General features: G+C 45.5%; 14 non-coding genes across 14 annotated transcripts; all 14 read right to left on the reverse strand.

Annotated features, from left to right (window-relative positions):
• Positions 1 to 3,051: 3,051 nt before the first annotated feature.
• Positions 3,052 to 3,123, reverse strand: TRNAW-CCA (transfer RNA tryptophan (anticodon CCA)). Its single transcript has one exon. It is a non-coding gene; the product is annotated as a tRNA-Trp (tRNA).
• A 2,701-nt stretch (positions 3,124 to 5,824) lies between these two features.
• TRNAW-CCA (transfer RNA tryptophan (anticodon CCA)) lies at positions 5,825 to 5,896 on the reverse strand. Its single transcript has one exon. It is a non-coding gene; the product is annotated as a tRNA-Trp (tRNA).
• A 349-nt stretch (positions 5,897 to 6,245) lies between these two features.
• On the reverse strand, positions 6,246 to 6,317 carry TRNAW-CCA (transfer RNA tryptophan (anticodon CCA)). The gene has a single exon. It is a non-coding gene; the product is annotated as a tRNA-Trp (tRNA).
• A 2,701-nt stretch (positions 6,318 to 9,018) lies between these two features.
• TRNAW-CCA (transfer RNA tryptophan (anticodon CCA)) lies at positions 9,019 to 9,090 on the reverse strand. Its single transcript has one exon. It is a non-coding gene; the product is annotated as a tRNA-Trp (tRNA).
• A 3,968-nt stretch (positions 9,091 to 13,058) lies between these two features.
• TRNAW-CCA (transfer RNA tryptophan (anticodon CCA)) lies at positions 13,059 to 13,130 on the reverse strand. Its single transcript has one exon. It is a non-coding gene; the product is annotated as a tRNA-Trp (tRNA).
• A 4,183-nt stretch (positions 13,131 to 17,313) lies between these two features.
• On the reverse strand, positions 17,314 to 17,385 carry TRNAW-CCA (transfer RNA tryptophan (anticodon CCA)). The gene has a single exon. It is a non-coding gene; the product is annotated as a tRNA-Trp (tRNA).
• Positions 17,386 to 19,868: 2,483 nt separating this feature from the next.
• TRNAW-CCA (transfer RNA tryptophan (anticodon CCA)) lies at positions 19,869 to 19,940 on the reverse strand. The gene has a single exon. It is a non-coding gene; the product is annotated as a tRNA-Trp (tRNA).
• A 4,181-nt stretch (positions 19,941 to 24,121) lies between these two features.
• On the reverse strand, positions 24,122 to 24,193 carry TRNAW-CCA (transfer RNA tryptophan (anticodon CCA)). The gene has a single exon. It is a non-coding gene; the product is annotated as a tRNA-Trp (tRNA).
• Positions 24,194 to 26,455: 2,262 nt separating this feature from the next.
• On the reverse strand, positions 26,456 to 26,527 carry TRNAW-CCA (transfer RNA tryptophan (anticodon CCA)). The gene has a single exon. It is a non-coding gene; the product is annotated as a tRNA-Trp (tRNA).
• A 998-nt stretch (positions 26,528 to 27,525) lies between these two features.
• Positions 27,526 to 27,597, reverse strand: TRNAW-CCA (transfer RNA tryptophan (anticodon CCA)). The gene has a single exon. It is a non-coding gene; the product is annotated as a tRNA-Trp (tRNA).
• Positions 27,598 to 30,081: 2,484 nt separating this feature from the next.
• TRNAW-CCA (transfer RNA tryptophan (anticodon CCA)) lies at positions 30,082 to 30,153 on the reverse strand. Its single transcript has one exon. It is a non-coding gene; the product is annotated as a tRNA-Trp (tRNA).
• A 3,549-nt stretch (positions 30,154 to 33,702) lies between these two features.
• Positions 33,703 to 33,774, reverse strand: TRNAW-CCA (transfer RNA tryptophan (anticodon CCA)). Its single transcript has one exon. It is a non-coding gene; the product is annotated as a tRNA-Trp (tRNA).
• Positions 33,775 to 37,098: 3,324 nt separating this feature from the next.
• Positions 37,099 to 37,170, reverse strand: TRNAW-CCA (transfer RNA tryptophan (anticodon CCA)). The gene has a single exon. It is a non-coding gene; the product is annotated as a tRNA-Trp (tRNA).
• Positions 37,171 to 40,503: 3,333 nt separating this feature from the next.
• On the reverse strand, positions 40,504 to 40,575 carry TRNAW-CCA (transfer RNA tryptophan (anticodon CCA)). The gene has a single exon. It is a non-coding gene; the product is annotated as a tRNA-Trp (tRNA).
• Between the last annotated feature and the right edge of the window lie 31,514 nt (positions 40,576 to 72,089).

Raw genomic sequence — 72,089 nt, forward strand, 5'->3', positions numbered from 1 at the left:
TAAAGAGACAAGTCATTGTAGACAGACAAATAAGTAGATAGACAGATAGATAAAAATATTAAAAATAAATATTGCCCCGGACGTGATTAGAACACGCAACCTTCTGATCTGGAGCCAGACGTGCTAAAGTTGCGCCACCGAGTCCGCTCAGGGTAGCCGTTCACACACACGCGGTAGCATGTTTTGCTCGGCCTTCTGTCAATGAAGCACAGGTAAAGAGACAAGTCATTGTAGACAGACAAATAAGTAGATAGACAGATAGTTGAAAATAATAAAAGAAAGAATTTCACCCAGACGTGATTCGAACACGCTACCTTCTGATCTGGAGTCTGACGCGCTACCGTTGCGCCTCAGAGCCATCTTAGGGTAGCCGTTCGCAGACACGTGGTAGCATGTTTTGCTTGGCCTTCTGTCGGTGAAGCACAGGTAAAGAGACAAGTCATTGTAGACAGACAAAAGAGTAGATAGACAGATAGATGAAAATAATAAGAAAGAGAATTTGACCCACACGCGGTTCGAACACGCAACCTTCTGATCTGGAGTCGGACGCGCTACCAGTTCGCCACCGAGTCCGCTTAGGGTAGCCGTTGCACACACGTGGTAGCACGTTTTGACCGGCCTTCTGTCGATGAAGCACAGCTAAAGAGAAGAGTCACTGTGGACAGACAAATAAGTAGATAGAAAGGGAGATGAAAATAGTAAAAAGAGAACTTGACCCGGAAAGGATACGAACACGAGACCTTCTGATTTGGAGTCAGACGTGCTACCGTGTCGCCACCGAGTCCACTTAGGGTGGCCGTTCGCACACACGTGGTAGCATGTTTTGCTCGGCCTTCTATCGATGAAGCACAGGTGAAGAGACAAGTCATTGTAGACAGACAAATAAGTAGATAGACAGATAGATGAAAATAATAAAAAAAGAGAATTTGACCCGGACGTGATTCAAACTCGCAACCTTCCGATCTGGAGTCAGACGTGCTACCGTGTCGCCACCACGTCCGTTTAGGGTGGCCGTTCGCACACACGCGGTAGCATGTTTTGTTCGGCCTTCTGTCGATGAAGCACAGGTAAAGAGACAAGTCATTGTAGACAGACAAATAAGTAGATAGACAGATAGTTGAAAATAATAAAAGAAAGAATTTCACCCAGACGTGATTCGAACACGCTACCTTCTGATCTGGAGTCTGACGCGCTACCGTTGTGCCTCAGAGCCATCTTAGGGTAGCCGTTCGCAGACACGTGGTAGCATGTTTTGCTTGGCCTTCTGTCGGTGAAGCACAGGTAAAGAGACAAGTCATTGTAGACAGTCAAAAGAGTAGATAGACAGATAGATGAAAATAATAAAAAAGAGAATTTGACCCGCACGCGGTTCGAACACGCAACCTTCTGATCTGGAGTCGGACGCGCTACCAGTTCGCCACCGAGTCCGCGTAGGGTAGCCGTTGCACACACGTGGTAGCATGTTTTGACCGGCCTTCTGTCGATGAAGCACAGCTAAAGAGAAGAGTCACTGTAGACAGACAAATAAGTAGATAAAAAGGGAGATGAAAATAGTAAAAAGAGAACTTGACCCGGACGTGATTCGAACACGAGACCTTCCGATTTGGAGTCAGACGTGCTACCGTGTCGCCACCGATTCCACTTAGTGTAGCCGTTCGCACACACGTGGTAGCATGTTTTGCTCGGCTTTCTGTCGATGCAGCACAGATAAAGAGACAAGTCATTGTAGAATGACAAATAAGTAGATAGACAGATAAAAATAACAAAAAAGAGAATTTGACCCAGACGTGATTCGAACACGCAACCAGGTGATCTGGAGTCAGACGTGCTACCGTATCGCCACCGAGTCCACTTAATGTAGGCGTTCGCACACACGTGGTAGCATGTTTTGCTCGGCCTTCTGTCGATGAAGCACAGGTAAAGAGACAAGTCATTGTAGACAGACAAATAAGTAGACAGATAGATGAAAATAATAAAAAAAGAGAATTTGACCCGGACGTGATTCAAACTCGCAACCTTCTGATCTGGAGTCAGACGTGCTATCGTGTCGCCACCACGTCCGTTTAGGGTGGCCGTTCGCACACACGTGGTAGCATGTTTTGCTCGGCCTTCTATCGATGAAGCACAGGTGAAGAGACAAGTCATTGTAGACAGACAAGTAGGTAGATAGACAGATAGATGAAAATGCTCTAAAAAGAGCATTTGACCCGGACGTGATTCGAACACGCAACCTTCTGATCTGGAGTCAGACGTGCTGCCGTGTGGCCATCAAGTCCACTTAGGGTAGCCGTTCGCAGACACGTGGTAGCGTGTTTTGCTCGGCCTTCTGTCGATGAAGCACAGGTAAAGAGACAAGTCATTGTAGACAGACAAATAAGTAGATAGACAGATAGATAAAAGTATTAAAAATAAATATTGCCCCGGACGTGATTAGAACACGCAACCTTCTGATCTGGAGCCAGACGTGCTAAAGTTGCGCCACCGAGTCCGCTCAGGGTAGCCGTTCACACACACGCGGTAGCATGTTTTGCTTGGCCTTCTGTCGGTGAAGCACAGGTAAAGAGACAAGTCATTGTAGACAGACAAAAGAGTAGATAGACAGATAGATGAAAATAATAAGAAAGAGAATTTGACCCACACGCGGTTCGAACACGCAACCTTCTGATCTGGAGTCGGACGCGCTACCAGTTCGCCACCGAGTCCGCTTAGGGTAGCCGTTGCACACACGTGGTAGCACGTTTTGACCGGCCTTCTGTCGATGAAGCACAGCTAAAGAGAAGAGTCACTGTGGACAGACAAATAAGTAGATAGAAAGGGAGATGAAAATAGTAAAAAGAGAACTTGACCCGGAAAGGATACGAACACGAGACCTTCTGATTTGGAGTCAGACGTGCTACCGTGTCGCCACCGAGTCCACTTAGTGTAGCCGTTCGCACACACGCGGTAGCATGTTTTGCTCGGCCTTCTGTCGATGAAGCACAGGTAAAGAGAGAAGTTATTGTAGACAGACAAATAAGTAGATAGACAGATGAAAATAATAAAAAGAGAATTTGACCCGGACGTGATTCGAACACACAACCTTCTGATCTGGAGTCAGACGTGGTACCGTTGCGCCACCAAGTCCGCTCATAGGGTTGCTCTTCGAACACATGCGGTAGCATGCTTTGCTCGGCCTTCTGTCGATGAAGCACAAGTAAAGAGACAAGTCATTGTAGACAGACAAATAAGTAGATAGACAGATAGATGAAAATAATAAAACAGAGAACTTCACCCGGACGTGATTCGAACACGCAACTTTCTGATCTGGTGTCAGACGCGCTACCGGTTCGCCACAGAGTCCGCTTAGGGTTGCCGTTCGCACACACGTTGTAGAATGTTTTGGTCGGCCTTTTATTGATGAAGCAAAGGTAAAGAGACAAGTCATTGTAGACAGACAAATAAGTAGATAGACAGATAGATAAAAAAAACTAAAAAGAAAATTTGACCCATACGTGATTAGAACACGCAACCTTCTGATCTGGAGTCAGACGTGCTAAAGTTGCGCCACCGAGTCCGCTTAGGGTAGCCGTTAACACACACGCGGTAGCATGTTTTGCTCGGCCTTCTGTCGATGAAGCACAGGTAAAGAGACAAGTCATTGTAGACAGACAAATAAGTAGATAGACAGATAGTTGAAAATAATAAAAGAAAGAATTTCATTCAGACGTGATTCGAACACGCTACCTTCTGATCTGGAGTCTGACGCACTACCGTTGCGCCTCAGAGCCCGCTTAGGATAGCCGTTGCACACACGTGGTAGCATGTTTTCACTGGCCTTCTGTCGATGAAGCACAGCTAAAGAGAAGAGTCACTGTAGACAGACAAATACATAGATAGAAAGAGAGATGAAAATAGTAAAAAGAGAACTTGACCCCGACGTGATTCGAACACGACACCTTCTGATCTGGAGTCTGACGCGCTACCGTTGCGCCTCAGAGCCCGCTTAGGGTAGCCGTTCGCACACACGTGGTAGCATGTTTTGCTTGGCCTTCTGTCGGTGAAGCACAGGTAAAGAGACAAGTCATTGTAGACAGACAAAATAGTAGACAGACAGATAGATGAAAAAAGTAAAAAAGAGAATTTGACCCGCACGCGGTTCGAACACGCAATTTTCTGATCTGGAGTCGGACGCGCTACCAGTTCGCCACCGAGTCCGCTTAGGGTAGCCGTTGCACACACGTGGTAGCGTGTTTTGACTGGCCTTCTGTCGATGAAGCACAGCTAAAGAGAAGAGTCACTGTAGATAGACAAACACGTAGATACTCAGATAGATGAAAACAATAAAAAAAGAGAATTTGACCCGGACGTGATTCGAACACGCAACCTTCTGATCTGGAGTCAGACGTGCTACCGTGTCGCCATCAAGTCCACTTAGGGTAGCCGTTCGCACACACGTGGTAGCATGTTTTTCTCGGCCTTCTGTCGATGAAACACAGGTAAAAAGACAAGTCATTGTAGAATGACAAATAAGTAGATAGACAGATAAAAATAAGAAAAAAGAGAATTTGATTCAGACGTGATTTGAACACGCATCCTTCTCATCTGCAGTCAGACGTGGTACCGTTGCACAACCGAGTCCGCCTATAGAGTAGCCCTTCGCACACACGCGGTAGCATGTTTTGCTCGGCCTTCTGTCGATGAAGCACATGCAAAGAGACAAGTCATTGTAGAATGACAAATAAGTAGATAGACAGATAGATGAAAATAATAAAAAAGAACTTAACATGGACGTGATTCGAACACGCGAACTTCTGATCTGGAGTCTGACGTGCTACCATGTCGCCACCACGCCCGTTTAGGGTGGCCTATTCGCACACACGTGGTAGCATGTTTTGCTCGGCCTTCTATCGATGAAGCACAGGTGAAGAGACAAGTCATTGTAGACAGACAAATAAGTAGATAGACAGATAGATGAAAATAATATAAAAAGAGAATTTGACCCGGACGTGATTCGAACACGCAACCTTCTGATCTGGAGTCAGACGTGCTGCCGTGTGGCCATCAAGTCCACTTAGGGTAGCCGTTTGCACACGCGCGGTAGCATGTTTTGCTCGGCCTTCTGTCGATGAAGCACAGGTAAAAAGACAAGTCATTGTAGACAGACAAATAAGTAGATAGACAGATATATAAAAATATTAAAAAGAAAATTTGACCCGGACGTGATTAGAACACGCAACCTTCTGATCTGGAGTCAGACGTGCTACCGTGTCGCCATCAAGTCCACTTAGGGTAGCCGTTCGCACACACGCGGTAGCATGTTTTGCTCGGCCTTCTCTCGATGAAGCACAGGTAGAGAGACAAGTCATTGTAGAATGACAAATAAGTAGATAGACAGATAAAAATAAGAAAAAAAGAGAATTTGACCCAGACGTGATTCGAACACGCATCCTTCTCATCTGGAGTCAGACGTCCTACCGTTGCACAACCGAGTCCGCCTATAGGGTAGCCCTTCGCACACACGCGGTAGCATGTTTTGCTCGGCCTTCTGTCGATGAAGCACAGGTAAAGAGACCATTCAATGTAGAATGACAAATGGGTATATAGACAGATAAAAATAACAAAAAAGAGAATTTGACCCGCACATGGCTCGAACACACAACCTTCTGATCTGGAGTATGACGCGCTAAAGTTGTGCCACCGACTCCGCTTAGGGTAGCCATTCGCACACACGTGTAGCATGTTTTGCTCGGCCTTCTGTCGATGCAGCACAGGTAAAGAGACAAGTTATAGTAGACTGACAAATAAGTAGATAGACAGATAGTTCAAAATAATAAAGAAGAGAATTTGACCCAGACGTGATTCGAACACGCAACCTTCTGATCTGGAGTCAGACGCGCTACCGTTCCGCCACCGAGTCCGCTTAGGGTAGCCGTTGCACACACGTGGTAGCACGTTTTGACCGGCCTTCTGTCGATGAAGCACAGCTAAAGAGAAGAGTCACTGTGGACAGACAAATAAGTAGATAGAAAGGGAGATGAAAATAGTAAAAAGAGAACTTGACCCGGAAAGGATACGAACACGAGACCTTCTGATTTGGAGTCAGGCGTGCTACCGTGTCGCCACCGAGTCCACTTAGTGTAGCCGTTCGCACACACGCGGTAGCATGTTTTGCTCGGCCTTCTGTCGATGAAGCACAGGTAAAGAGAGAAGTTATTGTAGACAGACAAATAAGTAGATAGACAGATGAAAATAATAAAAAGAGAATTTGACCCGGACGTGATTCGAACACACAACCTTCTGATCTGGAGTCAGACGTGGTACCGTTGCGCCACCAAGTCCGCTCATAGGGTTGCTCTTCGAACACATGCGGTAGCATGCTTTGCTCGGCCTTCTGTCGATGAAGCACAAGTAAAGAGACAAGTCATTGTAGACAGACAAATAAGTAGATAGACAGATAGATGAAAATAATAAAACAGAGAACTTCACCCGGACGTGATTCGAACACGCAACTTTCTGATCTGGTGTCAGACGCGCTACCGGTTCGCCACAGAGTCCGCTTAGGGTTGCCGTTCGCACACACGTTGTAGAATGTTTTGGTCGGCCTTTTATTGATGAAGCAAAGGTAAAGAGACAAGTCATTGTAGACAGACAAATAAGTAGATAGACAGATAGATAAAAAATACTAAAAAGAAAATTTGACCCATACGTGATTAGAACACGCAACCTTCTGATCTGGAGTCAGACGTGCTAAAGTTGCGCCACCGAGTCCGCTTAGGGTAGCCGTTAACACACACGCGGTAGCATGTTTTGCTCGGCCTTCTGTCGATGAAGCACAGGTAAAGAGACAAGTCATTGTAGACAGACAAATAAGTAGATAGACAGATAGTTGAAAATAATAAAAGAAAGAATTTCATTCAGACGTGATTCGAACACGCTACCTTCTGATCTGGAGTCTGACGCACTACCGTTGCGCCTCAGAGCCCGCTTAGGATAGCCGTTGCACACACGTGGTAGCATGTTTTCACTGGCCTTCTGTCGATGAAGCACAGCTAAAGAGAAGAGTCACTGTAGACAGACAAATACATAGATAGAAAGAGAGATGAAAATAGTAAAAAGAGAACTTGACCCCGACGTGATTCGAACACGACACCTTCTGATCTGGAGTCTGACGCGCTACCGTTGCGCCTCAGAGCCCGCTTAGGGTAGCCGTTCGCACACACGTGGTAGCATGTTTTGCTTGGCCTTCTGTCGGTGAAGCACAGGTAAAGAGACAAGTCATTGTAGACAGACAAAATAGTAGACAGACAGATAGATGAAAAAAGTAAAAAAGAGAATTTGACCCGCACGCGGTTCGAACACGCAATTTTCTGATCTGGAGTCGGACGCGCTACCAGTTCGCCACCGAGTCCGCTTAGGGTAGCCGTTGCACACACGTGGTAGCGTGTTTTGACTGGCCTTCTGTCGATGAAGCACAGCTAAAGAGAAGAGTCACTGTAGATAGACAAACACGTAGATACTCAGATAGATGAAAACAATAAAAAAAGAGAATTTGACCCGGACGTGATTCGAACACGCAACCTTCTGATCTGGAGTCAGACGTGCTACCGTGTCGCCATCAAGTCCACTTAGGGTAGCCGTTCGCACACACGTGGTAGCATGTTTTTCTCGGCCTTCTGTCGATGAAACACAGGTAAAAAGACAAGTCATTGTAGAATGACAAATAAGTAGATAGACAGATAAAAATAAGAAAAAAGAGAATTTGATTCAGACGTGATTTGAACACGCATCCTTCTCATCTGCAGTCAGACGTGGTACCGTTGCACAACCGAGTCCGCCTATAGAGTAGCCCTTCGCACACACGCGGTAGCATGTTTTGCTCGGCCTTCTGTCGATGAAGCACATGCAAAGAGACAAGTCATTGTAGAATGACAAATAAGTAGATAGACAGATAGATGAAAATAATAAAAAAGAACTTAACATGGACGTGATTCGAACACGCGAACTTCTGATCTGGAGTCTGACGTGCTACCATGTCGCCACCACGCCCGTTTAGGGTGGCCTATTCGCACACACGTGGTAGCATGTTTTGCTCGGCCTTCTATCGATGAAGCACAGGTGAAGAGACAAGTCATTGTAGACAGACAAATAAGTAGATAGACAGATAGATGAAAATAATATAAAAAGAGAATTTGACCCGGACGTGATTCGAACACGCAACCTTCTGATCTGGAGTCAGACGTGCTGCCGTGTGGCCATCAAGTCCACTTAGGGTAGCCGTTTGCACACGCGCGGTAGCATGTTTTGCTCGGCCTTCTGTCGATGAAGCACAGGTAAAAAGACAAGTCATTGTAGACAGACAAATAAGTAGATAGACAGATATATAAAAATATTAAAAAGAAAATTTGACCCGGACGTGATTAGAACACGCAACCTTCTGATCTGGAGTCAGACGTGCTACCGTGTCGCCATCAAGTCCACTTAGGGTAGCCGTTCGCACACACGCGGTAGCATGTTTTGCTCGGCCTTCTCTCGATGAAGCACAGGTAGAGAGACAAGTCATTGTAGAATGACAAATAAGTAGATAGACAGATAAAAATAAGAAAAAAAGAGAATTTGACCCAGACGTGATTCGAACACGCATCCTTCTCATCTGGAGTCAGACGTCCTACCGTTGCACAACCGAGTCCGCCTATAGGGTAGCCCTTCGCACACACGCGGTAGCATGTTTTGCTCGGCCTTCTGTCGATGAAGCACAGGTAAAGAGACCATTCAATGTAGAATGACAAATGGGTATATAGACAGATAAAAATAACAAAAAAGAGAATTTGACCCGCACATGGCTCGAACACACAACCTTCTGATCTGGAGTATGACGCGCTAAAGTTGTGCCACCGACTCCGCTTAGGGTAGCCATTCGCACACACGTGTAGCATGTTTTGCTCGGCCTTCTGTCGATGCAGCACAGGTAAAGAGACAAGTTATAGTAGACTGACAAATAAGTAGATAGACAGATAGTTCAAAATAATAAAGAAGAGAATTTGACCCAGACGTGATTCGAACACGCAACCTTCTGATCTGGAGTCAGACGCGCTACCGTTCCGCCACCGAGTCCGCTTAGGGTAGCCGTTCGCACAAACGTGGTAGCAAGTTTTGCTCGGCTTTCTGTCGATGAAACCCAAATAAAAAGACAAGTCATTGTAGACAGACAAATAAGTAGATATTCAGATTGATGAAAATATTAAAAAGAAAATTTGACCCAAACGTGATTTGAACACAGAACCTTCTGATCTGGAGTCAGACGTGGTACCGTTGCGCCACCAAGTCCGCTTATAAAGTTTCCCTTCGCACACACGCCGTAGCATGTTTTGCTCGGCCTTCAGTCGATGAAGCACAGGTAAAGAGACAAGTGATTGTAGAATGACAAATAAGTAGATAGACAGATAAATATAACAAAAAAGAGAATTTGACCCGCACATTGTTCGAACACGCAACCTTCTGATCTGGATTATGACGCGCTAAAGTTGCGCAACCGAGTCCGCTTAGGGTAGCCGTTCGCACACACGCGGTAGCATGTTTTGCTCGGCCTTCTGTCGATGAAACACAGGTAAAGAGGCAAGCCATTGTAGACAGACAAATAAGTAGATAGACAGATAGTTGCAAATAGTAAAAAAGAGAATTTGGTCCAGACGTGATTCGAACACGCAACCATGTGATCTGGGTCAGACGTGCTACCGTATCGCCACCGAGTCCACTTAGTGTAGGCGTTCGCACACACGCGGTAGCATGTTTTGTTCGGACTTCTGTCAATGAAGCACAGGTAAAGAGACAAGTCATTGTAGACAGACAAATAAGTAGATAGACAGATGAAAATAATAAAAAAGAGAGTTTGACCCGGACGTCATTCGAACACGCAACTTCCTGATCTGGAATCAGACGCGCTACCGGTTCGCCACAGAGTCTGCTTAGGGTAGCCGTTCGCACACACGCGGTAGCATGTTTTGCTCGGCCTTCTGTCAATGAAGCACAGGTAAAGAGACAAGTCATTGTAGGCAGACAAATAAGTAGATAGACAGATGAAAATAATAAAAAAGAGAATTTGACCCCGACGTCATTCGAACACGCAACTTTTTGATCTGGAATCAGACGCGCTACCGGTTCGCCACAGAGTCTGCTTAGGGTAGCCGTTCGAACACACGTGGTAGAATGTTTTGGTCGGCCTTCTATCGATGAAGCAAAGGTAAAGAGACAAGTCAATGTAGACAGACAGATAAGTATATAGACAGATAGATAAAAATAATAAAAAAACTTTTACCCGGACGTGATTAGAACACGCAACCTTCTGATCTGGAGTCGGACGTGCTAAAGTTGCGCCACCGAGTCCGTTTAGGGTAGCCGTTCGCACACACACGGTAGCATGTTTTGCTCTGCCTTCTGTCGATGAAGCAAAGGTAAAGAGACAAGTCATTGTAGACAGACAAATAAGTATATAGACAGGTAGTTAAAAATATTAAAAGAAAGAATTTCACCCAGACGTGATTCGAACACGCTACCTTCTGATCTGAAGTCTGACGCGCTACCGTTGCGCCTCAGAGTCTGCTTACGGTAGCCGTTCGCACACTCGTGGTAGCATGTTTTGCTTGGCCTTCTGTCGGTGAAGCACAAGTAAAGAGACAAGTCATTGTAGACAGACAAAAGAGTAGATAGACAGATAGATGAAAATAATAAAAAAGAGAATTTGACCCGCACCCGGTTCGAACACGCAACCTTCCCACATGGAGACGGAGGCGCTACCAGTTCGCCACCGAGTCTGCTTAGGGTAGCCGTTGCACACACGTGGTAGCATGTTCTGCCTGACCTTCTGTCGATGAAGCACAGCTAAAGAGAAGAGTCACTGTAGACAGACAAATAAGTAGATAGACAGATGGATGAAAATAGTAAAAAAAAGAACTTGACGTGGACGTGATTCGACCACGAGACCTTCTGATCTGGAGTCAGGCGTGCTACCCTGTCGCCACCGAGTCCACTTAGTGTAGCCGTTCGCACACACGTGGTAGCATGTTTTGCTCGGCCTTCTGTCGATGCAGCACAGATATAGAGACAAGTCATTGTAGACAGACAAATAGGTAGATAGACAGATGAAAATATTAAAAAAGAGAATTTGACCCGGACGTGACTAGAACACGCAACCTTCTGATCTGGAGTCGGACGCGCTACCAGTTCGCCACCGATTCCACTTAAGGTAGCCGTTCGCACACACGCGGTAGCATGTTTTGCTCGGCCTTGTGTCGATGAAGCACAGGTAAAGAGACAAGTTATTGTAGACCGACAAATAAGTAGATAGACAGATAGTTGAAAATAATAAAGAAGAGAATTTGACCCAGACGTGATTCGAACACGCAACCTTCTGTTCTGGAGTCAGACGCGCTACCGTTCCGCCACCGAGTCCGCTTAGGGTAGCCGTTTGCACAAACGTGGTAGCAAGTTTTGCTCGGCTTTCTGTCGATTAAACCCAAATAAAAAGACAAGTCATTGTAGACAGACAAATAAGTAGATATTCAGATTGATGACAATAATAAAAAGAAAATTTGACCCAAACGTGATTCGAACACACAACCTTCTGATCTGGAGTCAGACGTGGTGCCAATGCGCCACCAAGTCCGCTTAGAGGGTTTCCCTTCGCATACACGCGGTAGCATGTTTTGCTCGGCCTTTTGTCGATGAAGCACAGGTAAAGAGACAAATCATTGTAAACAGACAAGTAAGTAGATAGACAGATAGATCAAAATAATAAAAAAGAGAACTTGACCCGGACGTGATTCGAACACGCAACCTTCTGATATGGAGTCAGACGCGCTACCGGTTCGCCACAGAGTCCGCTTAGGGTTGCCGTTCGCACACACGTGGTAGAATGTTTTGATCGGCCTTCTATCGATGAAGCAAAGGTAAAGAGACAAGTCATTGTAGACAAACAGATAAGTATATAGACAGATAGATAAAAGCATTAAAAAGAAAATTTTACCCGAACGTGATTAGAACACGCAACTTTCTGATCTGGAGTCAGACGTTCTACCTTTTCGCCATCAAGTCCACTTAGTGTAGCCGTTCGCACACACGCCGTAGCATGTTTTGCTCGGCCTTCTATCGATGAGGCACAGGTAAAGAGACAAGTCATTGTAGACAGACAAATAAGTAGATATTCAGATAGATGAAAATAATAAAAAAGAGAATTTGACCCGCACCCGGTTCGAACACGCAACCTTCTGATCTGGAGACGGAGGCGCTAGCAGTTCGCCACCGAGTCTGCTTAGGGTAGCCGTTGCACACACGTGGTAGCATGTTCTGCCTGACCTTCTGTCGATGAAGCACAGCTAAAGAGAAGAGTCACTGTAGACAGACAAATAAGTAGATAGACAGATAGATGAAAATAGTAAAAAAGAGAACTTGACGCGGACGTGATTCGACCACGAGACTTTCTGATCTGGAGTCAGGCGTGCTACCGTGTCGCCACCGAGTCCACTTAGTGTAGCCGTTCGCACACACGTGGTAGCATGTTTTGCTCGGCCTTCTGTCGATGCAGCACAGATATAGAGACAAGTCATTGTAGACAGACAAATAAGTAGATAGACAGATGAAAATATTAAAAAAGAGAATTTGACCCGGACGTGACTAGAACACGCAACCTTCTGATCTGGAGTCAGACGTGCTACCGTGTCGCCATCAAGTCCACTTAGTGTAGCCGTTCGCACACACGCGGTAGCAGGTTTTGCTCGGTCTTCTGTCGATGAAGCACAGCTAAAGAGAAGAGTCACTGTAGACAGACAAATAAGTAGATAGACAGATAGATGAAAATAGTAAAAAAGAGAACTTGACGCGGACGTGATTCGACCAGAAGACCTTCTAATCTGGAGTCAGACGTGCTACCATGTCGCCACCGAGTCCACTTAGTGTAGCCATTCGCACACACGTGTAGCATGTTTTGCTCGGCCTTCTGTCGATGCAGCACAGGTAAAGAGACAAGTTATTGTAGACTGACAAATAAGTAGATAGACAGATAGTTCAAAATAATATAGAAGAGAATTTGACCCAGACGTGATTCGAAAACGCAACCTTCTGATCTGGAGTCAGACGCGCTACCGTTCCGCCACCGAGTCCGCTTAGGGTAGCCGTTCGCACAAACGTGGTAGCAAGTTTTGCTCGGCTTCCTGTCGATGAAACCCAAATAAAAAGACAAGTCATTGTAGACAGACAAATAAGTAGATATTCAGATTGATGAAAATAATAAAAAGAACATTTGACCCAAACGTGATTTGAACACAGAACCTTCTGATCTGGAGTCAGACGTGGTACCGTTGCGCCACCAAGTCCGCTTATAGGGTTTCCCTTCGCACACACGCCGTAGCATGTTTTGCTCGGCCTTCAGTCGATGAAGCCCAGGTAAAGAGACAAGTGATTGTAGAATGACAAATAAGTAGATAGACAGATAAATATAACAAAAAAGAGAATTTGACCCGCACATTGTTCGAACACGCAACCTTCTGATCTGGATTATGACGCGCTAAAGTTGCGCAACCGAGTCCGCTTAGGGTAGCCGTTCGCACACACGCGGTAGCATGTTTTGCTCGGCCTTCTGTCGATGAAACACAGGTAAAGAGGCAAGCCATTGTAGACAGACAAATAAGTAGATAGACAGATAGTTGCAAATAGTAAAAAAGAGAATTTGGTCCAGACGTGATTCGAACACGCAACCATGTGATCTGGGTCAGACGTGCTACCGTATCGCCACCGAGTCCACTTAGTGTAGGCGTTCGCACACACGCGGTAGCATGTTTTGTTCGGACTTCTGTCAATGAAGCACAGGTAAAGAGACAAGTCATTGTAGACAGACAAATAAGTAGATAGACAGATGAAAATAATAAAAAAGAGAGTTTGACCCGGACGTCATTCGAACACGCAACTTCCTGATCTGGAATCAGACGCGCTACCGGTTCGCCACAGAGTCTGCTTAGGGTAGCCGTTCGCACACACGCGGTAGCATGTTTTGCTCGGCCTTCTGTCAATGAAGCACAGGTAAAGAGACAAGTCATTGTAGGCAGACAAATAAGTAGATAGACAGATGAAAATAATAAAAAAAGAGAATTTGACCCGGACGTCATTCGAACACGCAACTTTTTGATCTGGAATCAGACGCGCTACCGGTTCGCCACAGAGTCTGCTTAGGGTAGCCGTTCGAACACACGTGGTAGAATGTTTTGGTCGGCCTTCTATCGATGAAGCAAAGGTAAAGAGACAAGTCAATGTAGACAGACAGATAAGTATATAGACAGATAGATAAAAATAATAAAAAAACTTTTACCCGGACGTGATTAGAACACGCAACCTTCTGATCTGGAGTCGGACGTGCTAAAGTTGCGCCACCGAGTCCGTTTAGGGTAGCCGTTCGCACACACACGGTAGCATGTTTTGCTCTGCCTTCTGTCGATGAAGCAAAGGTAAAGAGACAAGTCATTGTAGACAGACAAATAAGTATATAGACAGGTAGTTAAAAATATTAAAAGAAAGAATTTCACCCAGACGTGATTCGAACACGCTACCTTCTGATCTGAAGTCTGACGCGCTACCGTTGCGCCTCAGAGTCTGCTTACGGTAGCCGTTCGCACACTCGTGGTAGCATGTTTTGCTTGGCCTTCTGTCGGTTAAGCACAAGTAAAGAGACAAGTCATTGTAGACAGACAAAAGAGTAGATAGACAGATAGATGAAAATAATAAAAAAGAGAATTTGACCCGCACCCGGTTCGAACACGCAACCTTCCCACATGGAGACGGAGGCGCTACCAGTTCGCCACCGAGTCTGCTTAGGGTAGCCGTTGCACACACGTGGTAGCATGTTCTGCCTGACCTTCTGTCGATGAAGCACAGCTAAAGATAAGAGTCACTGTAGACAGACAAATAAGTAGATAGACAGATGGATGAAAATAGTAAAAAAAAGAACTTGACGTGGACGTGATTCGACCACGAGACCTTCTGATCTGGAGTCAGGCGTGCTACCCTGTCGCCACCGAGTCCACTTAGTGTAGCCGTTCGCACACACGTGGTAGCATGTTTTGCTCGGCCTTCTGTCGATGCAGCACAGATATAGAGACAAGTCATTGTAGACAGACAAATAGGTAGATAGACAGATGAAAATATTAAAAAAGAGAATTTGACCCGGACGTGACTAGAACACGCAACCTTCTGATCTGGAGTCGGACGCGCTACCAGTTCGCCACCGATTCCACTTAAGGTAGCCGTTCGCACACACGCGGTAGCATGTTTTGCTCGGCCTTGTGTCGATGAAGCACAGGTAAAGAGACAAGTTATTGTAGACCGACAAATAAGTAGATAGACAGATAGTTGAAAATAATAAAGAAGAGAATTTGACCCAGACGTGATTCGAACACGCAACCTTCTGTTCTGGAGTCAGACGCGCTACCGTTCCGCCACCGAGTCCGCTTAGGGTAGCCGTTTGCACAAACGTGGTAGCAAGTTTTGCTCGGCTTTCTGTCGATTAAACCCAAATAAAAAGACAAGTCATTGTAGACAGACAAATAAGTAGATATTCAGATTGATGACAATAATAAAAAGAAAATTTGACCCAAACGTGATTCGAACACACAACCTTCTGATCTGGAGTCAGACGTGGTACCAATGCGCCACCAAGTCCGCTTAGAGGGTTTCCCTTCGCATACACGCGGTAGCATGTTTTGCTCGGCCTTTTGTCGATGAAGCACAGGTAAAGAGACAAATCATTGTAAACAGACAAGTAAGTAGATAGACAGATAGATCAAAATAATAAAAAAGAGAACTTGACCCGGACGTGATTCGAACACGCAACCTTCTGATATGGAGTCAGACGTGCTACCGTGTCGCCACCGAGTCCACTTAGTGTAGCCGTTTTCAGACACGCGGAATCATGTTTTGCGCGGCATTGTGTCGATGAAGCACAGGTAAAGGGACAAGTCATTGTAGACAGACAAATAAGTAGGTAGACAGATAGATGAAAATATTAAAAAAGAGAATTTTACCCGGACGTGATTCGAACACGCCACTTTCTGATCTGGAGTCAGACGCGCTACCGGTTCGCCACAGAGTCCGCTTAGGGTTGCCGTTCGCACACACGTGGTAGAATGTTTTGATCGGCCTTCTATCGATGAAGCAAAGGTAAAGAGACAAGTCATTGTAGACAAACAGATAAGTATATAGACAGATAGATAAAAGCATTAAAAAGAAAATTTTACCCGAACGTGATTAGAACACGCAACTTTCTGATCTGGAGTCAGACGTTCTACCTTTTCGCCATCAAGTCCACTTAGTGTAGCCGTTCGCACACACGCCGTAGCATGTTTTGCTCGGCCTTCTATCGATGAGGCACAGGTAAAGAGACAAGTCATTGTAGACAGACAAATAAGTAGATATTCAGATAGATGAAAATAATAAAAAAGAGAATTTGACCCGCACCCGGTTCGAACACGCAACCTTCTGATCTGGAGACGGAGGCGCTAGCAGTTCGCCACCGAGTCTGCTTAGGGTAGCCGTTGCACACACGTGGTAGCATGTTCTGCCTGACCTTCTGTCGATGAAGCACAGCTAAAGAGAAGAGTCACTGTAGACAGACAAATAAGTAGATAGACAGATAGATGAAAATAGTAAAAAAGAGAACTTGACGCGGACGTGATTCGACCACGAGACTTTCTGATCTGGAGTCAGGCGTGCTACCGTGTCGCCACCGAGTCCACTTAGTGTAGCCGTTCGCACACACGTGGTAGCATGTTTTGCTCGGCCTTCTGTCGATGCAGCACAGATATAGATACAAGTCATTGTAGACAGACAAATAAGTAGATAGACAGATGAAAATATTAAAAAAGAGAATTTGACCCGGACGTGACTAGAACACGCAACCTTCTGATCTGGAGTCAGACGTGCTACCGTGTCGCCATCAAGTCCACTTAGTGTAGCCGTTCGCACACACGCGGTAGCAGGTTTTGCTCGGTCTTCTGTCGATGAAGCACAGCTAAAGAGAAGAGTCACTGTAGACAGACAAATAAGTAGATAGACAGATAGATGAAAATAGTAAAAAAGAGAACTTGACGCGGACGTGATTCGACCAGAAGACCTTCTAATCTGGAGTCAGACGTGCTACCATGTCGCCACCGAGTCCACTTAGTGTAGCCATTCGCACACACGTGTAGCATGTTTTGCTCGGCCTTCTGTCGATGCAGCACAGGTAAAGAGACAAGTTATTGTAGACTGACAAATAAGTAGATAGACAGATAGTTCAAAATAATATAGAAGAGAATTTGACCCAGACGTGATTCGAAAACGCAACCTTCTGATCTGGAGTCAGACGCGCTACCGTTCCGCCACCGAGTCCGCTTAGGGTAGCCGTTCGCACAAACGTGGTAGCAAGTTTTGCTCGGCTTTCTGTCGATGAAACCCAAATAAAAAGACAAGTCATTGTAGACAGACAAATAAGTAGATATTCAGATTGATGAAAATAATAAAAAGAACATTTGACCCAAACGTGATTTGAACACAGAACCTTCTGATCTGGAGTCAGACGTGGTACCGTTGCGCCACCAAGTCCGCTTATAGGGTTTCCCTTCGCACACACGCCGTAGCATGTTTTGCTCGGCCTTCAGTCGATGAAGCCCAGGTAAAGAGACAAGTGATTGTAGAATGACAAATAAGTAGATAGACAGATAAATATAACAAAAAAGAGAATTTGACCCGCACATTGTTCGAACACGCAACCTTCTGATCTGGATTATGACGCGCTAAAGTTGCGCAACCGAGTCCGCTTAGGGTAGCCGTTCGCACACACGCGGTAGCATGTTTTGCTCGGCCTTCTGTCGATGAAACACAGGTAAAGAGGCAAGCCATTGTAGACAGACAAATACATAGATAGAAAGAGAGATGAAAATAGTAAAAAGAGAACTTGACCCCGACGTGATTCGAACACGACACCTTCTGATCTGGAGTCTGACGCGCTACCGTTGCGCCTCAGAGCCCGCTTAGGGTAGCCGTTCGCACACACGTGGTAGCATGTTTTGCTTGGCCTTCTGTCGGTGAAGCACAGGTAAAGAGACAAGTCATTGTAGACAGACAAAATAGTAGACAGACAGATAGATGAAAAAAGTAAAAAAGAGAATTTGACCCGCACGCGGTTCGAACACGCAATTTTCTGATCTGGAGTCGGACGCGCTACCAGTTCGCCACCGAGTCCGCTTAGGGTAGCCGTTGCACACACGTGGTAGCGTGTTTTGACTGGCCTTCTGTCGATGAAGCACAGCTAAAGAGAAGAGTCACTGTAGATAGACAAACACGTAGATACTCAGATAGATGAAAACAATAAAAAAAGAGAATTTGACCCGGACGTGATTCGAACACGCAACCTTCTGATCTGGAGTCAGACGTGCTACCGTGTCGCCATCAAGTCCACTTAGGGTAGCCGTTCGCACACACGTGGTAGCATGTTTTTCTCGGCCTTCTGTCGATGAAACACAGGTAAAAAGACAAGTCATTGTAGAATGACAAATAAGTAGATAGACAGATAAAAATAAGAAAAAAGAGAATTTGATTCAGACGTGATTTGAACACGCATCCTTCTCATCTGCAGTCAGACGTGGTACCGTTGCACAACCGAGTCCGCCTATAGAGTAGCCCTTCGCACACACGCGGTAGCATGTTTTGCTCGGCCTTCTGTCGATGAAGCACATGCAAAGAGACAAGTCATTGTAGAATGACAAATAAGTAGATAGACAGATAGATGAAAATAATAAAAAAGAACTTAACATGGACGTGATTCGAACACGCGAACTTCTGATCTGGAGTCTGACGTGCTACCATGTCGCCACCACGCCCGTTTAGGGTGGCCTATTCGCACACACGTGGTAGCATGTTTTGCTCGGCCTTCTATCGATGAAGCACAGGTGAAGAGACAAGTCATTGTAGACAGACAAATAAGTAGATAGACAGATAGATGAAAATAATATAAAAAGAGAATTTGACCCGGACGTGATTCGAACACGCAACCTTCTGATCTGGAGTCAGACGTGCTGCCGTGTGGCCATCAAGTCCACTTAGGGTAGCCGTTTGCACACGCGCGGTAGCATGTTTTGCTCGGCCTTCTGTCGATGAAGCACAGGTAAAAAGACAAGTCATTGTAGACAGACAAATAAGTAGATAGACAGATATATAAAAATATTAAAAAGAAAATTTGACCCGGACGTGATTAGAACACGCAACCTTCTGATCTGGAGTCAGACGTGCTACCGTGTCGCCATCAAGTCCACTTAGGGTAGCCGTTCGCACACACGCGGTAGCATGTTTTGCTCGGCCTTCTCTCGATGAAGCACAGGTAGAGAGACAAGTCATTGTAGAATGACAAATAAGTAGATAGACAGATAAAAATAAGAAAAAAAGAGAATTTGACCCAGACGTGATTCGAACACGCATCCTTCTCATCTGGAGTCAGACGTCCTACCGTTGCACAACCGAGTCCGCCTATAGGGTAGCCCTTCGCACACACGCGGTAGCATGTTTTGCTCGGCCTTCTGTCGATGAAGCACAGGTAAAGAGACCATTCAATGTAGAATGACAAATGGGTATATAGACAGATAAAAATAACAAAAAAGAGAATTTGACCCGCACATGGCTCGAACACACAACCTTCTGATCTGGAGTATGACGCGCTAAAGTTGTGCCACCGACTCCGCTTAGGGTAGCCATTCGCACACACGTGTAGCATGTTTTGCTCGGCCTTCTGTCGATGCAGCACAGGTAAAGAGACAAGTTATAGTAGACTGACAAATAAGTAGATAGACAGATAGTTCAAAATAATAAAGAAGAGAATTTGACCCAGACGTGATTCGAACACGCAACCTTCTGATCTGGAGTCAGACGCGCTACCGTTCCGCCACCGAGTCCCCTTAGGGTAGCCGTTCGCACAAACGTGGTAGCAAGTTTTGCTCGGCTTTCTGTCGATGAAACCCAAATAAAAAGACAAGTCATTGTAGACAGACAAATAAGTAGATATTCAGATTGATGAAAATATTAAAAAGAAAATTTGACCCAAACGTGATTTGAACACAGAACCTTCTGATCTGGAGTCAGACGTGGTACCGTTGCGCCACCAAGTCCGCTTATAAAGTTTCCCTTCGCACACACGCCGTAGCATGTTTTGCTCGGCCTTCAGTCGATGAAGCACAGGTAAAGAGACAAGTGATTGTAGAATGACAAATAAGTAGATAGACAGATAAATATAACAAAAAAGAGAATTTGACCCGCACATTGTTCGAACACGCAACCTTCTGATCTGGATTATGACGCGCTAAAGTTGCGCAACCGAGTCCGCTTAGGGTAGCCGTTCGCACACACGCGGTAGCATGTTTTGCTCGGCCTTCTGTCGATGAAACACAGGTAAAGAGGCAAGCCATTGTAGACAGACAAATAAGTAGATAGACAGATAGTTGCAAATAGTAAAAAAGAGAATTTGGTCCAGACGTGATTCGAACACGCAACCATGTGATCTGGGTCAGACATGCTACCGTATCGCCACCGAGTCCACTTAGTGTAGGCGTTCGCACACACGCGGTAGCATGTTTTGTTCGGACTTCTGTCAATGAAGCACAGGTAAAGAGACAAGTCATTGTAGACAGACAAATAAGTAGATAGACAGATGAAAATAATAAAAAAGAGAGTTTGACCCGGACGTCATTCGAACACGCAACTTCCTGATCTGGAATCAGACGCGCTACCGGTTCGCCACAGAGTCTGCTTAGGGTAGCCGTTCGCACACACGCGGTAGCATGTTTTGCTCGGCCTTCTGTCAATGAAGCACAGGTAAAGAGACAAGTCATTGTAGGCAGACAAATAAGTAGATAGACAGATGAAAATAATAAAAAAGAGAATTTGACCCGGACGTCATTCGAACACGCAACTTTTTGATCTGGAATCAGACGCGCTACCGGTTCGCCACAGAGTCTGCTTAGGGTAGCCGTTCGAACACACGTGGTAGAATGTTTTGGTCGGCCTTCTATCGATGAAGCAAAGGTAAAGAGACAAGTCAATGTAGACAGACAGATAAGTATATAGACAGATAGATAAAAATAATAAAAAAACTTTTACCCGGACGTGATTAGAACACGCAACCTTCTGATCTGGAGTCGGACGTGCTAAAGTTGCGCCACCGAGTCCGTTTAGGGTAGCCGTTCGCACACACACGGTAGCATGTTTTGCTCTGCCTTCTGTCGATGAAGCAAAGGTAAAGAGACAAGTCATTGTAGACAGACAAATAAGTATTAGACAGGTAGTTAAAAATATTAAAAGAAAGAATTTCACCCAGACGTGATTCGAACACGCTACCTTCTGATCTGAAGTCTGACGCGCTACCGTTGCGCCTCAGAGTCTGCTTACGGTAGCCGTTCGCACACTCGTGGTAGCATGTTTTGCTTGGCCTTCTGTCGGTGAAGCACAAGTAAAGAGACAAGTCATTGTAGACAGACAAAAGAGTAGATAGACAGATAGATGAAAATAATAAAAAAGAGAATTTGACCCGCACCCGGTTCGAACACGCAACCTTCCCACATGGAGACGGAGGCGCTACCAGTTCGCCACCGAGTCTGCTTAGGGTAGCCGTTGCACACACGTGGTAGCATGTTCTGCCTGACCTTCTGTCGATGAAGCACAGCTAAAGAGAAGAGTCACTGTAGACAGACAAATAAGTAGATAGACAGATGGATGAAAATAGTAAAAAAAAGAACTTGACGTGGACGTGATTCGACCACGAGACCTTCTGATCTGGAGTCAGGCGTGCTACCCTGTCGCCACCGAGTCCACTTAGTGTAGCCGTTCGCACACACGTGGTAGCATGTTTTGCTCGGCCTTCTGTCGATGCAGCACAGATATAGAGACAAGTCATTGTAGACAGACAAATAGGTAGATAGACAGATGAAAATATTAAAAAAGAGAATTTGACCCGGACGTGACTAGAACACGCAACCTTCTGATCTGGAGTCGGACGCGCTACCAGTTCGCCACCGATTCCACTTAGGGTAGCCGTTCGCACACACGCGGTAGCATGTTTTGCTCGGCCTTGTGTCGATGAAGCACAGGTAAAGAGACAAGTTATTGTAGACCGACAAATAAGTAGATAGACAGATAGTTGAAAATAATAAAGAAGAGAATTTGACCCAGACGTGATTCGAACACGCAACCTTCTGTTCTGGAGTCAGACGCGCTACCGTTCCGCCACCGAGTCCGCTTAGGGTAGCCGTTTGCACAAACGTGGTAGCAAGTTTTGCTCGGCTTTCTGTCGATTAAACCCAAATAAAAAGACAAGTCATTGTAGACAGACAAATAAGTAGATATTCAGATTGATGACAATAATAAAAAGAAAATTTGACCCAAACGTGATTCGAACACACAACCTTCTGATCTGGAGTCAGACGTGGTACCAATGCGCCACCAAGTCCGCTTAGAGGGTTTCCCTTCGCATACACGCGGTAGCATGTTTTGCTCGGCCTTTTGTCGATGAAGCACAGGTAAAGAGACAAATCATTGTAAACAGACAAGTAAGTAGATAGACAGATAGATCAAAATAATAAAAAAGAGAACTTGAACCGGACGTGATTCGAACACGCAACCTTCTGATATGGAGTCAGACGTGCTACCGTGTCGCCACCGAGTCCACTTAGTGTAGCCGTTTTCAGACACGCGGAATCATGTTTTGCGCGGCATTGTGTCGATGAAGCACAGGTAAAGGGACAAGTCATTGTAGACAGACAAATAAGTAGGTAGACAGAAAGATGAAATTATTAAAAAAGAGAATTTTACCCGGACGTGATTCGAACACGCCACTTTCTGATCTGGAGTCAGACGCGCTACCGGTTCGCCACAGAGTCCGCTTAGGGTTGCCGTTCGCACACACGTGGTAGAATGTTTTGATCGGCCTTCTATCGATGAAGCAAAGGTAAAGAGACAAGTCATTGTAGACAAACAGATAAGTATATAGACAGATAGATAAAAGCATTAAAAAGAAAATTTTACCCGAACGTGATTAGAACACGCAACTTTCTGATCTGGAGTCAGACGTTCTACCTTTTCGCCATCAAGTCCACTTAGTGTAGCCGTTCGCACACACGCCGTAGCATGTTTTGCTCGGCCTTCTATCGATGAGGCACAGGTAAAGAGACAAGTCATTGTAGACAGACAAATAAGTAGATATTCAGATAGATGAAAATAATAAAAAAGAGAATTTGACCCGCACCCGGTTCGAACACGCAACCTTCTGATCTGGAGACGGAGGCGCTAGCAGTTCGCCACCGAGTCTGCTTAGGGTAGCCGTTGCACACACGTGGTAGCATGTTCTGCCTGACCTTCTGTCGATGAAGCACAGCTAAAGAGAAGAGTCACTGTAGACAGACAAATAAGTAGATAGACAGATAGATGAAAATAGTAAAAAAGAGAACTTGACGCGGACGTGATTCGACCACGAGACTTTCTGATCTGGAGTCAGGCGTGCTACCGTGTCGCCACCGAGTCCACTTAGTGTAGCCGTTCGCACACACGTGGTAGCATGTTTTGCTCGGCCTTCTGTCGATGCAGCACAGATATAGAGACAAGTCATTGTAGACAGACAAATAAGTAGATAGACAGATGAAAATATTAAAAAAGAGAATTTGACCCGGACGTGACTAGAACACGCAACCTTCTGATCTGGAGTCAGACGTGCTACCGTGTCGCCATCAAGTCCACTTAGTGTAGCCGTTCGCACACACGCGGTAGCAGGTTTTGCTCGGTCTTCTGTCGATGAAGCACAGCTAAAGAGAAGAGTCACTGTAGACAGACAAATAAGTAGATAGACAGATAGATGAAAATAGTAAAAAAGAGAACTTGACGCGGACGTGATTCGACCAGAAGACCTTCTAATCTGGAGTCAGACGTGCTACCATGTCGCCACCGAGTCCACTTAGTGTAGCCATTCGCACACACGTGTAGCATGTTTTGCTCGGCCTTCTGTCGATGCAGCACAGGTAAAGAGACAAGTTATTGTAGACTGACAAATAAGTAGATAGACAGATAGTTCAAAATAATATAGAAGAGAATTTGACCCAGACGTGATTCGAAAACGCAACCTTCTGATCTGGAGTCAGACGCGCTACCGTTCCGCCACCGAGTCCGCTTAGGGTAGCCGTTCGCACAAACGTGGTAGCAAGTTTTGCTCGGCTTTCTGTCGATGAAACCCAAATAAAAAGACAAGTCATTGTAGACAGACAAATAAGTAGATATTCAGATTGATGAAAATAATAAAAAGAACATTTGACCCAAACGTGATTTGAACACAGAACCTTCTGATCTGGAGTCAGACGTGGTACCGTTGCGCCACCAAGTCCGCTTATAGGGTTTCCCTTCGCACACACGCCGTAGCATGTTTTGCTCGGCCTTCAGTCGATGAAGCCCAGGTAAAGAGACAAGTGATTGTAGAATGACAAATAAGTAGATAGACAGATAAATATAACAAAAAAGAGAATTTGACCCGCACATTGTTCGAACACGCAACCTTCTGATCTGGATTATGACGCGCTAAAGTTGCGCAACCGAGTCCGCTTAGGGTAGCCGTTCGCACACACGCGGTAGCATGTTTTGCTCGGCCTTCTGTCGATGAAACACAGGTAAAGAGGCAAGCCATTGTAGACAGACAAATAAGTAGAGAGACAGATAGTTGCAAATAGTAAAAAAGAGAATTTGATCCAGACGTGATTCGAACACGCCACCATGTGATCTGGGTCAGACGTGCTACCGTATCGCCACCGAGTCCACTTAGTGTAGGCGTTCGCACACACGCGGTAGCATGTTTTGCTCGGACTTCTGTCAATGAAGCACAGGTAAAGAGACAAGTCATTGTAGACAGACAAATAAGTAGATACACAGATGAAAAAAATAAAAAAGAGAGTTTGACCCGGACGTCATTCGAACACGCAACTTCCTGATCTGGAATCAGACGCGCTACCGGTTCGCCACAGAGTCTGCTTAGGGTAGCCGTTCGCACACACGCGGTAGCATGTTTTGCTCGGCCTTCTGTCAATGAAGCACAGGTAAAGAGACAAGTCATTGTAGGCAGACAAATAAGTAGATAGACAGATGAAAATATTAAAAAAGAGAATTTGACCCGGACGTCATTCGAACACGCAACTTTTTGATCTGGAATCAGACGCGCTACCGGTTCGCCACAGAGTCTGCTTAGGGTAGCCGTTCGAACACACGTGGTAGAATGTTTTGGTCGGCCTTCTATCGATGAAGCAAAGGTAAAGAGACAAGTCATTGTAGACAGACAGATAAGTATATAGACAGATAGATAAAAATATTAAAAAAAATTTTACCCGGACGTGATTAGAACACGCAACCTTCTGATCTGGAGTCGGACGTGCTAAAGTTGCGCCACCGAGTCCGTTTAGGGTAGCCGTTCGCACACACACGGTAGCATGTTTTGCTCTGCCTTCTGTCGATGAAGCAAAGGTAAAGAGACAAGTCATTGTAGACAGACAAATAAGTATATAGACAGTTAGTTGAAAATATTAAAAGAAAGAATTTCACCCAGACGTGATTCGAACACGCTACCTTCTGATCTGAAGTCTGACGCGCTACCGTTGCGCCTCAGAGTCTGCTTACGGTAGCCGTTCGCACACTCGTGGTAGCATGTTTTGCTTGGCCTTCTGTCGGTGAAGCACAGGTAAAGAGACAAGTCATTGTAGACAGACAAAAGAGTAGATAGACAGATAGATGAAAATAATAAAAAAGAGAATTTGACCCGCACCCGGTTCGAACACGCAACCTTCTCATATGGAGACGGAGGCGCTACCAGTTCGCCACCGAGTCTGCTTAGGGTAGCCGTTGCACACACGTGGTAGCATGTTCTGCCTGACCTTCTGTCGATGAAGCACAGCTAAAGAGAAGAGTCACTGTAGACAGACAAATAAGTAGATAGACAGATAGATGAAAATAGTAAAAAAAAGAACTTGACGTGGACGTGATTCGACCACTAGACCTTCTGATCTGGAGTCAGGCGTGCTACCCTGTCGCCACCGAGTCCACTTAGTGTAGCCGTTCGCACACACGTGGTAGCATGTTTTGCTCGGCCTTCTGTCGATGCAGCACAGATATAGAGACAAGTCATTGTAGACAGACAAATAAGTAGATAGACAGATGAAAATATTAAAAAAGAGAATTTGACCCGGACGTGACTAGAACACGCAACCTTCTGATCTGGAGTCGGACGCGCTACCAGTTCGCCACCGATTCCACTTAGGGTAGCCGTTCGCACACACGCGGTAGCATGTTTTGCTCGGCCTTGTGTCGATGAAGCACAGGTAAAGAGAGAAGTTATTGTAGACCGACAAATAAGTAGATAGACAGATAGTTGAAAATAATAAAGGAGAGAATTTGACCCAGACGTGATTCGAACACGCAACCTTCTGATCTGGAGTCAGACGCGCTACCGTTCCGCCACCGAGTCCGCTTAGGGTAGCCGTTTGCACAAACGTGGTAGCAAGTTTTGCTTGGCTTTCTGTCGATGAAACCCAAATAAAAAGACAAGTCATTGTAGACTGACAAATAAGTAGATATTCAGATTGATGACAATAATAAAAAGAAAATTTGACCCAAACGTGATTCGAACACACAACCTTCTGATCTGGAGTCAGACGTGGTACCAATGCGCCACCAAGTCCGCTTATAGGGTTTCCCTTCGCATACACGCGGTAGCATGTTTTGCTCGGCCTTCTGTCGATGAGGCACAGGTAAAGAGACAAGTCATTGTAGACAGACAAATAAGTTGATATTCAGATAGATGAAAATAATAAAAAAGAGAATTTGACCCGCACCCGGTTCGAACACGCAACCTTCTGATCTGGAGACGGAGGCGCTAGCAGTTCGCCACCGAGTCTGCTTAGGGTAGCCGTTGCACACACGTGGTAGCATGTTCTGCCTGACCTTCTGTCGATGAAGCACAGCTAAAGAGAAGAGTCACTGTAGACAGACAAATAAGTAGATAGACAGATAGATGAAAATAGTAAAGAAGAGAACTTGACGCGGACGTGATTCGACCAGAAGACCTTCTAATCTGGAGTAAGACGTGCTACCATGTCGCCACCGAGTCCACTTAGTGTAGCCATTCGCACACACGTGTAGCATGTTTTGCTCGGCCTTCTGTCGATGCAGCACAGGTAAAGAGACAAGTTATTGTAGACTGACAAATGACTAGATAGACAGAGAGATAAAAATAATAAAAAAAGAGAATTTGACCCGGACGTGATTCGAACACGGAACCTTCTGATCTGGAGTCAGACGCGCTACCGGTTGGCCACAGAGTCCGCTTAGGGTTGCCGTTCGCACACACGTGGTAGAATGTTTTGATCGGCCTTCTATCGATGAAGCAAAGGTAAAGAGACAAGTCATTGTAGACAAACAGATAAGTATATAGACAGATAGTTCAAAATAATAAAGAAGAGAATTTGACCCAGACGTGATTCGAACACGCAACCTTCTGATCTGGAGTCAGACGCGCTACCGTGTCGCCACCGAGTCCACTTAGTGTAGCCGTTTTCAGACACGCGGAATCATGTTTTGCTCGGCATTGTGTCGATGAAGCACAGGTAAAGGGACAAGTCATTGTAGACAGACAAATGAGTAGGTAGCCAGATAGATGAAAATAATAAAAAAGAGAATTTTAACCGGACGTGATTCGAACACGCCACTTTCTGATCTGGAGTCAGACGCGCTACCGGTTCGCCACAGAGTCCGCTTAGGGTTGCCGTTCGCACACACGTGGTAGAATGTTTTGATCGGCCTTCTATCGATGAAGCAAAGGTAAAGAGACAAGTCATTGTAGACAAACATATAAGTATATAGACAGATAGATAAAAGTATTAAAAAGAAAATTTTACCCGAACGTGATTAGAACACGCAACTTTCTGATCTGGAGTCAGACGTGCTAAAGTTGCGCCACCGAGTCCGCTTAGGGTAGCCGTTCGCACACACGTGGTAGCATGTTTTGCTTGGCCTTCTGTCGGTGAAGCACAGGTAAAGAGACAAGTCATTGTAGACAGACAAAAGAGTAGATAGACAGATAGATGAAAATAATAAAAAAGAGAATTTGACCCGCACGCGGTTCGAACACGCAACCTTCTGATCTGGAGTCGGACGCGCTACCAGTTCGCCACCGAGTCCGCATGGGTAGCCGTTGCACACACGTGGTAGCATGTTTGGCCTGGCCTTCTGTCGTTGAAGCACTGCTAAAGAGAAGAGTAACTGTAGACAGACAAATAAGTAGATAGACAGATAGATGAAAATAGTAAAAAAGAGAACTTGACGCAGACGTGATTCGACCACGAGACCTTCTCATCTGGAGTCAGACGTGCTACTGTGTCGCTACCGAGTCCACTTAGTGTAGCTGTTCGCACACACGTGGTAGCATGTTTTGCTCGGCCTTCTGTCGATGCAGCACAGATAAAGAGACAAGTCATTGTAGACAGACAATTAGGTAGATAGACAGATGAAAATATTAAAAAAGAGAATTTGACCCGGACGTGACTCGAACACGCAACCTTCTGATCTGGAGTCGGACGCGCTACCAGTTCGCCACCGAGTCCACTTAGGGTGGCTGTTCGCACACACATGGTAGCATGTTTTGCTCGGCCTTCTATCGATGAAGCACAGGTGAAGAGATGAGTCATTGTAGACAGACAAATGAGTAGATAGACAGAGAGATAAAAATAATAAAAAAAGAGAATTTGACCCGGACGTGATTCGAACACGCAACCTTCTGATCTGGAGTCAGACGCGCTACCGGTTCGCCACAGAGTCCGCTTAGGGTTGCCGTTCGCACACACGTGGTAGAATGTTTTGATCGGCCTTCTATCGATGAAGCAAAGGTAAAGAGACAAGTCATTGTAGACAAACAGATAAGTATATAGACAGATACATAAAAGTATTAAAAAGAAAATTTTACCCGAACGTGATTAGAACACGCAACTTTCTGATCTGGAGTCAGACGTTCTACCTTTTCGCCATCAAGTCCACTTAGTGTAGCCGTTCGCACACACGCCGTAGCATGTTTTGCTCGGCCTTCTGTCGATGAGGCACAGGTAAAGAGACAAGTCATTGTAGACAGACAAATAAGTAGATATTCAGATAGATGAAAATAATAAAAAAGAGAATTTGACCCGCACCCGGTTCGAACACGCAACCTTCTGATCTGGAGACGGAGGCGCTAGCAGTTCGCCACCGAGTCTGCTTAGGGTAGCCGTTGCACACACGTGGTAGCATGTTTTGCTCGGCCTTCTGTCGATGCAGCACAGATATAGAGACAAGTCATTGTAGACAGACAAATAAGTAGATAGACAGATGAAAATATTAAAAAAGAGAATTTGACCCGGACGTGACTAGAACACGCAACCTTCTGATCTGGAGTCAGACGTGCTACTGTGTCGCCATCAAGTCCACTTAGGGTAGCCGTTCGCACACACGCGGTAGCATGTTTTGCTCGGTCTTCTGTCGATGAAGCACAGCTAAAGAGAAGAGTCACTGTAGACAGACAAATAAGTAGATAGACAGATAGATAAAAATAGTAAAAAAGAGAACTTGACGCGAATGTGATTCGACCAGAAGACCTTCTAATCTGGAGTAAGACGTGCTACCATGTCTCCACCGAGTCCACTTAGTGTAGCCATTCGCACACACGTGTAGCATGTTTTGCTCGGCCTTCTGTCGATGCAGCACAGGTAAAGAGACAAGTTATTGTAGACTGACAAATGACTAGATAGACAGAGAGATAAAAATAATAAAAAAAGAGAATTTGACCCGGACGTGATTCGAACACGCAACCTTCTGATCTGGAGTCAGACGCGCTACCGGTTCGCCACAGAGTCCGCTTAGGGTTGCCGTTCGCACACACGTGGTAGAATGTTTTGATCGGCCTTCTATCGATGAAGCAAAGGTAAAGAGACAAGTCATTGTAGACAAACAGATAAGTATATAGACAGATAGTTCAAAATAATAAAGAAGAGAATTTGACCCAGACGTGATTCGAACACGCAACCTTCTGATCTGGAGTCAGACGCGCTACCGTTCCGCCACCGAGTCCGCTTAGAGTAGCCGTTTGCACAAACGTGGTAGCAAGTTTTGCTCGGCTTTCTGTCGATGAAACCCAAATAAAAAGACAAGTCATTGTAGACAGACAAATAAGTAGATATTCAGATTGATGACAATAATAAAAACAAAATTTGACCCAAACGTGATTCGAACACAATACCTTCTGATCTGGAGTCAGACGTGGTACCATTGCGCCACCAAGTCCGCTTATAGGGTTTCCCTTCGCATACACGCGGTAGCATGTTTTGCTCGGCCTTCTGTCGATGAAGCACAGGTGAAGAGACAAATCATTGTAGACAGACAAGTAAGTAGATAGACAGATAGATCAAAATAATAAAAAAGACAACTTGACCCGGACGTGATTCGAACACGCAACCTTCTGATATGGAGTCAGACGTGCCACCGTGTCGCCACCGAGTCCACTTAGTGTAGCCGTTTTCAGACACGCGGAATCATGTTTTGCTCGGCATTGTGTCGATGAAGCACAGGTAAAGGGACAAGTAATTGTAGACAGACAAATAAGTAGGTAGACAGATAGATGAAAATATTAAAAAAGAGAATTTTACCCGGACGTGATTCGAACATGCCACTTTCTGATCTGGAGTCAGACGTGCTAAAGTTGCGCCACCGAGTCCGCTTAGGGTAGCCGTTCGCACACACGTGGTAGCATGTTTTGCTTGGCCTTCTGTCGGTGAAGCACAGGTAAAGAGACAAGTCATTGTAGACAGACAAAAGAGTAGATAGACAGATAGATGAAAATAATAAAAAAGAGAATTTGACCCGCACGCGGTTCGAACACGCAACCTTCTGATCTGGAGTCGGACGCGCTACCAGTTCGCCACCGAGTCCGCATGGGTAGCCGTTGCACACACGTGGTAGCATGTTTGGCCTGGCCTTCTGTCGTTGAAGCACTGCTAAAGAGAAGAGTAACTGTAGACAGACAAATAAGTAGATAGACAGATAGATGAAAATAGTAAAAAAGAGAACTTGACGCAGACGTGATTCGACCACGAGACCTTCTGATCTGGAGTCAGACGTGCTACTGTGTCGCTACCGAGTCCACTTAGTGTAGCTGTTCGCACACACGTGGTAGCATGTTTTGCTCGGCCTTCTGTCGATGCAGCACAGATAAAGAGACAAGTCATTGTAGACAGACAATTAGGTAGATAGACAGATGAAAATATTAAAAAAGAGAATTTGACCCGGACGTGACTCGAACATGCAACCTTCTGATCTGGAGTCGGACGCGCTACCAGTTCGCCACCGAGTCCACTTAGGGTGGCTGTTCGCACACACATGGTAGCATGTTTTGCTCGGCCTTCTATCGATGAAGCACAGGTGAAGAGATGAGTCATTGTAGACAGACAAATGAGTAGATAGACAGAGAGATAAAAATAATAAAAAAAGAGAATTTGACCCGGACGTGATTCGAACACGCAACCTTCTGATCTGGAGTCAGACGCGCTACCGGTTCGCCACAGAGTCCGCTTAGGGTTGCCGTTCGCACACACGTGGTAGAATGTTTTGATCGGCCTTCTATCGATGAAGCAAAGGTAAAGAGACAAGTCATTGTAGACAAACGGATAAGTATATAGACAGATACATAAAAGTATTAAAAAGAAAATTTTACCCGAACGTGATTAGAACACGCAACTTTCTGATCTGGAGTCAGACGTTCTACCTTTTCGCCATCAAGTCCACTTAGTGTAGCCGTTCGCACACACGCCGTAGCATGTTTTGCTCGGCCTTCTGTCGATGAGGCACAGGTAAAGAGACAAGTCATTGTAGACAGACAAATAGGTAGATATTCAGATAGATGAAAATAATAAAAAAGAGAATTTGACCCGCACCCGGTTCGAACACGCAACCTTCTGATCTGGAGACGGAGGCGCTAGCAGTTCGCCACCGAGTCTGCTTAGGGTAGCCGTTGCACACACGTGGTAGCATGTTCTGCCTGACCTTCTGTCGATGAAGCACAGCTAAAGAGAAGAGTCACTGTAGACAGACAAATAAGTAGATAGACAGATAGATGAAAATAGTAAAAAAGAGAACTTGACGCGGACGTGATTCGACCACGAGACTTTCTGATCTGGAGTCAGGCGTGCTACCGTGTCGCCACCGAGTCCACTTAGTGTAGCCGTTCGCACACACGTGGTAGCATGTTTTGCTCGGCCTTCTGTCGATGCAGCACAGATATAGAGACAAGTCATTGTAGACAGACAAATAAGTAGATAGACAGATGAAAATATTAAAAAAGAGAATTTGACCCGGACGTGACTAGAACACGCAACCTTCTGATCTGGAGTCAGACGTGCTACCGTGTCGCCATCAAGTCCACTTAGGGTAGCCGTTCGCACACACGTGGTAGCATGTTTTGCTCGGTCTTCTGTCGATGAAGCACAGCTAAAGAGAAGAGTCACTGTAGACAGACAAATAAGTAGATAGACAGATAGATGAAAATAGTAAAAAAGAGAACTTGACGCGGACGTGATTCGACCAGAAGACCTTCTAATCTGGAGTTAGACGTGCTACCATGTCGCCACCGAGTCCACTTAGTGTAGCCATTCGCACACACGTGTAGCATGTTTTGCTCGGCCTTCTGTCGATGCAGCACAGGTAAAGAGACAAGTTATAGTAGACTGACAAATAAGTAGATAGACAGATAGTTCAAAATAATAAAGAAGAGAATTTGACCCAGACGTGATTCGAACACGCAACCTTCTGATCTGGAGACGGAGGCGCTAGCAGTTCGCCACCGAGTCTGCTTAGGGTAGCCGTTGCACACACGTGGTAGCATGTTCTGCCTGACCTTCTGTCGATGAAGCACAGCTAAAGAGAAGAGTCACTGTAGACAGACAAATAAGTAGATAGACAGATAGATGAAAATAGTAAAAAAGAGAACTTGACGCGGACGTGATTCGACCACGAGACTTTCTGATCTGGAGTCAGGCGTGCTACCGTGTCGCCACCGAGTCCACTTAGTGTAGCCGTTCGCACACACGTGGTAGCATGTTTTGCTCGGCCTTCTGTCGATGCAGCACAGATATAGAGACAAGTCATTGTAGACAGACAAATAAGTAGATAGACAGATGAAAATATTAAAAAAGAGAATTTGACACGGACGTGACTAGAACACGCAACCTTCTGATCTGGAGTCAGACGTGCTACCGTGTCGCCATCAAGTCCACTTAGGGTAGCCGTTCGCACACACGTGGTAGCATGTTTTGCTCGGTCTTCTGTCGATGAAGCACAGCTAAAGAGAAGAGTCACTGTAGACAGACAAATAAGTAGATAGACAGATAGATGAAAATAGTAAAAAAGAGAACTTGACGCGGACGTGATTCGACCAGAAGACCTTCTAATCTGGAGTTAGACGTGCTACCATGTCGCCACCGAGTCCACTTAGTGTAGCCATTCGCACACACGTGTAGCATGTTTTGCTCGGCCTTCTGTCGATGCAGCACAGGTAAAGAGACAAGTTATGGTAGACTGACAAATAAGTAGATAGACAGATAGTTCAAAATAATAAAGAAGAGAATTTGACCCAGACGTGATTCGAACACGCAACCTTCTGATCTGGAGTCAGACGCGCTACCGTTTCGCCACCGAGTCCGCTTAGGGTAGCCGTTCGCACAAACGTGGTAGCAAGTTTTGCTCGGCTTTCTGTCGATGAAACCCAAATAAAAAGACAAGTCATTGTAGACAGACAAATAAGTAGATATTCAGATTGATGAAAATATTAAAAAGAAAATTTGACCCAAACGTGATTTGAACACAGAACCTTCTGATCTGGAGTCCGACGTGGTACCGTTGCGCCACCAAGTCCACTTATAGAGTTTCCCTTCGCACACACGCCGTAGCATGTTTTGCTCGGCCTTCAGTCGATGAAGCACAGGTAAAGAGACAAGTGATTGTAGAATGACAAATAAGTAGATAGACAGATAAATATAACAAAAAAGAGAATTTGACCCGCACATTGTTCGAACACGCAACCTTCTGATCTGGATTATGACGCGCTAAAGTTGCGCAACCGAGTCCGCTTAGGGTAGCCGTTCGCACACACGCGGTAGCATGTTTTGCTCGGCCTTCTGTCGATGAAACACAGGTAAAGAGGCAAGCCATTGTAGACAGACAAATAAGTAGATAGACAGATAGTTGCAAATAGTAAAAAAGAGAATTTGATCCAGACGTGATTCGAACACGCAACCATGTGATCTGGGTCAGACGTGCTACCGTATCGCCACCGAGTCCACTTAGTGTAGGCGTTCGCACACACGCGGTAGCATGTTTTGCTCGGACTTCTGTCAATGAAGCACAGGTAAAGAGACAAGTCATTGTAGACAGACAAATAAGTAGATAGACAGATGAAAATAATAAAAAAGAGAGTTTGACCCGGACGTCATTAGAACACGCAACTTCCTGATCTGGAATCAGACGCGCTACCGGTTCGCCACAGAGTCTGCTTAGGGTAGCCGTTCGCACACACGCGGTAGCATGTTTTGCTCGGCCTTCTGTCAATGAAGCACAGGTAAAGAGACAAGTCATTGTAGGCAGACAAATAAGTAGATAGACAGATGAAAATAATAAAAAAGAGAATTTGACCCGGACGTCATTCGAACACGCAACTTTTTGATCTGGAATCAGACGCGCTACCGGTTCGCCACAGAGTCTGCTTAGGGTAGCCGTTCGAACACACGTGGTAGAATGTTTTGGTCGGCCTTCTATCGATGAAGCAAAGGTATAGAGACAAGTCATTGTAGACAGACAGATAAGTATATAGACAGATAGATAAAAATATTAAAAAAAATTTTACCCGGACGTGATTGGAACACGCAACCTTCTGATCTGGAGTCGGACGTGCTAAAGTTGCGCCATTGAGTCCGTTTAGGGTAGCCGTTCGCACACACGTGGTAGCATGTTTTGCTTGGCCTTCTGTCGGTGAAGCACAGGTAAAGAGACAAGTCATTGTAGACAGACAAAAGAGTAGATAGACAGATAGATGAAAATAATAAAAAAGAGAATTTGACCCGCACGCGGTTCGAACACGCAACCTTCTGATCTGGAGTCGGACGCGCTACCAGTTCGCCACCGAGTCCGCATGGGTAGCCGTTGCACACACGTGGTAGCATGTTTGGCCTGGCCTTCTGTCGTTGAAGCACTGCTAAAGAGAAGAGTAACTGTAGACAGACAAATAAGTAGATAGACAGATAGATGAAAATAATAAAAAAGAGAACTTGACGCAGACGTGATTCGACCACGAGACCTTCTGATCTGGAGTCAGACGTGCTACTGTGTCGCTACCGAGTCCACTTAGTGTAGCTGTTCGCACACACGTGGTAGCATGTTTTGCTCGGCCTTCTGTCGATGCAGCACAGATAAAGAGACAAGTCATTGTAGACAGACAATTAGGTAGATAGACAGATGAAAATATTAAAAAAGAGAATTTGACCCGGACGTGACTCGAACATGCAACCTTCTGATCTGGAGTCGGACGCGCTACCAGTTCGCCACCGAGTCCACTTAGGGTGGCTGTTCGCACACACATGGTAGCATGTTTTGCTCGGCCTTCTATCGATGAAGCACAGGTGAAGAGATGAGTCATTGTAGACAGACAAATGAGTAGATAGACAGAGAGATAAAAATAATAAAAAAAGAGAATTTGACCCGGACGTGATTCGAACACGCAACCTTCTGATCTGGAGTCAGACGCGCTACCGGTTCGCCACAGAGTCCGCTTAGGGTTGCCGTTCGCACACACGTGGTAGAATGTTTTGATCGGCCTTCTATCGATGAAGCAAAGGTAAAGAGACAAGTCATTGTAGACAAACGGATAAGTATATAGACAGATACATAAAAGTATTAAAAAGAAAATTTTACCCGAACGTGATTAGAACACGCAACTTTCTGATCTGGAGTCAGACGTTCTACCTTTTCGCCATCAAGTCCACTTAGTGTAGCCGTTCGCACACACGCCGTAGCATGTTTTGCTCGGCCTTCTGTCGATGAGGCACAGGCAAAGAGACAAGTCATTGTAGACAGACAAATAGGTAGATATTCAGATAGATGAAAATAATAAAAAAAAAATTTGACCCGCACCCGGTTCGAACACGCAACCTTCTGATCTGGAGACGGAGGCGCTAGCAGTTCGCCACCGAGTCTGCTTAGGGTAGCCGTTGCACACACGTGGTAGCATGTTCTGCCTGACCTTCTGTCGATGAAGCACAGCTAAAGAGAAGAGTCACTGTAGACAGACAAATAAGTAGATAGACAGATAGATGAAAATAGTAAAAAAGAGAACTTGACGCGGACGTGATTCGACCACGAGACTTTCTGATCTGGAGTCAGGCGTGCTACCGTGTCGCCACCGAGTCCACTTAGTGTAGCCGTTCGCACACACGTGGTAGCATGTTTTGCTCGGCCTTCTGTCGATGCAGCACAGATATAGAGACAAGTCATTGTAGACAGACAAATAAGTAGATAGACAGATGAAAATATTAAAAAAGAGAATTTGACCCGGACGTGACTAGAACACGCAACCTTCTGATCTGGAGTCAGACGTGCTACCGTGTCGCCATCAAGTCCACTTAGGGTAGCCGTTCGCACACACGTGGTAGCATGTTTTGCTCGGTCTTCTGTCGATGAAGCACAGCTAAAGAGAAGAGTCACTGTAGACAGACAAATAAGTAGATAGACAGATAGATGAAAATAGTAAAAAAGAGAACTTGACGCGGACGTGATTCGACCAGAAGACCTTCTAATCTGGAGTTAGACGTGCTACCATGTCGCCACCGAGTCCACTTAGTGTAGCCATTCGCACACACGTGTAGCATGTTTTGCTCGGCCTTCTGTCGATGCAGCACAGGTAAAGAGACAAGTTATAGTAGACTGACAAATAAGTAGATAGACAGATAGTTCAAAATAATAAAGAAGAGAATTTGACCCAGACGTGATTCGAACACGCAACCTTCTGATCTGGAGTCAGACGCGCTACCGTTTCGCCACCGAGTCCGCTTAGGGTAGCCGTTCGCACAAACGTGGTAGCAAGTTTTGCTCGGCTTTCTGTCGATGAAACCCAAATAAAAAGACAAGTCATTGTAGACAGACAAATAAGTAGATATTCAGATTGATGAAAATATTAAAAAGAAAATTTGACCCAAACGTGATTTGAACACAGAACCTTCTGATCTGGAGTCCGACGTGGTACCGTTGCGCCACCAAGTCCACTTATAGAGTTTCCCTTCGCACACACGCCGTAGCATGTTTTGCTCGGCCTTCAGTCGATGAAGCACAGGTAAAGAGACAAGTGATTGTAGAATGACAAATAAGTAGATAGACAGATAAATGTAACAAAAAAGAGAATTTGACCCGCACATTGTTCGAACACGCAACCTTCTGATCTGGATTATGACGCGCTAAAGTTGCGCAACCGAGTCCGCTTAGGGTAGCCGTTCGCACACACGCGGTAGCATGTTTTGCTCGGCCTTCTGTCGATGAAACACAGGTAAAGAGGCAAGCCATTGTAGACAGACAAATAAGTAGATAGACAGATAGTTGCAAATAGTAAAAAAGAGAATTTGATCCAGACGTGATTCGAACACGCAACCATGTGATCTGGGTCAGACGTGCTACCGTATCGCCACCGAGTCCACTTAGTGTAGGCGTTCGCACACACGCGGTAGCATGTTTTGCTCGGACTTCTGTCAATGAAGCACAGGTAAAGAGACAAGTCATTGTAGACAGACAAATAAGTAGATAGACAGATGAAAATAATAAAAAAGAGAGTTTGACCCGGACGTCATTAGAACACGCAACTTCCTGATCTGGAATCAGACGCGCTACCGGTTCGCCACAGAGTCTGCTTAGGGTAGCCGTTCGCACACACGCGGTAGCATGTTTTGCTCGGCCTTCTGTCAATGAAGCACAGGTAAAGAGACAAGTCATTGTAGGCAGACAAATAAGTAGATAGACAGATGAAAATAATAAAAAAGAGAATTTGACCCGGACGTCATTCGAACACGCAACTTTTTGATCTGGAATCAGACGCGCTACCGGTTCGCCACAGAGTCTGCTTAGGGTAGCCGTTCGAACACACGTGGTAGAATGTTTTGGTCGGCCTTCTATCGATGAAGCAAAGGTATAGAGACAAGTCATTGTAGACAGACAGATAAGTATATAGACAGATAGATAAAAATATTAAAAAAATTTTTACCCGGACGTGATTGGAACACGCAACCTTCTGATCTGGAGTCGGACGTGCTAAAGTTGCGCCATTGAGTCCGTTTAGGGTAGCCGTTCGCACACACACGGTAGCATGTTTTGCTCTGCCTTCTGTCGATGAAGCAAAGGTAAAGAGACACGTCATTGTAGACACACAAATAAGTATATAGACAGGTAGTTAAAAATATTAAAAGAAAGAATTTCACCCAGACGTGATTCGAACACGCTACCTTCTGATCTGAAGTCTGACGCGCTACCGTTGCGCCTCAGAGTCTGCTTACGGTAGCCATTCGCACACTCGTGGTAGCATGTTTTGCTTGGCCTTCTGTCGGTGAAGCACAAGTAAAGAGACAAGTCATTGTAGACAGACAAAAGAGTAGATAGACAGATAGATGAAAATAATAAAAAAGAGAATTTGACCCGCACCCGGTTCGAACACGCAACCTTCTCATATGGAGACGGAGGCGCTACCAGTTCGCCTCCGAGTCTGCTTAGGGTAGCCGTTGCACACACGTGGTAGCATGTTCTGCCTGACCTTCTGTCGATGAAGCACAGCTAAAGAGAAGAGTCACTGTAGACAGACAAATAAGTAGATAGACAGATAGATGAAAATAGTAAAAAAAAGAACTTGACGTGGACGTGATACGACCACGAGACCTTCTGATCTGGAGTCAGGCGTGCTACCCTGTCGCCACCGAGTCCACTTAGTGTAGCTGTTCGCACACACGTGGTAGCATGTTTTGCTCGGCCTTCTGTCGATGCAGCACAGATATAGAGACAAGTCATTGTAGACTGACAAATAAGTAGATATTCAGATTGATGACAATAATAAAAAGAAAATTTGACCCAAACGTGATTCGAACACACAACCTTCTGATCTGGAGTCAGACGTGGTACCAATGCGCCACCAAGTCCGCTTATAGGGTTTCCCTTCGCATACACGCGGTAGCATGTTTTGCTCGGCCTTCTGTCGATGAAGCACAGGTAAAGAGACAAATCATTGTAGACAGACAAGTAAGTAGATAGACAGATAGATCAAAATAATTAAAGAGAGAACTTGACCCGGACGTGATTCGAACACGCAACCTTCTGATATGGAGTCAGACGTGCTACCGTGTCGCCACCGAGTCCACTTAGTGTAGCCGTTTTCAGACACGCGGAATCATGTTTTGCTCGGCATTGTGTCGATGAAGCACAGGTAAAGGGACAAGTCATTGTAGACAGACAAATAAGTAGGTAGACAGATAGATGAAAATATTAAAAAAGAGAATTTTACCCGGACGTGATTCGAACACGCCACTTTCTGATCTGGAGTCAGACGCGCTACCGGTTCGCCACAGAGTCCGCTTAGGGTTGCCGTTCGCACACACGTGGTAGAATGTTTTGATCGGTCTTCTATCGATGAAGCAAAGGTAAAGAGACAAGTCATTGTAGACAAACAGATAAGTATATAGACAGATAGATAAAAGTATTAAAAAGAAAATTTTACCCGAACGTGATTAGAACACGCAACTTTCTGATCTGGAGTCAGACGTGCTAAAGTTGCGCCACCGAGTCCGCTTAGGGTAGCCGTTCGCACACACGTGGTTTCATGTTTTGCTTGGCCTTCTGTCGGTAAAGCACAGGTAAAGAGACAAGTCATTGTAGACAGACAAATAAGTAGATATTCAGATTGATGAAAATAATAAAAAGAAAATTTGACCCAAACGTGATTTGAACACAGAACCTTCTGATCTGGAGTCAGACGTGGTACCGTTGCGCCACCAAGTCCGCTTATAGGGTTTCCCTTCGCACACACGCCGTAGCATGTTTTGCTCGGCCTTCAGTCGATGAAGCACAGGTAAAGAGACAAGTGATTGTAGAATGACAAATGAGTAGATAGACAGATAAATATAACAAAAAAGAGAATTTGACCCGCACATTGTTCGAACACGCAACTTTCTGATCTGGATTATGACGCGCTAAAGTTGCGCAACCGAGTCCGCTTAGGGTAGCCGTTCGCACACACGCGGTAGCATGTTTTGCTCGGCCTTCTGTCGATGAAGCACAGGTAAAGAGACAAGTTATTGTAGACCGAAAAATAAGTAGATAGACAGATAGTTGAAAATAATAAAGAAGAAACTTTGACCCAGACGTGATTCGAACACGCAACCTTCTGATCTGGAGTCAGACGCGCTACCGTTCCGCCACCGAGTCCGCTTAGGGTAGCCGTTTGCACAAACGTGGTAGCAAGTTTTGCTCGGCTTTCTGTCGATGAAACCCAAATAAAAAGACAAGTCATTGTAGACAGACAAATAAGTAGATATTCAGATTGATGACAATAATAAAAACAAAATTTGACCCAAACGTGATTCGAACACACAACCTTCTGATCTGGAGTCAGACGTGGTACCATTGCGCCACCAAGTCCGCTTATAGGGTTTCCCTTCGCATACACGCGGTAGCATGTTTTGCTCGGCCTTCTGTCGATGAAGCACAGGTAAAGAGACAAATCATTGTAGACAGACAAGTAAGTAGATAGACAGATAGATCAAAGTAATAAAAAAGAGAACTTGACCCGGACGTGATTCGAACACGCAACCTTCTGATATGGAGTCAGACGTGCCACCGTGTCGCCACCGAGTCCACTTAGTGTAGCCGTTTTCAGACACGCGGAATCATGTTTTGCTCGGCATTGTGTCGATGAAGCACAGGTAAAGGGACAAGACATTGTAGACAGACAAATAAGTAGGTAGACAGATAGATGAAAATATTAAAAAGAGAATTTTACCCCGACGTGATTCGAACACGCCACTTTCTGATCTGGAGTCAGACGCGCTACTGGTTCGCCACAGAGTCCGCTTAGGGTTGCCGTTCGCACACACGTGGTAAGATGTTTTGATCGGCCTTCTATCGATGAAGCAAAGGTAAAGAGACAAGTCATTGTAGACAAACAGATAAGTATATAGACAGATAGATAAAAGTATTAAAAAGAAAATTTTACCCGAACGTGATTAGAACACGCAACTTTCTGATCTGGAGTCAGACGTGCTAAAGTTGCGCCATCGAGTCCGCTTAGGGTAGCCGTTCGCACACACGTGGTAGCATGTTTTGCTTGGCCTTCTGTCGGTGAAGCACAGGTAAAGAGACAAGTCATTGTAGACAGACAAAAGAGTAGATAGACAGATAGATGAAAATAATAAAAAAAAGAGAATTTGACCCGCACGCGGTTCGAACACGCAACCTTCTGATCTGGAGTCGGACGCGCTACCAGTTCGCCACCAAGTCCGAATGGGTTGCCGTTGCACACACGTGGTAGCATGTTTGGCCTGGCCTTCTGTCGATGAACCACAGCTAAGGAGAAGAGTCACTGTAGACAGACAAATAAGTAGATAGACAGATAGATGAAAATAGTAAAAAAGAGAACTTGACGCGGACGCGATTCGACCACGAGACCTTCTGATCTGGAGTCAGACGTGCTACCGTGTCGCCACCGAGCCCACTTAGTGTAGCCATTTGCAAACACGTGGTAGCATGTTTTGCTCGGCCTTCTGTCGATGCAGCACAGATAAAGAGACAAGTCCTTGTAGACAGACAAATAAGTAGATAGACAGATGAAAATATTAAAAAAGAGAATCGGACCCGGACGCGACTCGAACACGCAACCTTCTGATCTGGAGTCGGACGCGCTACCATTTCGCCACCGAGTCCACTTAGGGTGGCTGTTCGCACACACGTGGGAGCATGTTTGGCTCGGCCTTCTATCGATGAAGCACAGGTGAAGAGATGAGTCATTGTAGACAGACAAATGCGTAGATAGACAGACAGATGAAAATAATAAAAAAAGAGAATTTGACCCGGACGTGATTCGAACACGCAACCTTCTGATCTGGAGTCAGACGTGCTACCGTGTCGCCATCAAGTCCACTTAAGGTAGCCGTTCGCACACACGCGGTAGCATGTTTTGCTCGGTCTTCTGTCGATGAAGCACAGCTAAAGAGAAGAGTCACTGTAGACAGACAAATAAGTAGATAGACAGATAGATGAAAATAGTAAAAAAGAGAACTTGACGCGGACGTGATTCGACCAGAAGACCTTCTAATCTGGAGTCAGACGTGCTACCATGTCGCCACCGAGTCCACTTAGTGTAGCCATTCGCACACACGTGTAGCATGTTTTGCTCGGCCTTCTGTCGATGCAGCACAGATAAAGAGACAAGTCATTGTAGACCGACAAATAAGTAGATAGACAGATGAAACTATTAAAAAAGAGAGTTTGACCCGGACGTGACTCGAACACGCAACCTTCTGATCTGGAGTTGACGCGCTACCAGTTCGCCACCGAGTCCACTTAGGGTGGCTGTTCGCACACACGTGGTAGCATGTTTTGCTTGGCTTTCTATCGATGAAGCACAGGTGAAGAGATGAGTCATTGTAGACAGACAAATGAGTAGATAGACAGATGATGGAAATAATAAAAAAAAGAATTTGACCGGACGTGACTCCAACACGCAACCTTTTGATCTGGAGTCACATGTGCTATCGTGTCGCCATCAAGTCCACTTAGGGTAGCCGTTCGCACACACGCCGTAGCATGTTTTGCTCGGCCTTCTGTCGATGAAGCATAGGTGAAGAGACAAGTCATTGTAGACAGAGAGATAAGTAGATCGACAGATCGATAAAAATAATAAAAAAAGAGAATTTGACCCAGACGTGTTTCGAACATGCATCCTTCTCATCTGGAGTCAGACGTGGTGACGTTGCGCAACCGAGTCCGCCTATAGGGTAGCCCTTCGCACACACGCGGTAGCATGTTTTGCTCGGCCTTCTGTCGATGAAGCACAGGTAAAGAGACAAGTCATTGTAGACAGACAAATAAGTAGATAGACAGATAGATGAAAATAATAAAAAAAGAACTTAACACGGACGTGATTCGAACACGCTAACTTCTGATCTGGAGTCAGACGTTCTACCATGTCGCCATCAGTCCACTTAGGGTAGCCGTTCGCACACACGCCGTAGCATGTTTTGCTCGGCCTTGTGTCGATGAAGCACAGCTAAAGAGACAAGTCATTGTAGACAAACAGATAAGTATATAGACAGATAGATAAAAGCATTAAAAAGAAAATTTTACCCGAACGTGATTAGAACACGCAACTTTCTGATCTGGAGTCAGACGTGCTAAAGTTGCGCCACCGAGTCCGCTTAGGGTAGCCGTTCGCACACACGTGGTAGCATGTTCTGCTTGGCCTTCTGACGGTGAAGCACAGGTAAAGAGACAAGTCATTGTAGACAGACAAAAGAGTAGATAGACAGATAGATGAAAAAAATAAAAAAGAGAATTTGACCCGCACGCGGTTCGAACACGCAACCTTCTGATCTGGAGTCGGACGCGCTACCAGTTCGCCACCGAGTCCGCATGGGTAGCCGTTGCACACACGTGGTAGTATGTTTGGCCTGGCCTTCTGTCGATGAACCACAGCTAAGGAGAAGAGTCACTGTAGACAGACAAATAAGTAGATAGACAGATAGATGAAAATAGTAAAAAAGAGAACTTGACGCGGACGTGATTCGACCACGAGACCTTCTGATCTGGAGTCAGACGTGCTACCGTGTCGCCACCGAGTCCACTTAGTGTAGGCATTCGCAAACACGTAGTAGCATGTTTTGCTCGGCCTTCTGTCGATGCAGCACAGATAAAGAGACAAGTCCTTGTAGACAGACAAATAAGTAGATAGACAGATGAAAATATTAAAAAAGAGAATTGGACCCGGACGTGACTCGAACACACAACCTTCTGATCTGAGGTCGGACGCGCTACCAGTTCACCACCGAGTCCACTTAGGGTGGCTGTTCGCACACACGTGGGAGCATGTTTTGCTCGGCCTTCTATTGATGAAGCACAGGTGAAGAGATGAGTCATTGTAGACAGACAAATGAGTAGATAGACAGATAGATGGAAATAATAAAAAAAGAGAATTTGACCCGGACGTGACTCGAACACGCAACCTTTTGATCTGGAGTCACATGTGCTATCGTGTCGCCATCAAGTCCACTTAGGGTAGCCGTTCGCACACACGCCATAGCATGTTTTGCTCGGCCTTCTGTCGATGAAGCACAGGTGAAGAGACAAGTCATTGTAGACAGACAAATAAGTAGATAGACAGATGAAAATAATAGAAAAGAGAATTTGACCCGGACGTGACTCGAACACGCAACCTTCTGATCTGGAGTCAGACGTGCTACCGTTTCGCCATCAAGTCCACTTAGTGTAGCCGTTTGCACACACGCCGTAGCATGTTTTGCTCGGCCTTCTGTCGATGAAGCACAGGTAAAGAGACAAGTCACTGTAGAATGACAAATTAGTAGATAAACAGATAAAAATAACAAAAAAGAGAATTTGACCCGCACATTGTTCGAACACGCAACCTTCTGATCTGGAGTATGACGCGCTAAGTTGCGCCACCGAGTCCGCTTAGGGTAGCCGTTCGCACAACGCGGTAGCATGTTTTGCTCGGCCTTCTGTCGATGAAGCACAGATAAAGAGACAAGTCATTGTAGACAGACAAATAAGTAGACAGACAGATAAAAATAACAAAAAAGTGAATTTGACCCAGACGTGATTCGAACACGCATCCTTCTCATCTGGAATGAGATGTGGTACCGTTGCGCAACCGATTCCGCCCATAGGGTAGCCCTTTGCACACACGCGGTAGCATGTTTTGCTCGGCCTTCTGTCGATGAAGTACAGGTAAAGAGACAAGTCATTGCAGACAGACAAATAAGTGGATAGACAGATAGATGAAAATATTAAAAAAAGAACTTAACACGGAGGTGATTCGAACACGCGAACTTCTGATCTGGAGTCAGATGTGCTACCGTGTCGCCACCAAGTCCACTTAGGGTGGCTGTTCGCACACACGTGGTAGCATGTTTTGCTTGGCTTTCTATCGATGAAGCAAGGGTGAAGAGATGAGTCATTGTAGACAGACAAATGAGTAGATAGACAGATAGATGGAAATAATAAAAAAAGAGAATTTGACCCGGACGTGACTCCAACACGCGAACTTCTGATCTGGAGTCAGACGTGCTAAAGTTGCGCCACCGAGTCCGCTTAGGGTAGCCGTTCGCACACACGTGGTAGCATGTTTTGCTTGGCCTTCTGTCGGTGAAGCACAGGTAAAGAGACAAGTCAATGTAGACAGACAAAAGAGTAGATAGACAGATAGATGAAAATAATAAAAAAGAGAATTTGACCCGCACGCGGTTCGAACACGCAACCTTCTGATCTGGAGTCGGACGCGCTACCAGTTCGCCACCGAGTCCGCATGGGAAGCCGTTGCACACACGTGGTAGCATGTTTGGCCTGGCCTTCTGTCGATGAACCACAGCTAAGGAGAAGAGTCACTGTAGACAGACAAATAAGTAGATAGACAGATAGATGAAAATAGTAAAAAAGAGAAGTTGACGCTGACGTGATTCGACCACGAGACCTTCTGATCTGGAGTCAGACGTGCTACCGTGTCGCCACCGAGTCCACTTAGTGTAGCCATTCGCAAACACGTGGTAGCATGTTTTGCTCGGCCTTCTGTCGATGCAGCACAGATAAAGAAACAAGTCCTTGTAGACAGACAAATAAGTAGATAGACAGATGAAAATATTTAAAAAGAGAATTGGACCCGGACGTGACTCGAACACACAACCTTCTGATCCGGAGTCGGACGCGCTACCAGTTCGCCACCGAGTCCACTTAGGGTGGCTGTTCGCACACACGTGGGAGCATGTTTTGCTCGGCCTTCTATCGATGAAGCACAGGTGAAGAGATGAGTCATTGTAGACAGACAAATGAGTAGATAGACAGATAGATGGAAATAATAAAAAAAGAGAATTTCACCCGGACGTGACTCGAACACGCAACCTTTTGATCTGGAGTCACATGTGCTATCGTGTCGCCATCAAGTCCACTTAGGGTAGCCGTTCGCACACACGCCATAGCATGTTTTGCTCGGCCTTCTGTCGATGAAGCACAGGTGAAGAGACAAGTCATTGTGGACAGACAAATAAGTAGATTGACAGATAGATAAAAATAATAAAAAAAGAGAATTTTACCCGGACGTGATTCGAACACGCAACCTTCTGATCTGGAGTCAGACGTGCTACCGTTTTGCCATCAATCCACTTAGTGTAGCCGTTCGCACACACGCCGTAGCATGTTTTGCTCGGCCTTCTGTCGATGAAGCACAGGTAAAGAGACAAGTCATTGTTGAATGACAAATAAGTAGATAAACAGATAAAAATAACAAAAAAGAGAATTTGACCCGCACATTGTTCGAACACGCAACCTTCTGATCTGGAGTATGACGCGCTAAAGTTGCGCCACCGAGTACGCTTAGGGTAGCCGTTCGCACACACGCGGTAGCATGTTTTGCTCGGCCTTCTGTCGATGAAGCACAGGTAAAGAGACAAGTTATTGTAGACCGACAAATAAGTAGATAGACAGATAAAAATTACAAAAAAGAGAATTTGACCCAGACGTGATTTGAACATGCATCCTTCTAATCTGGAGTCAGACGTGGTGACGTTGCGCAACCGAGTCCGCCTATAGGGTAGCCCTTCGCACACACGCGGTAGCATGTTTTGCTCGGCCTTCTGTCGATGAAGCACAGGTAAAGAGACAAGTCATTGTAGACAGACAAATAAGTAGATAGACAGATAGATGAAAATAATAAAAAAAGAACTTAACACGGACGTGATTCGAACACGCGAACTTCTGATCTGGAGTCAGACGTTCTACCGTGTCGCCATCAGTCCACTTAGGGTAGCCGTTCGCACACACGCCGTAGCAAGTTTTGCTCGGCCTTGTGTCGATGAAGCACAGCTAAAGGGACAAGTCATTGTAGACAGACAAATAAGTAGGTAGACAGATAGATGAAAATATTAAAAAAGAGAATTTTAACCGGACGTGATTCGAACACGCAACCTTCTGATCTGGAGTCAGACGTGCTAAGTTGCGCCACCGAGTCCGCTTAGGGTAGCCGTTCGCACAACGCGGTAGCATGTTTTGCTCGGCCTTCTGTCGATGAAGCACAGATAAAGAGACAAGTCATTGTAGACAGACAAATAAGTAGATAGACAGATGAAAATAATAGAAAAGAGAATTTCACCCGGACGTGACTCGAACACGCAACCTTCTGATCTGGAGTCGGACGCGCTACCAGTTCGTCACCGAGTCCACTTAGGGTGGCTGTTCGCACACACGTGGTAACATGTTTTGCTCGGCCTTCTATCGATGAAGCACAGGTGAAGAAATGAGTCATTGTAGACAGACAAATGAGTAGATAGACAGATAGATGAAAATAATAAAAAGAGAGAATTTGACCCGGACGTGATTCGAACACGCAACCTTCTGATCTGGAGTCAGACGTGCTACCGTGTCGCCATCAAGTCCACTTAGGCTAGCCGTTCGCACACACGTGGTAGCATGTTTTGCTCGGCCTTCTGTCGATGAAGCACAGGTAAAGAGACAAGTCATTGTGGAATGACAAATCAGTAGATAGACAGATAAAAATAACAAAAAAGTGAATTTGACCCAGACGTGATTCGAACACGCATCCTTCTCATCTGGAGTCAGATGTGGTACCGTTGCGCAACCGAATCCGCCCATAGGGTAGCCCTTCGCACACACGCGGTAGCATGTTTTGCTCGGCCTTCTGTCGATGAAGCACAGGTAAAGAGACAAGTCATTGTAGACAGACAAATAAGTAGATAGACAGATAGATGAAAATATTAAAAAAGAACTTAACACGGAGGTGATTCGAACACGCGAACTTCTGATCTGGAGTCAGATGTGCTACCGTGTCGCCACCAAGTCCGCTTATAGGGTGTTCTTCGCACACACGCGGTAGCATGTTTTGCTCGGCCTTCTGTCGATGAAGCACAGGTGAAGAGACAAGTCATTGTAGACAGACAAGTAAGTAGATAGACAGATAGATGAAAATAATAAAGAAGAGTACTTGACCCGGACGTGGTTCGAACACGCAACCTTCTGATATGGAGTCAGACGTGCTACCGTGTCGCCACCGAGTCCATTTAGTGTAGCCGTTTTCACATACGCGGTAGCATGTTTTGCACGGCCTTCTGTCGACGAAGCAAAGGTAAAGGGACAAGTCATTGTAGAAGGACAAATAGGTAGATAAACAGATAGATGAAATTCATAAAAAGAGAATTTGACCCGGACGAGATTAGAACATGTAACCTTCTGATCTGGAGTCAGACGTGCTAAAGTTGCACCACCGAGTCCGCTTAAGGTAGCCGTTCGCACACACGTGTTAGCATGTTTTGCTTGGCCTGCTGTCGATGAAGCACAGGCAAAAAGACAGGTCATTGTAGATAGACAAATCGGTAGATAGACACATAGATGAAAATAATAAAAAAAGAAATTAACACGGACGTGATTCGAACACGCGAACTTCTTATCTGGAGTCAGACGTGCTACTGTGTCGCCACCGAGTCCACTTAGCGCAGCCGTTCGCAAACACACAGTAGCATGTTTTGCTCGGCTTTCTGTCGATGAAGCACAGGTAAAGAGACAAGTCATTGTAGAATGACGAAGAAGTAGATAGACAGATGAAAATAATAAAAAAAGAAATTAACACGGACGTGATTCGAACACGCGAACTTCTGATCTGGAGTCAGACGTGCTACTGTGTCGCCACCGAGTCCACTTAGCACAGCTGTTCGCACACACGCGGTAGCATGGTTTGCTCGGCCTTCTGTCGATGAAGCACAGGTAAAGAGACAAGTCATTGTAGAATGACGAATAAGTAGATAGACAGATAAAAATAACAAAAAAGAGAATTTGACCCGCACATGATTCGAACACGCAACCTTCTGATCTGGAGTATGACGCGCTAAAGTTGCGCAACCGAGTCCGCTTAGGGTAGCCGTCCGCACACACGTGGTAGCATGTTTTGCTCGGCCTTCTGTCGATGAAGCACAGGTAAAGAGACAAGCCATTGTAGACAGACAAATAAGTATATAGACAGATAAATGAAAATAATAAAAAAAAGAATTTCATCCAGACGTGATTCGAACACGCTACCTTCTGATCTGGAGTCTGACGCGCTACTGTTGCACTTCAGAATCTGCCTAGGGTAGCCGTTCGCACACACGTGGTAGCATGTTTTGCTTGGCCTTCATTCGGTGAAGCACAGGTAAAGAGACAAGTCATTGCAGACAGACAAAAGAGTAGATTGACAGATAGATGAAAATAATAGAAAAGAGAATTTGACCCGCACGCGGTTCGAACACGCCAGCTTTTGATCTGGAGTCGGACGCGCTACCACTTCGCCACCGAGTCCGCTTAGGGTAGCCGTTACACACACGTGGTAGCATGTTTTGCCTGGCCTTCTGTCGATGAAGCACAGCTAAAGAGACAAGTCATTGTAGACAGACAAATAAGTAGATAGACAGATGAAAATAATGGAAAAGAGAATTTGACCCGGACGTGACTCGAACACGCAACTTTCTGATCTGGAGGCGGACGCGCTACCAGTTCGTCACCGAGTCCACTTAGGGTGGCTGTTCGCACACACGTGGTAACATGTTTTGCTCGGCCTTCTATCGATGAAGCACAGGTGAAGAGATGAGTCATTGTAGACAGACAAATGAGTAGATAGACAGATAGATGAAAATAATAAAAAAAGAGAATTTGACCCGGACGTGATTCGAACACGCGAACTTCTGATCTGGAGTCAGACGTGCTACTGTGTCGCCACCGAGTCCACTTAGCGCAGCCGTTCGCACACACGCAGTAGCATGTTTTGCTCGGCCTTCTGTCGATGAAGCACAGGTAAAGAGACAAGTCATTGTAGAATGACGAAGAAGTAGATAGACACATGAAAATATTAAAAAAAGAAATTAACACGGACGTGATTCGAACACGCGAACTTCTGATCTGGAGTCAGACGTTCTACCGTGTCGCCATCAGTCCACTTAGGGTAGCCGTTCGCACACACGCCGTAGCAAGTTTTGCTCGGCCTGGTGTCGATGAAGCACAGCTAAAGGGACAAGTCATTGTAGACAGACAAATAAGTAGGTAGACAGATAGATGAAAATATTAAAAAGAGAATTTTAACCGGACGTGATTCGAACACGCAACCTTCTGATCTGGAGTCAGACGTGCTAAGTTGCGCCACCGAGTCCGCTTAGGGTAGCCGTTCGCACAACGCGGTAGCATGTTTTGCTCGGCCTTCTGTCGATGAAGAACAGATAAAGAGACAAGTCATTGTAGACAGACAAATAAGTAGATAGACAGATAAAAATAACAAAAAAGTGAATTTGACCCAGACGTGATTCGAACACGCATCCTTCTCATCTGGAATCAGATGTGGTACCGTTGCGCAACCGAATCCGCCCATAGGGTAGCCCTTCGCACACACGCGGTAGCATGTTTTGCTCGGCCTTCTGTCGATGAAGTACAGGTAAAGAGACAAGTCATTGCAGACAGACAAATAAGTGGATAGACAGATAGATGAAAATATTAAAAAAGAACTTAACACGGAGGTGATTCGAACACGCGAACTTCTGATCTGGAGTCAGATGTGCTACCGTGTCGCCACCAAGTCCACTTAGGGTGGCTGTTCGCACACACGTGGTAGCATGTTTTGCTTGGCTTTCTATCGATGAAGCACAGGTGAAGAGATGAGTCATTGTAGACAGACAAATGAGTAGATAGACAGATAGATGGAAATAATAAAAAAAGAGAATTTGACCCGGACGTGACTCCAACACGCGAACTTCTGATCTGGAGTCAGACGTGCTAAAGTTGCGCCACCGAGTCCGCTTAGGGTAGCCGTTCGCACACACGTGGTAGCATGTTTTGCTTGGCCTTCTGTCGGTGAAGCACAGGTAAAGAGACAAGTCAATGTAGACAGACAAAAGAGTAGATAGACAGATAGATGAAAATAATAAAAAAGAGAATTTGACCCGCACGCGGTTCGAACACGCAACCTTCTGATCTGGAGTCGGACGCGCTACCAGTTCGCCACCGAGTCCGCATGGGAAGCCGTTGCACACACGTGGTAGCATGTTTGGCCTGGCCTTCTGTCGATGAACCACAGCTAAGGAGAAGAGTCACTGTAGACAGACAAATAAGTAGATAGACAGATGAAAATATTAAAAAAGAGAATTGGACCCGGACGTGACTCGAACACACAACCTTCTGATCCGGAGTCGGACGCGCTACCAGTTCGCCACCGAGTCCACTTAGGGTGGCTGTTCGCACACACGTGGGAGCATGTTTTGCTCGGCCTTCTATCGATGAAGCACAGGTGAAGAGATGAGTCATTGTAGACACACAAATGAGTAGATAGATAGATGGAAATAATAAAAAAAGAGAATTTCACCCGGACGTGACTCGAACACGCAACCTTTTGATCTGGAGTCACATGTGCTATCGTGTCGCCATCAAGTCCACTTAGGGTAGCCGTTCGCACACACGCCATAGCATGTTTTGCTCGGCCTTCTGTCGATGAAGCACAGGTGAAGAGACAAGTCATTGTAGACAGACAAATAAGTAGATTGACAGATAGATAAAAATAATAAAAAAAGAGAATTTTACCCGGACGTGATTCGAACACGCAACCTTCTGATCTGGAGTCAGACGTGCTACCGTTTCGCCATCAAGTCCACTTAGTGTAGCCGTTCGCACACACGCCGTAGCATGTTTTGCTCGGCCTTCTGTCGATGAAGCACAGGTAAAGAGACAAGTCATTGTAGAATGACAAATAAGTAGATAAACAGATAAAAATAACAAAAAAGAGAATTTGACCCGCACATTGTTCGAACACGCAACCTTCTGATCTGGAGTATGACGCGCTAAAGTTGCGCCACCGAGTCCGCTTAGGGTAGCCGTTCGCACACACGCGGTAGCATGTTTTGCTCGGCCTTCTGTCGATGAAGCACAGGTAAAGAGACAAGTTATTGTAGACCGACAAATAAGTAGATAGACAGATAAAAATTACAAAAAAGAGAATTTGACCCAGACGTGATTTGAACATGCATCCTTCTAATCTGTAGTCAGACGTGGTGACGTTGCGCAACCGAGTCCGCCTATAGGGTAGCCCTTCGCACACACGCGGTAGCATGTTTTGCTCGGCCTTCTGTCGATGAAGCACAGGTAAAGAGACAAGTCATTGTAGACAGACAAATAAGTAGATAGACAGATAGATGAAAATAATAAAAAAAGAACTTAACACGGACGTGATTCGAACACGCGAACTTCTGATCTGGAGTCAGACGTTCTACCGTGTCGCCATCAGTCCACTTAGGGTAGCCGTTCGCACACACGCCGTAGCAAGTTTTGCTCGGCCTTGTGTCGATGAAGCACAGCTAAAGGGACAACTCATTGTAGACAGACAAATAAGTAGGTAGACAGATAGATGAAAATATTAAAAAAGAGAATTTTAACCGGACGTGATTCGAACACGCAACCTTCTGATCTGGAGTCAGACGTGCTAAGTTGCGCCACCGAGTCCGCTTAGGGTAGCCGTTCGCACAACGCGGTAGCATGTTTTGCTCGGCCTTCTGTCGATGAAGCACAGATAAAGAGACAAGTCATTGTAGACAGACAAATAAGTAGATAGACAGATGAAAATAATAGAAAAGAGAATTTCACCCGGACGTGACTCGAACATGCAACCTTCTGATCTGGAGTCGGACGCGCTACCAGTTCGTCACCGAGTCCACTTAGGGTGGCTGTTCGCACACACGTGGTAACATGTTTTGCTCGGCCTTCTATCGATGAAGCACAGGTGAAGAAATGAGTCATTGTAGACAGACAAATGAGTAGATAGACAGATAGATGAAAATAATAAAAAAAGAGAATTTGACCCGGACGTGATTCGAACACGCAACCTTCTGATCTGGAGTCAGACGTGCTACCGTGTCGCCATCAAGTCCACTTAAACTAGCCGTTCGCACACACGTGGTAGCATGTTTTGCTCGGCCTTCTGTCGATGAAGCACAGGTAAAGAGACAAGTCATTGTGGAATGACAAATCAGTAGATAGACAGATAAAAATAACAAAAAAGTGAATTTGACCCAGACGTGATTCGAACACGCATCCTTCTCATCTGGAGTCAGATGTGGTACCGTTGCGCAACCGAATCCGCCTATAGGGGCCCTTCGCACACACGCGGTAGCATGTTTTGCTCGGCCTTCTGTCGATGAAGCACAGGTAAAGAGACAAGTCATTGTAGACAGACAAATAAGTAGATAGACAGATAGATGAAAATATTAAAAAAGAACTTAACACGGAGGTGATTCGAACACGCGAACTTCTGATCTGGAGTCAGATGTGCTACCGTGTCGCCACCAAGTCCGCTTATAGGGTGTTCTTCGCACACACGCGGTAGCATGTTTTGCTCGGCCTTCTGTCGATGAAGCACAGGTGAAGAGACAAGTCATTGTAGACAGACAAGTAAGTAGATAGACAGATAGATGAAAATAATAAAGAAGAGTACTTGACCCGGACGTGGTTCGAACACGCAACCTTCTGATATGGAGTCAGACGTGCTACCGTGTCGCCACCGAGTCCATTTAGTGTAGCCGTTTTCACATACGCGGTAGCATGTTTTGCACGGCCTTCTGTCGACGAAGCAAAGGTAAAGGGACAAGTCATTGTAGAAGGACAAATAAGTAGATAAACAGATAGATGAAATTCATAAAAAGAGAATTTGACCCGGACGAGATTAGAACATGTAACCTTCTGATCTGGAGTCAGACGTGCTAAAGTTGCACCACCGAGTCCGCTTAAGGTAGCCGTTCGCACACACGTGTTAGCATGTTTTGCTTGGCCTGCTGTCGATGAAGCACAGGCAAAAAGACAGGTCATTGTAGATAGACAAATCGGTAGATAGACAGATAGATGAAAATAATAAAAAAAGAAATTAACACGGACGTGATTCGAACACGCGAACTTCTTATCTGGAGTCAGACGTGCTACTGTGTCGCCACCGAGTCCACTTAGCGCAGCCGTTCGCACACACGCAATAGCATGTTTTGCTCGGCCTTCTGTCGATGAAGCACAGGTAAAGAGACAAGTCATTGTAGAATGACGAAGAAGTAGATAGACACATGAAAATATTAAAAAAAGAAATTAGCACGGACGTGATTCGAACACGCGAACTTCTGATCTGGAGTCGGACGTGCTACTGTGTCGCCACCGAGTCCACTTAGCGCAGCCGTTCGCAAACACACAGTAGCATGTTTTGCTCGGCTTTCTGTCGATGAAGCACAGGTAAAGAGACAAGTCATTGTAGAATGACGAAGAAGTAGATAGACAGATGAAAATAATAAAAAAAGAAATTAACACGGACGTGATTCGAACACGCGAACTTCTGATCTGGAGTCAGACGTGCTACTGTGTCGCCACCGAGTCCACTTAGCACAGCCGTTCGCACACACGCGGTAGCATGGTTTGCTCGGCCTTCTGTCGATGAAGCACAGGTAAAGAGACAAGTCATTGTAGAATGACGAATAAGTAGATAGACAGATAAAAATAACAAAAAAGAGAATTTGACCCGCACATGATTCGAACACGCAACCTTCTGATCTGGAGTATGACGCGCTAAAGTTGCGCAACCGAGTCCGCTTAGGGTAGCCGTCCGCACACACGTGGTAGCATGTTTTGCTCGGCCTTCTGTCGATGAAGCACAGGTAAAGAGACAAGCCATTGTAGACAGACAAATAAGTATATAGACAGATAGTTTAAAATAACAAAAAAAAGAATTTCATCCAGACGTGATTCGAACACGCTACCTTCTGATCTGGAGTCTGACGCGCTACTGTTGCGCTTCAGAATCTGCCTAGGGTAGCCGTTCGCACACACGTCGTAGCATGTTTGCTTGGCCTTCATTCGGTGAAGCACAGGTAAAGAGACAAGTCATTGTAGACAGACAAAAGAGTAGATTAACAGATAGATGAAAATAATAAAAAAGAAAATTTGACCCGCACGCGGTTCGAACACGCCAGCTTTTGATCTGGAGTCGGACGCGCTACCAGTTCGTCACCGAGTCCACTTAGGGTGGCTGTTCGCACACACGTGGTAGCATGTTTTGCTCGGCCTTCTATTCGATGAAGCACAGGTGAAGAGATGAGTCATTGTAGACAGACAAATGAGTAGATAGACAGATAGATGAAAATAATAAAAAAAAAGAATTTGACCCGGACGTGATTCGAACAAGCAACCTTCTGATCTGGAGTCAGACGTGCTCCCGTGTCGCCATCAAGTCCACTTAGGCTAGCCGTTCGCACACACATGGTAGCATGTTTTGCTCGGCCTTCTGTCGATGAAGCACAGGTAAAGAGACAAGTCATTGTGGAATGACAAATAAGTAGATAGACAGATAAAAATAACAAAAAAGTGAATTTGACCCAGACGTGATTCGAACACGCATCCTTCTCATCTGGAGTCAGATGTGGTACCGTTGCGCAACCGAATCCGCCCATAGGGTAGCCCTTCGCACACACGCGGTAGCATATTTTGCTCGGCCTTCTGTCGATGAAGCACAGGTAAAGAGACAAGTCATTGTAGACAGACAAATAAGTAGATAGACAGATAGATGAAAATAATAAAAAAGAACTTAACACGAAGGTGACTCGAACACGCGAACTTCTGATCTGGAGTCAGATGTGCTACCGTGTCGCCACCAAGTCCGCTTATAGGGTGTCCCTTCGCACACACGCGGTAGCATGTTTTTCTCGGCCTTCTGTCGATGAAGCACAGGTGAAGAGACAAGTCATTGTAGACAGACAAATAAGTAGATAGACAGATAGATGAAAATAATAAAGAAGAAAACTTGACCCGGACGTGGTTCGGACACGCAACCTTCTGATATGGAGTCAGACGTGCTACCGTGTCGCCACCGAGTCCACTTAGTGTAGCCGTTTTCACATACGCGGTAGCATGTTTTGCACGGCCTTCTGTCGAAGAAGCAAAGGTAAAGGGACAAGTCATTGTAGAAGGACAAATAAGTAGATAAACAGATAGATGAAATTCACAAAAAGAGAATTTGACCCGGACGTGATTAGAACATGCAACCTTCTGATCTGGAGTCAGACGTGCTAAAGTTGCACCACCGAGTCCGGTTAAGGTAGCCGTTCGCACACACGTGTTAGCATGTTTTGCTTGGCCTGCTGTCGATGAAGCACAGGTAAAAAGACAAGTCATTGTAGACAGACAAATCTTTAGATAGAGAGATAGATGAAAATATTAAAAAAGGAAATTAACACGGACGTGATTAGAACACGCGAACTTCTGATCTGGAGTCAGACGTGCTACTGTGGCGCCACCGAGTCCACTTAGCGCAGCCGTTCGCACACACGCAGTAGCATGTTTTGCTCGGCCTTCTGTCGATGAAGCACAGGTAAAGAGACAAGTCATTGTAGAATGACGAAGAAGTAGATAGACAGATGAAAATATTAAAAAAAGAAATTACCACGGACGTGATTCGAACACGCGAACTTCTGATCTGGAGTCAGAGGTGCTACTGTGTCGCCACCGAGTCCACTTAGCGCAGCCGTTCGCACACACGCAGTAGCATGTTTTGCTCGGCTTTCTGTCGATGAAGCACAGGTAAAGAGACAAGTGATTGTAGAATGACGAAGAAGTAGATAGACAGATGAAAATAATAAAAAAAGAAATTAACACGGACGTGATTCCAACACGCAACCTTCTGATCTGGAGTAGGACGCGCTAAAGTTGCGCAACCGAGTCCGCTTAGGGTAGCCGTCCGCACACACGTGGTAGCATGTTTTGCTCGGCCTTCTGTCGATGAAGCACAGGTAAAGAGACAAGCCATTGTAGACAGACAAATAAGTATATAGACAGATAGTTGAAAATAATAAAAGAAAGAATTTCATCCAGACGTGATTCGAACACGCTACCTTCTGATCTGGAGTCTGACGCGCTACTGTTGCGCTTCAGAATCTGCTTAGGGTAGCCGTTCGCACACACGTGGTAGCATGTTTTGCTTGGCCTTCATTCGGTGAAGCACAGGTAAAGAGACAAGTCATTGTAGACAGACAAAAGAGTAGATAGACAGATAGATTAAAATAATAAAAAAGAGAACTTGACCCGGACGTGATTCGAACACGCAACATTCTGATATGGAGTCAGACGTGCTACCGTGTCGCCACCGAGTCCACTTAGTGTAGCCGTTTTCAGACACGCGGTAGCATGTTTTGCTCGGCCTTCTGTCGATGCAGCACAGATAAAGAGACAAGTCCTTGTAGACAGACAAATAAGTAGATAGACAGATGAAAATATTAAAAAAGAGAATTGGACCCGGACGTGACTCGAACACGCAACCTTCTGATCTGGAGTCGGACGCGCTACCAGTTCGCCACCGAGTCCACTTAGGGTGGCTGTTCGCACACACGTGGGAGCATGTTTTGCTCGGCCTTCTATCGATGAAGCACAGGTGAAGAGATGAGTCATTGTAGACAGACAAATGCGTAGATAGACAGACAGATGAAAATAATAAAAAAGAGAATTCGACCCGGACGTGATTCGAACACGCAACCTTCTGATCTGGAGTCAGACGTGCTACCGTTTCGCCATCAAGTCCACTTAGTGTAGCCGTTTGCACACACGCCGTAGAATGTTTTGCTCGGCCTTCTGTCGATGAAGCACAGGTAAAGAGACAAGTCATTGTAGAATTACAAATAATTAGATAAACAGATAAAAATAACAAAAAAGAGAATTTGACCCGCACATTGTTCGAACACGCAACCTTCTGATCTAGAGTATGACGCGCTAAAGTTGCGCCACCGAGTCCGCTTAGGGTAGCCGTTCGCACACACGCGGTAGCATGTTTTGCTCGGCCTTCTTTCGATGAAGCACAGGTAAAGAGACAAGTTATTGTAGACCGACAAATAAGTAGATAGACAGATAAAAATTACAAAAAAGAGAATTTGACCCAGACGTGATTCGAACATGCATCCTTCTCATCTGGAGTCAGACGTGGTGACGTTGCGCAACCGAGTCCGCCTATTGGGTAGCCCTTCGCACACACGCGGTAGCATGTTTTGCTCGGCCTTCTGTCGATGAAGCACAGGTAAAGAGACAAGTCATTGTAGACAGACAAGTAAGTAGATAGACAGATAGATGAAAATAATAAAAAAAGAACTTAACACGGACGTGATTCGAACACGCGAACTTCTGATCTGGAGTCAGACGTTCTACCGTGTCGCCATCAGTCCACTTAGGGTAGCCGTTCGCACACACGCCGTAGCATGTTTTGCTCGGCCTTGTGTCGATGAAGCACAGCTAAAGGGACAAGTCATTGTAGACAGACAAATAAGTAGGTAGACAGATAGATGAAAATATTAAAAAAGAGAATTTTAACCGGACGTGATTCGAACACGCAACCTTCTGATCTGGAGTCAGACGTGCTAAGTTGCGCCACCGAGTCCGCTTAGGGTAGCCGTTCGCACAACGCGGTAGCATGTTTTGCTCGGCCTTCTGTCGATGAAGCACAGATAAAGAGACAAGTCATTGTAGACAGACAAATAAGTAGATAGACAGATAAAAATAACAAAAAAGTGAATTTGACCCAGACGTGATTCGAACACGCATCCTTCTCATCTGGAGTCAGATGTGGTACCGTTGCGCAACCGAATCCGCCCAAAGGGTAGCCCTTCGCACACACGTGGTAGCATGTTTTGCTCGGCCTTCTGTCGATGAAGCACAGGTAAAGAGACAAGTCATTGTAGACAGACAAATAAGTAGATAGACAGATAGATGAAAATATTAAAAAAGAACTTAACACGGAGGTGATTCGAACACGCGAACTTCTGATCTGGAGTCAGATGTGCTACCGTGTCGCCACCAAGTCCACTTAGGGTGGCTGTTCGCACACACGTGGTAGCATGTTTTGCTTGGCTTTCTATCGATGAAGCACAGGTGAAGAGATGAGTCATTGTAGACAGACAAATGAGTAGATAGACAGATAGATGGAAATAATAAAAAAAGAGAATTTGACCCGGACGTGACTTGAACACGCAACCTTTTGATCTGGAGTCACATGTGCTATCGTGTCGCCATCAAGTCCACTTAGGGTAGCCGTTCGCACACACGCCGTAGCATGTTTTGCTCGGCCTTCTGTCGATGAAGCACAGGTGAAGAGACAAGTCATTGTAGACAGACAAATAAGTAGATAGACAGATGAAAATAATAGAAAAGAGAATTTGACCCGGACGTGACTCGAACACGCAACCTTCTGATCTGGAGTCGGACGCGCTACCAGTTCGTCACCGAGTCCACTTAGGGTGGCTGTTCGCACACACGTGGTAACATGTTTTGCTCGGCCTTCTATCGATGAAGCACAGGTGAAGAGATGAGTCATTGTAGACAGACAAATGAGTAGATAGACAGATAGATGAAAATAATAAAAAAAGAGAATTTGACCCGGACGTGATTCGAACACGCAACCTTCTGATCTGGAGTCAGACGTGCTACCGTGTCGCCATCAAGTCCTTTTAGGCTAGCCGTTCGCACACACGTGGTAGCATGTTTTGCTCGGCCTTCTGTCGATGAAGCACAGGTAAAGAGACAAGTCATTGTGGAATGACAAATAAGTAGATAGACAGATAAAAATAACAAAAAAGTGAATTTGACCCAGACGTGATTCGAACACGCATCCTTCTCATCTGGAGTCAGATGTGGTACCGTTGCGCAACCGAATCCGCCCATAGGGTAGCCCTTCGCACACACGCGGTAGCATGTTTTGCTCGGCCTTCTGTCGATGAAGCACAGGTAAAGAGACAAGTCATTGTAGACAGACAAATAAGTAGATAGACAGATAGATGAAAATATTAAAAAAGAACTTAACACGGAGGTGATTCGAACACGCGAACTTCTGATCTGGAGTCAGATGTGCTACCGTGTTGCCACCAAGTCCGCTTATAGGGTGTTGTTCGCACACACGCGGTAGCATGTTTTGCTCGGCCTTCTGTCGATGAAGCACAGGTGAAGAGACAAGTCATTGTAGACAGACAAGTGAGTAGATAGACAGATAGATGAAAATAATAAAGAAGAGTACTTGACCCGGACGTAGTTCGAACACGCAACCTTCTGATATGGAGTCAGACGTGCTACCGTGTCGCCACCGAGTCCACTTAGTGTAGCCGTTTTCACATACGCGGTAGCATGTTTTGCACGGCCTTCTGTCGACGAAGCAAAGGTAAAGGGACAAGTCATTGTAGAAGGACAAATAAGTAGATAAACAGATAGATGAAATTCTTAAAAAGAGAATTTGACCCGGACGTGATTAGAACATGTAACCTTCTGATCTGGAGTCAGACGTGCTAAAGTTGCACCACCGAGTCCGCTTAAGGTAGCCGTTCGCACACACGTGTTAGCATGTTTTGCTTGGCCTGCTGTCGATGAAGCACAAGTAAAAAGACAGGTCATTGTAGACAGACAAATCGGTAGATAGACAGATAGATGAAAATAATAAAAAAAGAAATTAACACGGACGTGATTCGAACACGCGAACTTCTGATCTGGAGTCAGACGTGCTACTGTGTCGCCACCGAGTCCACTTAGCGCAGCCGTTCGCACACACGCAGTAGCATGTTTTGCCCGGCCTTCTGTCGATGGAGCACAGGTAAAGAGACAAGTCATTGTAGAATGACGAAGAAGTAGATAGACACATGAAAATATTAAAAAAAGAAATTAACACGGACGTGATTCGAACACTCGAACTTCTGATCTGGAGTCAGACGTGCTACTGTGTCGCCACCGAGTCCACTTAGCGCAGCCGTTCGCAAACACGCAGTAGCATGTTTTGCTCGGCTTTCTGTCGATGAAGCACAGGTAAAGAGACAGGTCATTGTAGAATGACGAAGAAGTAGATAGACAGATGAAAATAATAAAAAAAGAAATTAACACGGACGTGATTCGAACACGCGAACTTCTGATCTGGAGTCAGACGTGCTACTGTGTCGCCACCGAGTCCACTTAGCACAGCCGTTCGCACACACGCGGTAGCATGGTTTGCTCGGCCTTCTGTCGATGAAGCACAGGTAAAGAGACAAGTCATTGTAGAATGACGAATAAGTAGATAGACAGATAAAAATAACAAAAAAGAGAATTTGACCCGCACATGATTCGAACACGCAACCTTCTGATCTGGAGTATGACGCGCTAAAGTTGCGCAACCGAGTCCGCTTAGGGTAGCCGTCCGCACACACGTGGTAGCATGTTTTGCCCGGCCTTCTGTCGATGAAGCACAGGTAAAGAGACAAGCCATTGTAGACAGACAAATAAGTATATAGACAGATAGTTTAAAATAACAAAAAAAGAATTTCATCCAGACGTGATTCGAACACGCTACCTTCTGATCTGGAGTCTGACGCGCTACTGTTGCGCTTCAGAATCTGCCTAGGGTAGCCGTTCGCACACACGTCGTAGCATGTTTGCTTGGCCTTCATTCGGTGAAGCACAGGTAAAGAGACAAGTCATTGTAGACAGACAAAAGAGTAGATTGACAGATAGATGAAAATAATAAAAAAGAAAATTTGACCCGCACGCGGTTCGAACACGCCAGCTTTTGATCTGGAGTCGGACGCGCTACCAGTTCGTCACCGAGTCCACTTAGGGTGGCTGTTCGCACACACGTGGTAGCATGTTTTGCTCGGCCTTCTATTCGATGAAGCACAGGTGAAGAGATGAGTCATTGTAGACAGACAAATGAGTAGATAGACAGATAGATGAAAATAATAAAAAAAAAGAATTTGACCCGGACGTGATTCGAACAAGCAACCTTCTGATCTGGAGTCAGACGTGCTCCCGTGTCGCCATCAAGTCCACTTAGGCTAGCCGTTCGCACACACATGGTAGCATGTTTTGCTCGGCCTTCTGTCGATGAAGCACAGGTAAAGAGACAAGTCATTGTGGAATGACAAATAAGTAGATAGACAGATAAAAATAACAAAAAAGTGAATTTGACCCAGACGTGATTCGAACACGCATCCTTCTCATCTGGAGTCAGATGTGGTACCGTTGCGCAACCGAATCCGCCCATAGGGTAGCCCTTCGCACACACGCGGTAGCATATTTTGCTCGGCCTTCTGTCGATGAAGCACAGGTAAAGAGACAAGTCATTGTAGACAGACAAATAAGTAGATAGACAGATAGATGAAAATAATAAAAAAGAACTTAACACGAAGGTGACTCGAACACGCGAACTTCTGATCTGGAGTCAGATGTGCTACCGTGTCGCCACCAAGTCCGCTTATAGGGTGTCCCTTCGCACACACGCGGTAGCATGTTTTTCTCGGCCTTCTGTCGATGAAGCACAGGTGAAGAGACAAGTCATTGTAGACAGACAAATAAGTAGATAGACAGATAGATGAAAATAATAAAAAAGAGAACTTGACCCGGACGTGGTTCGGACACGCAACCTTCTGATATGGAGTCAGACGTGCTACCGTGTCGCCACCGAGTCCACTTAGTGTAGCCGTTTTCACATACGCGGTAGCATGTTTTGCACGGCCTTCTGTCGAAGAAGCAAAGGTAAAGGGACAAGTCATTGTAGAAGGACAAATAAGTAGATAAACAGATAGATGAAATTCACAAAAAGAGAATTTGACCCGGACGTGATTAGAACATGCAACCTTCTGATCTGGAGTCAGACGTGCTAAAGTTGCACCACCGAGTCCGGTTAAGGTAGCCGTTCGCACACACGTGTTAGCATGTTTTGCTTGGCCTGCTGTCGATGAAGCACAGGTAAAAAGACAAGTCATTGTAGACAGACAAATCTTTAGATAGAGAGATAGATGAAAATATTAAAAAAGGAAATTAACACGGACGTGATTAGAACACGCGAACTTCTGATCTGGAGTCAGACGTGCTACTGTGGCGCCACCGAGTCCACTTAGCGCAGCCGTTCGCACACACGCAGTAGCATGTTTTGCTCGGCCTTCTGTCGATGAAGCACAGGTAAAGAGACAAGTCATTGTAGAATGACGAAGAAGTAGATAGACAGATGAAAATATTAAAAAAAGAAATTACCACGGACGTGATTCGAACACGCGAACTTCTGATCTGGAGTCAGAGGTGCTACTGTGTCGCCACCGAGTCCACTTAGCGCAGCCGTTCGCACACACGCAGTAGCATGTTTTGCTCGGCTTTCTGTCGATGAAGCACAGGTAAAGAGACAAGTGATTGTAGAATGACGAAGAAGTAGATAGACAGATGAAAATAATAAAAAAAGAAATTAACACGGACGTGATTCCAACACGCAACCTTCTGATCTGGAGTAGGACGCGCTAAAGTTGCGCAACCGAGTCCGCTTAGGGTAGCCGTCCGCACACACGTGGTAGCATGTTTTGCTCGGCCTTCTGTCGATGAAGCACAGGTAAAGAGACAAGCCATTGTAGACAGACAAATAAGTATATAGACAGATAGTTGAAAATAATAAAAGAAAGAATTTCATCCAGACGTGATTCGAACACGCTACCTTCTGATCTGGAGTCTGACGCGCTACTGTTGCGCTTCAGAATCTGCTTAGGGTAGCCGTTCGCACACACGTGGTAGCATGTTTTGCTTGGCCTTCATTCGTTGAAGCACAGGTAAAGAGACAAGTCATTGTAGACAGACAAAAGAGTAGATAGACAGATAGATTAAAATAATAAAAAAGAGAACTTGACCCGGACGTGATTCGAACACGCAACATTCTGATATGGAGTCAGACGTGCTACCGTGTCGCCACCGAGTCCACTTAGTGTAGCCGTTTTCAGACACGCGGTAGCATGTTTTGCTCGGCCTTCTGTCGATGCAGCACAGATAAAGAGACAAGTCCTTGTAGACAGACAAATAAGTAGATAGACAGATGAAAATATTAAAAAAGAGAATTAGACCCGGACGTGACTCGAACACGCAACCTTCTGATCTGGAGTCGGACGCGCTACCAGTTCGCCACCGAGTCCACTTAGGGTGGCTGTTCGCACACACGTGGGAGCATGTTTTGCTCGGCCTTCTATCGATGAAGCACAGGTGAAGAGATGAGTCATTGTAGACAGACAAATGCGTAGATAGACAGACAGATGAAAATAATAAAAAAGAGAATTCGACCCGGACGTGATTCGAACACGCAACCTTCTGATCTGGAGTCAGACGTGCTACCGTTTCGCCATCAAGTCCACTTAGTGTAGCCGTTTGCACACACGCCGTAGAATGTTTTGCTCGGCCTTCTGTCGATGAAGCACAGGTAAAGAGACAAGTCATTTTAGAATTACAAATAATTAGATAAACAGATAAAAATAACAAAAAAGAGAATTTGACCCGCACATTGTTCGAACACGCAACCTTCTGATCTAGAGTATGACGCGCTAAAGTTGCGCCACCGAGTCCGCTTAGGGTAGCCGTTCGCACACACGCGGTAGCATGTTTTGCTCGGCCTTCTTTCGATGAAGCACAGGTAAAGAGACAAGTTATTGTAGACCGACAAATAAGTAGATAGACAGATAAAAATTACAAAAAAGAGAATTTGACCCAGACGTGATTCGAACATGCATCCTTCTCATCTGGAGTCAGACGTGGTGACGTTGCGCAACCGAGTCCGCCTATTGGGTAGCCCTTCGCACACACGCGGTAGCATGTTTTGCTCGGCCTTCTGTCGATGAAGCACAGGTAAAGAGACAAGTCATTGTAGACAGACAAGTAAGTAGATAGACAGATAGATGAAAATAATAAAAAAAGAACTTAACACGGACGTGATTCGAACACGCGAACTTCTGATCTGGAGTCAGACGTTCTACCGTGTCGCCATCAGTCCACTTAGGGTAGCCGCTCGCACACACGCCGTAGCATGTTTTGCTCGGCCTTGTGTCGATGAAGCACAGCTAAAGGGACAAGTCATTGTAGACAGACAAATAAGTAGGTAGACAGATAGATGAAAATATTAAAAAAGAGAATTTTAACCGGACGTGATTCGAACACGCAACCTTCTGATCTGGAGTCAGACGTGCTAAGTTGCGCCACCGAGTCCGCTTAGGGTAGCCGTTCGCACAACGCGGTAGCATGTTTTGCTCGGCCTTCTGTCGATGAAGCACAGATAAAGAGACAAGTCATTGTAGACAGACAAATAAGTAGATAGACAGATAAAAATAACTAAAAAGTGAATTTGACCCAGACGTGATTCGAACACGCATCCTTCTCATCTGGAGTCAGATGTGGTACCGTTGCGCAACCGAATCCGCCCAAAGGGTAGCCCTTCGCACACACGTGGTAGCATGTTTTGCTCGGCCTTCTGTCGATGAAGCACAGGTAAAGAGACAAGTCATTGTAGACAGACAAATAAGTAGATAGACAGATAGATGAAAATATTAAAAAAGAACTTAACACGGAGGTGATTCGAACACGCGAACTTCTGATCTGGAGTCAGATGTGCTACCGTGTCGCCACCAAGTCCACTTAGGGTGGCTGTTCGCACACACGTGGTAGCATGTTTTGCTTGGCTTTCTATCGATGAAGCACAGGTGAAGAGATGAGTCATTGTAAACAGACAAATAAGTAGATAGACAGATAGATGAAAATAATAAAGAAGAGAACTTGACCCGGACGTGGTTCGGACACGCAACCTTCTGATATGGAGTCAGACGTGCTACCGTGTCGCCACCGAGTCCACTTAGTGTAGCCGTTTTCACATACGCGGTAGCATGTTTTGCACGGCCTTCTGTCGAAGAAGCAAAGGTAAAGGGACAAGTCATTGTAGAAGGACAAATAAGTAGATAAACAGATAGATGAAATTCACAAAAAGAGAATTTGACCCGGACGTGATTAGAACATGCAACCTTCTGATCTGGAGTCAGACGTGCTAAAGTTGCACCACCGAGTCCGGTTAAGGTAGCCGTTCGCACACACGTGTTAGCATGTTTTGCTTGGCCTGCTGTCGATGAAGCACAGGTAAAAAGACAAGTCATTGTAGACAGACAAATCTTTAGATAGAGAGATAGATGAAAATATTAAAAAAGGAAATTAACACGGACGTGATTAGAACACGCGAACTTCTGATCTGGAGTCAGACGTGCTACTGTGGCGCCACCGAGTCCACTTAGCGCAGCCGTTCGCACACACGCAGTAGCATGTTTTGCTCGGCCTTCTGTCGATGAAGCACAGGTAAAGAGACAAGTCATTGTAGAATGACGAAGAAGTAGATAGACAGATGAAAATATTAAAAAAAGAAATTACCACGGACGTGATTCGAACACGCGAACTTCTGATCTGGAGTCAGAGGTGCTACTGTGTCGCCACCGAGTCCACTTAGCGCAGCCGTTCGCACACACGCAGTAGCATGTTTTGCTCGGCTTTCTGTCGATGAAGCACAGGTAAAGAGACAAGTGATTGTAGAATGACGAAGAAGTAGATAGACAGATGAAAATAATAAAAAAAGAAATTAACACGGACGTGATTCCAACACGCAACCTTCTGATCTGGAGTAGGACGCGCTAAAGTTGCGCAACCGAGTCCGCTTAGGGTAGCCGTCCGCACACACGTGGTAGCATGTTTTGCTCGGCCTTCTGTCGATGAAGCACAGGTAAAGAGACAAGCCATTGTAGACAGACAAATAAGTATATAGACAGATAGTTGAAAATAATAAAAGAAAGAATTTCATCCAGACGTGATTCGAACACGCTACCTTCTGATCTGGAGTCTGACGCGCTACTGTTGCGCTTCAGAATCTGCTTAGGGTAGCCGTTCGCATACACGTGGTAGCATGTTTTGCTTGGCCTTCATTCGGTGAAGCACAGGTAAAGAGACAAGTCATTGTAGACAGACAAAAGAGTAGATATACAGATAGATTAAAATAATAAAAAAGAGAACTTGACCCGGACGTGATTCGAACACGCAACATTCTGATATGGAGTCAGACGTGCTACCGTGTCGCCACCGAGTCCACTTAGTGTAGCCGTTTTCAGACACGCGGTAGCATGTTTTGCTCGGCCTTCTGTCGATGCAGCACAGATAAAGAGACAAGTCCTTGTAGACAGACAAATAAGTAGATAGACAGATGAAAATATTAAAAAAGAGAATTGGACCCGGACGTGACTCAAACACGCAACCTTCTGATCTGGAGTCGGACGCGCTACCAGTTCGCCACCGAGTCCACTTAGGGTGGCTGTTCGCACACACGTGGGAGCATGTTTTGCTCGGCCTTCTATCGATGAAGCACAGGTGAAGAGATGAGTCATTGTAGACAGACAAATGCGTAGATAGACAGACATATGAAAATAATAAAAAAGAGAATTCGACCCGGACGTGATTCGAACACGCAACCTTCTGATCTGGAGTCAGACGTGCTACCGTTTCGCCATCAAGTCCATTTAGTGTAGCCGTTTGCACACACGCCGTAGAATGTTTTGCTCGGCCTTCTGTCGATGAAGCACAGGTAAAGAGACAAGTCATTGTAGAATTACAAATAATTAGATAAACAGATAAAAATAACAAAAAAGAGAATTTGACCCGCACATTGTTCGAACACGCAACCTTCTGATCTAGAGTATGACGCGCTAAAGTTGCGCCACCGAGTCCGCTTAGGGTAGCCGTTCGCACACACGCGGTAGCATGTTTTGCTCGGCCTTCTTTCGATGAAGCACAGGTAAAGAGACAAGTTATTGTAGACCGACAAATAAGTAGATAGACAGATAAAAATTACAAAAAAGAGAATTTGACCCAGACGTGATTCGAACATGCATCCTTCTCATCTGGAGTCAGACGTGGTGACGTTGCGCAACCGAGTCCGCCCATTGGGTAGCCCTTCGCACACACGCGGTAGCATGTTTTGCTCGGCCTTCTGTCGATGAAGCACAGGTAAAGAGACAAGTCATTGTAGACAGACAAGTAAGTAGATAGACAGATAGATGAAAATAATAAAAAAAGAACTTAACACGGACGTGATTCGAACACGCGAACTTCTGATCTGGAGTCAGACGTTCTACCGTGTCGCCATCAGTCCACTTAGGGTAGCCGTTCGCACACACGCCGTAGCATGTTTTGCTCGGCCTTGTGTCGATGAAGCACAGCTAAAGGGACAAGTCATTGTAGACAGACAAATAAGTAGGTAGACAGATAGATGAAAATATTAAAAAAGAGAATTTTAACCGGACGTGATTCGAACACGCAACCTTCTGATCTGGAGTCAGACGTGCTAAGTTGCGCCACCGAGTCCGCTTACGGTAGCCGTTCGCACAACGCGGTAGCATGTTTTGCTCGGCCTTCTGTCGATGAAGCACAGATAAAGAGACAAGTCATTGTAGACAGACAAATAAGTAGATAGACAGATAAAAATAACAAAAAAGTGAATTTGACCCAGACGTGATTCGAACACGCATCCTTCTCATCTGGAGTCAGATGTGGTACCGTTGCGCAACCGAATCCGCCCAAAGGGTAGCCCTTCGCACACACGTGGTAGCATGTTTTGCTCGGCCTTCTGTCGATGAAGCACAGGTAAAGAGACAAGTCATTGTAGACAGACAAATAAGTAGATAGACAGATAGATAAAAATATTAAAAAAGAACTTAACACGGAGGTGATTCGAACACGCGAACTTCTGATCTGGAGTCAGATGTGCTACCGTGTCGCCACCAAGTCCACTTAGGGTGGCTGTTCGCACACACGTGGTAGCATGTTTTGCTTGGCTTTCTATCGATGAAGCACAGGTGAAGAGATGAGTCATTGTAGACAGACAAATGAGTAGATAGACAGATAGATGGAAATAATAAAAAAAGAGAATTTGACCCGGACGTGACTTGAACACGCAACCCTTTGATCTGGAGTCACATGTGCTATCGTGTCGCCATCAAGTCCACTTAGGGTAGCCGTTCGCACACACGCCGTAGCATGTTTTGCTCGGCCTTCTGTCGATGAAGCACAGGTGAAGAGACAAGTCATTGTAGACAGACAAATAAGTAGATAGACAGATGAAAATAATAGAAAAGAGAATTTGACCCGGACGTGACTCGAACACGCAACCTTCTGATCTGGAGTCGGACGCGCTACCAGTTCGTCACCGAGTCCACTTAGGGTGGCTGTTCGCACACACGTGGTAACATGTTTTGCTCGGCCTTCTATCGATGAAGCACAGGTGAAGAGATGAGTCATTGTAGACAGACAAATGAGTAGATAGACAGATAGATGAAAATAATAAAAAAAGAGAATTTGACCCGGACGTGATTCGAACACGCAACCTTCTGATCTGGAGTCAGACGTGCTACCGTGTCGCCATCAAGTCCTTTTAGGCTAGCCGTTCGCACACACGTGGTAGCATGTTTTGCTCGGCCTTCTGTCGATGAAGCACAGGTAAAGAGACAAGTCATTGTGGAATGACAAATAAGTAGATAGACAGATAAAAATAACAAAAAAGTGAATTTGACCCAGACGTGATTCGAACACGCATCCTTCTCATCTGGAGTCAGATGTGGTACCGTTGCGCAACCGAATCCGCCCATAGGGTAGCCCTTCGCACACACGCGGTAGCATGTTTTGCTCGGCCTTCTGTCGATGAAGCACAGGTAAAGAGACAAGTCATTGTAGACAGACAAATAAGTAGATAGACAGATAGATGAAAATATTAAAAAAGAACTTAACACGGAGGTGATTCGAACACGCGAACTTCTGATCTGGAGTCAGATGTGCTACCGTGTTGCCACCAAGTCCGCTTATAGGGTGTTGTTCGCACACACGCGGTAGCATGTTTTGCTCGGCCTTCTGTCGATGAAGCACAGGTGAAGAGACAAGTCATTGTAGACAGACAAGTGAGTAGATAGACAGATAGATGAAAATAATAAAGAAGAGTACTTGACCCGGACGTAGTTCGAACACGCAACCTTCTGATATGGAGTCAGACGTGCTACCGTGTCGCCACCGAGTCCACTTAGTGTAGCCGTTTTCACATACGCGGTAGCATGTTTTGCACGACCTTCTGTCGACGAAGCAAAGGTAAAGGGACAAGTCATTGTAGAAGGACAAATAAGTAGATAAACAGATAGATGAAATTCATAAAAAGAGAATTTGACCCGGACGTGATTAGAACATGTAACCTTCTGATCTGGAGTCAGACGTGCTAAAGTTGCACCACCGAGTCCGCTTAAGGTAGCCGTTCGCACACACGTGTTAGCATGTTTTGCTTGGCCTGCTGTCGATGAAGCACAAGTAAAAAGACAGGTCATTGTAGACAGACAAATCGGTAGATAGACAGATAGATGAAAATAATAAAAAAAGAAATTAACACGGACGTGATTCGAACACGCGAACTTCTGATCTGGAGTCAGACGTGCTACTGTGTCGCCACCGAGTCCACTTAGCGCAGCCGTTCGCACACACGCAGTAGCATGTTTTGCCCGGCCTTCTGTCGATGGAGCACAGGTAAAGAGACAAGTCATTGTAGAATGACGAAGAAGTAGATAGACACATGAAAATATTAAAAAAAGAAATTAACACGGACGTGATTCGAACACTCGAACTTCTGATCTGGAGTCAGACGTGCTACTGTGTCGCCACCGAGTCCACTTAGCGCAGCCGTTCGCAAACACGCAGTAGCATGTTTTGCTCGGCTTTCTGTCGATGAAGCACAGGTAAAGAGACAAGTCATTGTAGAATGACGAAGAAGTAGATAGACAGATGAAAATAATAAAAAAAGAAATTAACACGGACGTGATTCGAACACGCGAACTTCTGATCTGGAGTCAGACGTGCTACTGTGTCGCCACCGAGTCCACTTAGCACAGCCGTTCGCACACACGCGGTAGCATGGTTTGCTCGGCCTTCTGTCGATGAAGCACAGGTAAAGAGACAAGTCATTGTAGAATGACGAATAAGTAGATAGACAGATAAAAATAACAAAAAAAGAGAATTTGACCCGCACATGATTCGAACACGCAACCTTCTGATCTGGAGTATGACGCGCTAAAGTTGCGCAACCGAGTCCGCTTAGGGTAGCCGTCCGCACACACGTGGTAGCATGTTTTGCTCGGCCTTCTGTCGATGAAGCACAGGTAAAGAGACAAGCCATTGTAGACAGACAAATAAGTATATAGACAGATAGTTTAAAATAACAAAAAAAAAGAATTTCATCCAGACGTGATTCGAACACGCTACCTTCTGATCTGGAGTCTGACGCGCTACTGTTGCGCTTCAGAATCTGCCTAGGGTAGCCGTTCGCACACACGTCGTAGCATGTTTGCTTGGCCTTCATTCGGTGAAGCACAGGTAAAGAGACAAGTCATTGTAGACAGACAAAAGAGTAGATTGACAGATAGATGAAAATAATAAAAAAGAAAATTTGACCCGCACGCGGTTCGAACACGCCAGCTTTTGATCTGGAGTCGGACGCGCTACCAGTTCGTCACCGAGTCCACTTAGGGTGGCTGTTCGCACACACGTGGTAGCATGTTTTGCTCGGCCTTCTATTCGATGAAGCACAGGTGAAGAGATGAGTCATTGTAGACAGACAATTGAGTAGATAGACAGATAGATGAAAATAATAAAAAAAAAGAATTTGACCCGGACGTGATTCGAACAAGCAACCTTCTGATCTGGAGTCAGACGTGCTCCCGTGTCGCCATCAAGTCCACTTAGGCTAGCCGTTCGCACACACATGGTAGCATGTTTTGCTCGGCCTTCTGTCGATGAAGCACAGGTAAAGAGACAAGTCATTGTGGAAT

The sequence above is a fragment of the Rhipicephalus microplus genome, chromosome 5, assembly GCF_043290135.1.
Source record: "Rhipicephalus microplus isolate Deutch F79 chromosome 5, USDA_Rmic, whole genome shotgun sequence".
Taxonomy (NCBI): Eukaryota; Metazoa; Arthropoda; class Arachnida; order Ixodida; family Ixodidae; genus Rhipicephalus; species Rhipicephalus microplus.